General features: G+C 28.9%; 4 protein-coding genes across 5 annotated transcripts; 2 read left to right on the top strand and 2 right to left on the bottom strand.

The window, feature by feature from the left end:
- Window positions 1–12,778: 12,778 nt before the first annotated feature.
- Window positions 12,779–14,345, bottom strand: LOC100792950 (uncharacterized). Of its 2 annotated transcripts, none has more exons than XM_014778353.3 (3): window positions 13,793–14,345; window positions 13,222–13,323; window positions 12,779–13,120 (listed from the first exon to the last, which is right to left on the bottom strand). In XM_014778353.3, exons 1-3 carry the CDS (start codon window positions 14,130–14,132, stop codon window positions 12,981–12,983), a joined length of 582 nt encoding a protein of 193 aa, XP_014633839.1. In that variant the 5' UTR covers window positions 14,133–14,345; the 3' UTR covers window positions 12,779–12,980. The 2 variants fall into 2 exon arrangements, with proteins under 2 accessions (XP_014633839.1, NP_001240276.1); NM_001253347.2 differs by having other exon boundaries at window positions 12,779–13,126; window positions 13,793–14,183.
- A 3,581-nt stretch (window positions 14,346–17,926) lies between these two features.
- Window positions 17,927–19,012, top strand: LOC100792416 (uncharacterized). The gene has a single exon (XM_003531758.3). The coding sequence runs from the start codon at window positions 18,411–18,413 to the stop codon at window positions 18,822–18,824; it is 414 nt and encodes a 137-aa protein (XP_003531806.1). The 5' UTR covers window positions 17,927–18,410; the 3' UTR covers window positions 18,825–19,012.
- Window positions 19,013–25,441: 6,429 nt separating this feature from the next.
- LOC102665647 (protein DYAD) lies at window positions 25,442–29,791 on the top strand. The gene is made up of 8 exons (XM_006586369.4): window positions 25,442–25,525; window positions 25,979–26,072; window positions 26,378–26,478; window positions 26,588–27,297; window positions 27,638–28,021; window positions 28,125–28,245; window positions 28,340–28,423; window positions 28,956–29,791. The coding sequence occupies exons 1-8, from the start codon at window positions 25,442–25,444 to the stop codon at window positions 29,544–29,546; spliced, it is 2,169 nt and encodes a 722-aa protein (XP_006586432.1). The 3' UTR covers window positions 29,547–29,791.
- A 6,650-nt stretch (window positions 29,792–36,441) lies between these two features.
- LOC102668800 (uncharacterized) lies at window positions 36,442–38,043 on the bottom strand. Its single transcript, XM_006585654.4, has 2 exons — window positions 37,623–38,043; window positions 36,442–36,820 (listed from the first exon to the last, which is right to left on the bottom strand). Exons 1-2 carry the CDS (start codon window positions 37,749–37,751, stop codon window positions 36,548–36,550), a joined length of 402 nt encoding a protein of 133 aa, XP_006585717.1. The 5' UTR covers window positions 37,752–38,043; the 3' UTR covers window positions 36,442–36,547.
- Between the last annotated feature and the right edge of the window lie 34,046 nt (window positions 38,044–72,089).

Below are 72,089 nucleotides of genomic sequence, written 5' to 3'. Positions count from 1 at the left end.
ATCAAATTTCTTACTTATCTTTTTAAACAAATCATGATCTTATTATTGTCTTAGTCTTTTTATACTTTTAATTACTTTAACAACTAATATTATCAAACACTTATAATTTAATAAGTTAGTTTTTCAGTTTTTACTTATCAATGTCTAGTTAGCTTTTCAACTTTCAGCTAATTTTGTCGAACATAACTTTAAAGGAGCATTTAAAAAAAAAACATTAGAAACTACTTAAAAAAAACACTAGAAGTTATTTTAAAAAAATTATTTACTAAATAGTCAAGCAAATTTTTTAACTAATAAAAAAAAGTTAAAAACTAGCTAAAATAACTTACCAAACATACCTAATAGAAATTCCTAAAAAAATATATAATATACATTTGATTAGACACTCTTATATTAATTTTTTATATTAATTATGATATTAATAGGATGTAATTTTTGCTAGAAATAATAACTAATCTTTATTGAACATCATAAATACACACAAAATAAATAATTTATTTTTAATATAATTTATTTTATATTTAAAAATTAATTAAAATTCAAATTTAGAACCACTTGCCTGAAAAAATACAAACAACTATCATTTTATCAATACTTGTTGGTTCTGATATTGATGTTTTGACAGAATGCATGCGCACCTTAACAACTTGACAAGCCGGCATCTCCAGAAGGGTGACAAACGGGGATAATGAGTCCATTAATTGAAAGTTTTTGAAATCCTACGAACTGTGCAACTAAATGATAAAGTGTAATTAATTTTAGTTATAAACAAGTATATATTAAGGTAATTATTTATATTTAGAAATGTGATACACATCAATAATTCATGCATTATTTCCAGGAATAAAATAATTTATACATAATTTTTTTCTTTATTTCTCTCCATTATTCTATTATTTATTACATTTTAAATTTAAATTTCTCAGTATTTTTTATAAGTTTCTCATATAATTTGGATGTTAAAAAGATTATCATATATAAAATCAAATTTCTCTTTCATTTTTTGTCTAATTGAGCCTCTCTAAGCCTATAACTATGTTGGATAAGTCATTTAATTAATTTTTAACTTTTTTATTAGCTAATTTTTTTTACTATTCAATAAATAAATTTTTTTAGTAATCTCTAAGTTTTTTGAAATGTTACTTCAAGTTAATTTAAAAAAAAACGCAAGCTTTTAGCCTCTAACTTTTTATCCTTAAAAGATTTATTAAATTTTAATTTTATCTTTTTAAAATGAAATAGGATTTATTATTTTAACCATTGACCTACTTTAATATTTAATTTATTATTCTACATTATACTTCACAAAATTGACAATGGTAAATATTAGATTTATTTTTATTTTTAATATTTTTATATTAAAATATTTATTTTAATTATTATGCTAATTAATCAACATAATAAAAGTATAATGTCTATTTAAGTGTATATTTGTTTTTTTACTTTAATTTAGACTCGATTAAAAATATTTTAACATATAATATAAGATTAATAGTAAAATACTAAATATGAAAAAATACAATGATTGAAACTAAAAAAATAAAGAACATTATTTATATATAAATAAAAAATTAAAAGAGTTTAAAATTAATTGAAAAACTAAAACCATAACACCTCAAAATATACTTTTGTCCATAAAATAAAATTGAAATTTATATAAAATATCATATAAATATGTCTATTTCTGCACTAAAAAAAAGTGTATTATGTCATTTTAAATATTTAGTTATTTCAATAGGTACTTTTATCGAAAACATATAATTTAATAAGTTAGTTTAACAACTTTTAACTACTAGCTAACTTTTTAGGTTATACTTGACAAATTTAGCTGAAATGCTAGCTAGTACTAGGTGTAAAATTGTGATATTCATAATGCATGATTAAGTAGTTTTAATTAGATTGTAAGAGTCATTAAGTTCAATTTAAGTGGGGTAATTAATTGATTATGAGATGTGGTGTGTGGTACTTATATGTGTGTTATGTTTACAAACGTGAAAAACTTGTTTGGGTGTGAATAGTAAGTTTTAGGATGTTTGGGCTGAGATGAATAAGTCTTGAGTGATATACGATGGATTGTGTGAGTTTAGAAAGTAGTGAGGTTCAAATAGAAAGAACAAGGGGAGTCACAAACTTAATAATATTAATTCAAAATTGAACCTTTACACTTAAAATAGACTCATTTCACTCTCTTCTTCCTCCATTGGAGAGCTTGAGACCTTGAATTCCTTTGCTCAAGGGGCCTTGTAACAATGCTTTAGTCGAGTTTGAGAGCTACTTCGGTGGTAAGGATGGTGTAGAGTTGTCGCGTGAGTGGGAGAAAATTGGCATCTTGGATCCAAAGTCTCCTCATTTTCTTCTTTTATTCATCTCTAAGCAAGTTCATTGAGTTTGATAGGTAAGGGAACCTTAAACCATCTTTTATTTTATGATATGTTGTGTTGAATAAGTGTCTTTAGCACATTTATGGTGTTTTAATTCGATGTTCATGTTTGGAAATGAATTATTTGAGTTGGAGTTGGATTAAGACTCAATAGAGGAACCATGTAGCAGAAAAATCATGATTATGCAAACCAAGGGTGTTGAAGAGAATACTAAGTTACGCTTAAGAGCAACAAGGGACCAACACTATTAGGGGACTGCGCTTAAGCACACATGATCTTGTGTTTAAATGCAGACTTGCAAAGTCTAAAACTTAGTTATAGAGACCAAATTTGGAAAAGTAATCTGCATGAAAGTTGTAGCCCTAGATATTAGATAACTAATGGCTTTGTTTTCACTCAAAAATGTTGTGTAAAACTCTAGCTATACCAAAAGTAGTGAACAAAGGTTAAGTTATTGGTAATAAGTAAAAGTTTCATATAGATAGTAATTTTAGGCATAGTATGCTTCCGAACTAGGTCTTTGGATAAATATAAAAGTCGGAGATATTATTCTTAGGTTTCAAACGGGACAAGAAACAACTTGATCTCAATCTAGTATATCTTTATTTATCATGTTTATAAGCTATGCAGGTCATCGGTGTAAAATAGAAAATAAAAGAGATAGTAACCGAAAACTCATGAGATTTTTTGATAGCCTTAAACATGAAGTGGAAATTTGTTATAACAAAATAGTGATGCATAATTATATGATTATTATATGCTCTTATTGTTGATGAAATTAATTATATTGATGGTGAGATAATTATGTTAATTGATAATGTCTTGAGTTGTGTTGGTTGATTTCTTGATGATATGAACATCGTTTGATGATGTGAATGTTGTGATGTTGATAAGGTGATGATAATAGATAATAATCTTGTCTTGTAACCATCCATATGTATTGTAAGGGTTACTTATGACATTTGAAAAGGTTTTTGTTAAAATGAAAATAATATACTCGAAAAAGTGAGTTCCACGTTAGAACTCTGCCTCACTAAAGCAACCAAGGGTCTTGCCTAGTGTGGTATCTTTCCAAGTACCACCCTAGGTTTTGAATTCGAATGATGTGTTGGAGTGGTGATAATTACTTCCCAAAAGGTTTAGTGACTTTTCAGTGTATATTAGATGAATTGTTATTGATGGTGGAACTTGGATACATGAGACTGACCATGAGTGAGATGGTAGCCTAAAGCTCTCAAGGAATCTAAGTGTAATTATTATGAGTAGACATGTAAGCTTAGGGTGCTTAGTGGGCCCTAAACTTAGTGCTGAAATTTTTAGTGGTGACTAATGGGAATAGGCCTATAGAATGGACTGGTGGGCGAATTCCTAGATAGGTTAAGGTCTTTGCAAGTCTTACCAAGGTAAGCAACTACCGACACTAATCCATTTTTTATAAAACCACACTTCCTCCATAGGATTAATTCGAGTCTCCTCGAATGGTCAAGGTGTGACTATGCTAAGAGATATACTTGGGTTAATCACTCAAAAGATGAAATCTCCATGGAGCCAATTTTAAGCATGGTGATGATGATTGATGGTTAAATCATGGTGATGATGATTGTTTGATGATGAGTACGATGATGATTTTTATGATATTAATTTTTATGAGGATTCTAAGACTTATGTTTTGTGTATGATTTATACATGTTATGTTATATATGTGATGGTGGTGGATCATGCTTTAATTGTTAAGTTCTATACTATTTTAGTGTGCTTGCTTTAAGTAAACTTACCCTTGCATTATTGCATTTGTGGTTCGTGCCTATGATGATCTTGTATTTGACGTACATGGATAGCACATGGATAGGAAGTGCTCTTGTGTCGTTGTAGACTTCATGGATATGCGTATTTGGACATGAAGACGCATTATCCATAATTGTTTCCTCTTTAAAGTTATCTATATTGTTGATTGACCTAGAGCTTATGTAGTTTATCCTTATGGTGTGGTTTATGTTTATTTGCATCTACCCCATAAACACCAAAGTGAAAAAGGTAAAGTTCAATTGTTGAATGCTATTCAAGCATTTTAGTAGTGTAAAGGCACATTCTTGAAGGCTTTCTATACCATCAACGATTGGTTTGACATGGTTCTAGCAACCTGAACAATTCCAGACGTCAGTAATATTTGAACAACCGAGGAAAGCATGCCATGCATTTTCTGGATCAGCGTTACACAATGGACATGTAATAGGGCACTAAACTCTTTTCATGGAGGGATGAAATCTTATTGGGAGACAATCTCTTAGATCCTCCAAATAAATAATTTTATTTTTCGTGAATATTAGGATTCCAAATAATCTTCTAGTCACCTTCAGCTTGTAGATGAGAATTATCAACCAAAAATTCCATTGCACAATAGTAAGTTGACTTGATGATATAGTTTCCATCTTTGTTATAGTGCTATAAAAGCTTGTCTTCACTTGATGGAAAATGATTTGGTATAGACATAATCTGGTTGGAATCTCTCAAATTAATAATATCATTGATACGATCTTGGTGCCAAGTCTTCAACATGTGGTCAACAAGTTCACAAACTCTAAGATCCTCCAATCACTACTATAAAAAAGTTTTTCTAAGACGGTAAAAAACAGGATACAATGACAGTTGTTAACTGTCATAGAATCCCACGTCATGAAAACTTAAAACTTTTAATGATGGGTCAAAAAATATCGTCTTAAAAAACGATGAACTTTTAAAGATAGTGTTTACGTCAGCACCGTCTTTGAAAGTTAGCGTTCTAAGACGGTGCTGACGTAAGTATTGTCCTTGAATTAAATATTATTTATAATTATTGATATTTTTTCTGCTTGATATCCCGTCAGAAAAAATATAAATAATTAAAATAATTAATATTAGCATGATTGTAATTAATATTAATAGTAAAATTTATTTTTTAAATAAATATTTAAATGATAGATTAAATCAAAATAAGAGGTTTATGTATTATTTATATTTAATCTATCATTTAAATATTAATTTTATAAAGAAATTTTAATATTAATTACAAGAGATTAAGAAAATAAAAATTCCTAAGACAATTTCATACAAAATACAAGTTATTATAATTTTTTATATAAAGTTATTATAATTCCTAAGACAAATTTCTAAAATTAAATAATTATTTTTCAAAAAAATTTAGAGGACCAAGTATCTCGTCTTTGACATGATCGATGATACTATCTCTTACAGTATACACAAAGAGAAGCTGAAAAAATAAAAAAAAAGAACACTAGATGAAAAAAATATTTAAAAATTCCACAAATTCGTATTTATAGATTTTTAACTTAAATTAAAAAAAAACAAAAAAAAGACTACATGAAACTAACTAATGTAAGTCATGAAATATTTGTTAAACAAGTAAGAATGAGAGCAAATAGCACTGACAAATCATACCGAAGAAATGTAAAATGGTAAAATGCAGCTAATTAAGAAACTTGATGCAGTTGCATCAGAGGAGGGGTTTGTTGGGTTCTTATCTTCCCTGATCACCACACCATGATTCCCCTTTGTAATTTCAGCTGCCTGGAGTCTCCAAAGCTGACATTTGAAAATTTTAAGCATGCTAATGAAGGAAAACAAAGTTATTGGCTTACTGAGAATTTTTGTTCCTAATATTGAACAAAGAACATAAGGAAATAAAACCTATGCATATTATTTCAAACATACTACACAAGGTCATATTCATCTATATGCATAGATGGATAGACCTGAATAAGCTACACAAAAAATTTATATCTATATATTATATTATAATAATTGGCATCACCTCCTCAGCAAGTTCCTTTTTTGGCATTTTCTTAACAATCTCAGGAGGATAACCACAAAATGTATTATACTTGTGCAATGGGAAGTCAAAATGTACCAAGATCATTAGAAACAACTAAAAGGTGAACATAAAGCAATAAAATTGAAACTAGCTTAATGTATCACGAGCAGAGGCAAAAAAGGATGTCTTCATATAGTATAGAACTTGTAAAGTATATATCACAGTCAAACAAATCTAGTGTCACTGTCAAATGGGAAAACAAAAAAAAACAGAAACCTACTATTCTGGTACTTAAAAGATAAAATGTCAGCCCAATTTGCTTCCCGTGTTAAATATTTCACTTAAGTACTTGATTGATTCTACTCATCTCAATTTGGTCTATCCATAATTCCATACACCCTATGTATATGGCAAGACTTAAAAAAAAAAGAACAAACTCAGACCAATTAAATAAGACTGACTGAAAATTAAACACTCTAAAGCAAGCCAGATGAATTGACTAGAGACATTGTCGTAGATATGAATTAGACAGCATGCAAGTTACATTATTTGATGGTACACTCCAATGTAGTAATAAAATGAAATGAGGATTACCCAATTGCTCCCTCATGGTATAGTCGTGCTTGTTCTTCCTGACTCCCTTCATCAATTGACCACCAACCTAATAATCTGATTACATGAATTGTCAGAATTCAAATGTGGTTGCAACATATTACATGCATATGGTAATTCAACAAGATCACAACTTCCCTTTTTGAAAACTTTGACCCAAATTAGATTTGTCACCTCCAATGAAAATAGTGGTAAAACTAATAAGGAGAAATTCAGATTAATCCCTTGAAGTTTGGAGATATTATGGTCAGTTTGTGCACTAAACTAATTAGAGCATCTTTTTGAAAAATTTGAGCCCAATAGATATTGGATTTGCATCTAAAGTCATAGTAGTGGCAAAAATAATAACAAATAAAAATGAGATTTCTCCCTGCACATTTGGGTTTGAAGACAACCTTGGGTTACCACCTAAATGCCTTAGGGGCAATTTGTATTTTGTATATAGGAGTTTTCATGTGAGCACAACCAAGGATTGGTCCTAACATTTATTTTCTTCCCATCTCCTAAATGCCTTCTAATGCCTTGTTTAACCACCGCTTGTGAAGCATAGATGCTATGCCAAGTCAAGCTTGGGTTATGACCTAACTTAGCTTATAGAAAATACTTCTTGGGAAAATATTTAGCTTTGAAGACTATAATTACTATAGCATCTTGGTCAGTCATAAGTTTCCAACCTTACTTTCCTAGCATGGCTAAATTAAAGCCATAAAGATGACGAAATCCTGAACCACATGTTCTTTTCTCATTGATAGACGATCCTAGCTAAGCCAATTTATTCCCCTTCTAGAATTTTTTGTTGGAGCCTGATGTGAGTTTTATTGCAAGTGCAATGTGGTTGTCATGTAATAAATATTGAATCCATATGGACTATGTTTTATAATTACCAAATTATTGTGACTCAAAAATATAAAATGAGATTTTGTATTTTATTGGAAAGAGAAAATAGCAAAAAACAAGATAAAGATAAAAAATACAAATTAAGATCGCAAGAATAAAGATCGGGAAATATAGAGAACAATTTCCAGGATTTAGATTACCACAATGATAATTGATGAATTCAAATTAATTACCCAAATTATTAAGATTAAATTTCTTTGAGGGTGAATTATTCTAATCTAGTTTAGGTTCCCTTTCAAGATACAAAGGTCGTGCCTAATTGAATTGACTCCTACTTTTATGATAACTATATTCGATTAAACTCATTAAGCTTCATAATAATTCATAGGCACTCCCTTCAGAATCTAAAACTACTTTCGGGATTTAGATTTTACGTTCATGTTCTTATAGCTCAAACAATTAAGTTCACCTTTTAGTTCTTCTCTAATTATCTTAAAGGTTCAAACAAGTGGCAAAAAAATTCACATAGATAAACTCAATAAGAATCAAACCAAACGGAATCCAGACATTTAACTAAAGGGGCTAACAATCAATTTTTTTGAAATCACTAAAAGAACTAAATAAAGAACTCAAAGATGAAGCAAGAACAATCAAACTGAGAAAAAGAAGGACAAATGAATCGTCTTGCATATCAATCCTTGTGTTGTCGCTTCTCCTCAGGTTTCCCCTGGTTGGAGACTTCCGAAACAAATTCCAAAGGGTCTGTTTAAAACCTGAAACAAGTAATAGGTCCAAGACCAACTCAAAATAAAACATAAAATTTCTAAAAACAACTCCTGACCACTGGGTTGTGGCCAACACCATAACCCTTTTGTGGTCTCTTTTATCTCTCATTTTCTTCAATTTTCTTGCATGTTTCAAGACTTGGATCATTTCAACTATTTCAATGAAGGGTTTTTAGCTTCCAATAGCTTTCCAAGTCTTCCAATTTTAGCCTCTAAGGTCAAACCATCCTACGGATGTGTTTCTCTAAAACCAAAAATACCAAAACACATAACAAAGTCCAATAATGGAAAAGGGAGAATTGCAAACAAATCTAATCCAAAATAAACAATAAAGTGCATGCAATTAAATAAAAACACCATGCAAAATATGCTAAGAAATGCAATGCATCATATCCTCACTAGAAAGAGTTAAGCATTTCTGAATGTCATCTTCCAAGGATGAAGGAGCAAAAAGGTGTTCATGCAATAGGAAGGTATTTCCTGAGCCATAGACTTAATGAGAACTTCTCTTCTAGCTTTTGGCAATTACTTGCACCAAGGAGAAATTTTGTTCCAGATCTTGTCCCTCAAGTTGTTGAAAATGACCTTCTTTTACCTCCCAATCATGGATGGTAGCCTGAGATATTTTCAAGTTCCCAAGCATTTAGAAACACCTAGAAATATGAAAACATTATCTCTAATATGGTGTTGGGTGGTTTTGCTTAAAAAGATTTTCGACTTTGCGAAATTCACAGCTAGGCCATATGCCTTCTCAAAAAGTGCTCAAGATATGTTGAAGCTTCTCAACTTCATTATTAGTAGCCCTGAAAAAAAAATATCATCAGCTAATAACAAGTGTGTGAGGACATGGGCTCCTCTACACACTTTGATGCCATGAATGTGACCTATGCCTTCAGCCTTCTTCAGTAGAGATGAAAGTCCTTTCATACATAAAATGAATAGAATGAATATATAAGTTGATGATGAATCACCTTGTTTGAGCCCTCTCTTAAGCAAAATAGTGTCAACTCTATCTCCATCTACTAGGACATTGAAGTCCTCAAATTCTATGCACATTTTTATCCAACCAACCCATTTGGCTTCAAATCCCATCTTTAACATGAAAGCAATAAGATAGTCTCACTTACCCTTTGTCTTACATTTTATATGATGCACAGTCACTATGGAAACCAACACATTATCAAGAATGAACCTTCTTCAATAAAAGCATATTGCTATTTAGATATGTATTTCGAAAGGATAGGCTTCAGTCTCTTTGCAAGAACTTTTCAAATGATTTTATATAAAACATTGCAAAGAGATATTGGTCTCATGTCAAGCATTGAAATAAGATAATATTTCTTTGGGATTAAAACAATTTATGAACACTATATTAGCCTAAACTTTGTTACACAACAAATATATTCTCATCCTGTTACTATTCTTCTTATATTCTTTTTTTTATTGTGTCATCTTTTCCATTTTTTTTATCATTGTTTGTGAGTAACATGATTTATTTTAATTTAGTATATTTTTAGAACATAATTAATAGAATTTTCATAAAAAGACATGATTAACGTAGACACCAAGTTTTATTTTTTTTAATTGTTTTCTATTATATGTTCTTTATTATTTTGAAAAAGAATCATGATTTATTTATATATTTGTTAGATAAATTTTAAATTTCATAAATGGACACTTGGCCCCCCTATAATGTAAATCTAGCTCCCTCGCTGCAAACATCAGCATCAAACAAGACTGATAGACTGCAAACATCAGCATCAAACAAGACTGATAGAGAAATAAAGAGGACAAGTTTTGCATCTTGACTCAAAGTCAAAATTATTATTATATGAAGAAGTTGTTGTCCATGACAGAGTACCAGGAAAAATATATTCTAGGAGTCTAGGAAAAAAAAGTAATGCCCAAAAACTACTTTATTATTTTTTTAATCAGTTTAATTTAAGATTTTTAATTTTTTAATGGGACTTCAAGGTATCTCATAAGCTTTTAATTATTTAAGACGATTATAAGATTAATAATTAGTATGAGATTTAGTCAATTTTAAAATATTTTATCTTCTACAAAATATATTCCATAAGAATCAGAACCTAGATTTTCTTTCACAAACTTAACATATATTAATAATTGAGTCACATTAATTTAATTGGCCGATAAACTACTTTAATATAAGTTTTACGAGTTTGTATACCTTAGAATAATCAAAACAAATGAAAATGTATGACAAATTGACCTAGTAGGGTTACTTTTAGAAACTGTTTACTAAATAAGGTCTCTTTTAAAAATATTTCTGGAGAGGGTCTATTTTTCAGGCATTTCGCCATGCATGCTAGCGATACAGGTGAGCCACCATGACATGGAGAGCAGTGAGGCAGGGGTTTTGTCATTGGCATTGACGAAACACGTGACGTACGAGTTTAGTCAGTAGCATTGGCGAAATAGGCTTGGGGTCCCTGGTGAACACCGGTGAAATAGGGGTAAGGTGGGGGTGTTTCGCCATTGTAGCTGGCGAAATAGGGGTAATTTATTGTATTTAAATTAGGAATGATTGATTTTAATGGAAAAAAATTAGACATCGTTGATTTTAATGGAAAAAAATTTAACGGAAAAAATTAAATATGATTGTAATTGATTGTAGTTAAATTAGGGATGATTGATTTTAACGGAAAAAAATTAGGTATGGTTGATTTTAACGGAAAAAAATACAGTTAGATTTCACGTAATTAAATATTATTTCCCATTATAACAAATCATATCAATTAAAAACAAACAATCAGTTAAAAATATATTATATTAAACATCAATTACAATCGTATTTAATTTTTTTCCATTAAAATCAACCATCTCTAATTTAACTACAATAATTACAATCGTATTTAATTTTTTCCATATATTTTTTTTCCGTTAAAATCAATCATGCCTATTTTTTCCATTAAAATCAATCATCCCTAATTTAATTACAACAAATTACAATGGTAATTAATTTTTTCCGTTAAAATCAACCATGCCTAATTTGTTCCCGTTAAAATCAATCATCCCTAATTTAACTACAATCAATTATAATCGTATTTAATTTAATCCGTATAATTTTTTTCCGTTAAAATCAACAATGCCTAATTATTTTTCATTAAAATCAATCATCCCTAATTTAACTACAATAAATTACCCCTATTTCGCCAGCCACAATGGTGAAACACCCCTAAGTAACGTGTTTCTCTAATGCCAATGACAAAACCCCTGCCTCACTGTTTCACGTCATGACAACTCACTTATATCGTCAGCATGCATGGCGGAATGTATGAAAAAATAGACTCTCTCCAAAAATACTTTCAAAAGAGACTCTATTTAATAAATAGTTTCTAAAATTAACCCTACTATTGGGTCAATTTACCGAAAATGTATAATGAATTGATTGGAATGTACAATACACGGAGGGTTCTAGAAGTAGAATAGACTTGATGAAAATATTCCATTTTTAAAAATTCTAAGCAAGTCAACATAAAAGTTTGAAAACTTTTAATTTGATGGAGAACGATAAAGTAGTAGATTTGAAAGTTGATTAGGTTTTTTTTTGAAGGGATGGATTAGGGGTTAGTGCGCCAATAAAATTTCATCCAATGTATTAAAAAAATTCCCCACTTTCGTTTGATTTGTGCCATAAATATGGGTCTTAAAGTCTAGAAAGCTCCTTCATATGATAATGCAAGGACACATTTACTGGATGAATGTAAACAAACCAGAGAGAAAGATTTTATCCCAATTAAAGATGCGTGATATTCTCAAGGAATTTCTATTGTTTTCCCCATGGATGAACTAACTAGAAAATCAACCCCTGGTAATCCTTTAATATCCATTCAGCGGGCAATTTTCTTTATACACTAAATATTTTTTCGGGATTAAAAAAATTAGAAAAAGTGGTTAATAAAAAAAAAGGGAAAGAGGAGGTATACTCACAAAATTATTTGCAAAAAACTATTAAATTGGTGGGTCTCGTAACGTGCTTCAACTTGTAACATATAATGCTACAATATACAAAGTTGTTGATAAGCATGTACAATACATAAACATATATTTTGATCTACTTGCATTGTTGACGTTCTTAATTTTAAAGCTTTTGCAAGACAATTTGTGTGGTTAAGCATTATTACATACACAAGCGAAAAAGAAATATTTTAAGTACTTTTTGAACTACTGGTGCATTAATTATTTTTTAAAAAATATTAAGTGATAGAAACTAGATATGTTACAGAAAATGTTTTTTTTTTAAAATGACTTGTTGAAGAAAGACTCTAGCAACAATTATTTCGTGAAAGGATTTAGTCAAGGAAGGAAATGAGCAAGAGAAAAAAAATATATTCCAAAAAAAAACTTTATTCTCATTAACATGAATTGGATATTTTCCATACTTTTCCTCACATCTTTCACTATAATTTGGAGAGAAAAAAATTACACCATACTGAGAATATTTTTATAGTGAGTAATAACATAAGTGGCACATATAGGGAGAGAATTGGAAGAAACCACTCCTATTCACATTGATGTGCAAGTAAAATCATTTTAGCAAAGAAGCCCAACTGAAGCCCAAATTTGGAGCCCTATAGCCAAAATCTCTAACCCAAATAATCTCTTCTCTTTGCAGAATGCATCATTCTTCTGTGGGGTATTGGCTTTCTGGTTACTTGAAGGACTTGCTCCAACTGCAGCTGCATAATAATGACACGTTCATGCTTGTTGCTTTCATATTGAAAAATCATAAGAAGTTAGTTCAGTACCAAACAATGTTTCATAATTTTATTACCAGAAGGACTTGGTGCAGGGCCTGTGCCATTTTTGCTGGGTCCTTTCTCCAATTGATAAAAAACTTGAGCCTCTGCTGATTTTGGATCCATGTGCAGCAGTTCTGGTTCCATAAAAAAATTGACAACAAAATAAAAGTTTTTATTTTTATATGATGGCCCAAAATGAGTTGGACATTGCTAAGGAAGTATGAAACTAGCACAAAACAAAATTGCTTCTTTCTGAAAGTTTGACAAAAGAAATTAATTTTTTAAAGTTAAAGTGTTTAATTTTATGCTAAGTGTAAAATCTTTTACTCAGTAAGTAAGCTGATAAGAAATCATGGTTGATATAAGTTTTAAATTATTATAAAGTTAACAATTTTACTAAGAAGATTTGAGATTAGACAATAATGTAAAGGGTACACACTATTTACTCTAAGTTAAGAGTATAATAACTAATTAAAAATTAAAAAGATCTAATTTAGTTGATTAAATAAGATGTGTAAGTATTATAAATTTTCTGGTACCATAAGGATAAAAAATGTTAACTAATTAAAATTAAAAATTATGTAGTTACAAATAAAATGTTACCTGGACACTTGGAGACATTGACAGGGGAATTGCAAGCTGTGGGCAGGTTCAAAGCCAACGTAACATTAATCTGTAAACCACCCAGATCAGGATCATTGCGATCTTTGATAATAACACACAAACACTTTTTGTTGTTCTTGAGCACTTGCTTGAGACCACTACAACAATCTGGGGTTGGAGCTTGTGCTTGACCCCCAACATAGGGCAGACATGTTGCTAGGCCTGCCAATTGCTCAGTGCATTCCTCTTTGTCCTTTGATGAATCTCCCATTGCAATGCCAACTACAATTGTTGTTAGCAACATGAAGTGAGCCAGGGACTTTGTGTTGAGGAAGCACATTTTGTGTAGGTGTTTGAGAAAATGGGGTGATAGAGATGATGAGAAGTGGTTGAGGTGAATGAGATTGAGAGTACTTAAATAATGAGAGAGCAATACGGTGTTGGTGAAGAATGGTGTATATATATATAACAAAACATATTATATGGTTTGAACTTTGAAGTGGTGCTTGAGTACTCTTTGGACCTTTGAAAATGGACTTTTGCATTTTTAAATTGAATCAACTCCTAATGGGAACACTTGGTTTTAAGATAACATTGCTCTTATGATTGGGATAGGAACAAGCAACCGACAATAACAATTTACTTCTAAATTAGTGTACCTTTTTAATGTGTAAAAGCAAGAAAACAATGGTGTGGACAAAACTACTAAAGTGTATTAACTTAGTGCGTCACTTCACCAACCCACTATGGAAAATGATGCATAGGGAGTAGGAACTATAGTAGTGGCTTCTTGTGGCATGAGTGGATGACAAGTGGCAATAGAACATGATATCATATGCCCTTTTAGTGACTTCATTATTACAAGGCTTCTTTCCTTTCTAGGGTTTTTAGGGGAAAATGCTTGCACTCGTTCAAAACAAATTGAAAGCTAGTCCATGGTTGGAATCCTTAATAGGATTTTTTGAGCCAAATTTGGATTTCATTTACTGAAAGCAATGTTTCATCTGTTTAATACAGTACTCTTTTAAGTTTCTATATGATTTTCACTCTGTTTTTCCCCCCTTATTTCCAATGCTCTTCATAATTATTTGATTTAATCGTATCTGAATATCGATGCTTTTCTAGCTATGAAAGCTATATGAATATAAAATTTAGCTAATAGTGTCGTTAGTTATTTTTCTTATGTTAATTTTATATTTGATTTAAAAACTAATAACTCTTTTAGAGCAACTATAGTTGATGGTTTTTTAATTGTTTATCTTAATTTTATGAATCTTATAATTTTACGTAAATTTAAATATTTTATACAAAAATTCACTTTAAAGATAAAATTATTAAAGTGAGTATTAATTTTTTTTTCATATTTACTCCTAATAATATTAATGAGGGCATAAAAATTATAAATGAATTGACGATGATAAGATTAATTTTTATAAAATTTCATTCTTTCATTTTACTTACTAACTTTTTTATAATTTATGTAAAAAGAATCTAAAATTATATTTATTGGGCTCCTTTTTTATTTATTTTTTAAAATTGTTTTTTAATAAAATAAAAATAGTTTTCTATTTTTTACTTGTTTGTTTAAATTATTTAAAAAAACAATTTTCTATTTTTTAAGGAAAATAATTTTTAAAAGCAATTTTATATATATATATATATATATATATATATATATATATATATATATATATATATATATATATATATAAATTTTAGTGTAACCAAACTATCCATTATAAAATATAAAATTCATGGAATACACAAATTATCCAAACAAACCCCACATCCACAATTAAACAGACCCAATGAGATAAACTCGCCATTGAATTAGATAAATAAATAAATCATTTTTCATATCCACATTGCAAGATACAAGTATCTTCATTTATATTAATAATGGTTGACATAAACGGTAGTAGTAGTTTGTATCTCTTAACTAACTAATTCAGAATCAAATTTTGATCTATTATTAAATATAAAATAACTCATTATAAGAGAAATATTTATGTTACATGTGCTCGTAATTTTCGATAAAAATTAATCATCTCCTTCAACAGGTTACTTCTTACCAATATATCAATGTTATTTTTAGATAAAATCTCCACTTTTTTTTTATTTTTCAATCTCGTATCCCACAAACTCAAAATCCCAAACTTGTGCTGTGATCCACAGATTTCGCGATCAGATGCTAAGGACACTGTATTACAAGGCCACCTTTCTCCAAGCATCAATTCCAATTCCGAGAATCTTGAAGCTTCTTCACGCCCAGGAAGAGGAAGCCCATGCTCAACATGAAGTCCCACGCCCAGCCTCAACAATCTCATGCCCAACCTTAACCCTTTGAACTAGCCTTCTAACCTGGTCATGAGAAACCCCACCTTTGTGAAAAGATTGTGGATTGCTTCTTATGGCCATCCATGGCTTCCTAAACGAAACTCAAGCATCTCATTCACTCACATGACACTTCTATTACAAAACCCAACCTTCAAATAACATAAACAACCTCTCAATCTCGCAAGAGGTTAAGAAGGGAGGAAGAGGAAAAAAAACTTATATTTTGTGGCTGTTAAAAACTTTTATTTCATTGATGGCGTTAAGTTTTTACTGCCAGAAGGACAATTTTGATATTTTTAAACCATAAAACACTAAATTAAACTTTAAAAAAAATAAATGATCAATTGAATCTAAACTTTAAGATAGAAGGTCATACAAGTCTTTTGGCCTTTATAAAATTACATTATTTCATTTACTTACTAACATTTTCTAATTCATGTAAAAAGTAATCTAGAATTATATTTATTGGACTCATTTTTTTATTTCTTTTTAAAAATGATTTTTTAAGATTTAATATCAATTTTGATGCATTATATTTCGTAATTTTTTCACTTTAGTACATTAAGTTTTAAAAATTTTATTTTAATTTTTTATATTTTTGAAATGTATTGTTTTGCTTCTTTTTTCTTGAATTTTTCGTTAGAAACGTTAGTTTATGTTAACTTTAAATTTTAAAAAAGGATTAAAATAATACATTTTGAAAGCATAGAGAATCATAATAAAAAAATTTTAAAACTTAATGTATCAAAGTGAAACATAATGAACCAAAAGTATTATTAAACTTTTTAAAATAATTAACTTTACATAATGGTAGTATACCACTATCATTATTTTATTCTCTTAAAAATAAACAATTAAAAAAATATCATATCTTCCAACCTCTTTTAGATATGAAAAAGTAAAAAATGCAACACCACATAGATTGAACATTATCAACACATAATCTCGTTGGAACGACCGAAAATTCTCATACTTCTCACTAAAAAATTAAAACATTTCATACAACTATGCTATCAGAAATATAAGTAGGGGAGATTAGAGCAAAAGTTCTCTCTTCAACAAAAGACAAAAGCATGACCCTAACTCGTCAATTATTCGAGATCTGAATGAGGAAGTCACAACATGGTTCTTTGTGAGGTCTGCGAGCAAGACCTCCACTTTCACGCATGGTTGGGTCGAATAAGTTGAGGATTTCTCGTTTAACATCTACAACAGGGTCGAACGAAGATGAACAACTTAAAGAGGGACGACGAGTAGATGGTTGTTGTCATTAGGTGAGACACCAATTCCAACCATGTAGGGAGATTGTGGCAGAGACGAAACCGAAGACACGACAACAATATTTTTGGGTCGATGACGAGAGATAAAGCAACAAAAGGAGAAGGAACCTTATTCATTGTAATTGAGAATAATTGATGAAATTATTATTATTAAATAATAATAATAATAATATGTGAGTGAATGTTGTTTGTTTGTGATTTTAAATTTATCTTTTATTCATTTATTTAGTGATTTTTAATTTTTTTAAAAAAATAATCATCATTTTATTCGTTGCTATATTAATTATTTTAAAATTAAAATCACTAATGTTTCTAGCAAAAATTTGAAAAAAAAAAAAGAAGACAAAAATAGGATAAGAATAAAGTTTTTGAAACACAACGTGCCAAAGTGAAATCTTGGGAATATAACTCACAACTTAACAAAATTAAGTATCATATGGATAAAAATTGAAATAAAAAAGCAATTGGAGAACTAAGACCATTTAACATTTAGTTAACAAACTAAAAAAATAAAAAATAAAAATATTGAATAATTGAGAAATCAAATACATATTTTATCCTTAAATAAATAAAATATTTTTAATATTCACATCGTACAGTCATAAGTATCTTCACTTTTTTTTTTTTTTTTTATCAATGATAACAACTTATCTCTCCGTTCATAATTTGATTCCTGATTCACCTTGATTATAAAATAAATAGAAAGATAATATTCATCATCTTACCTGACTCACAAATTCCGATGAACATTAATCAATTATCATTATTCAGCAAAAAAATCTCCACTTTTTTGTTTTTGTTCAATCTCGAATACCACAAACTCAAAATCCCAAACCCGTGTGTGCCATCCACAGATTTCGCGAAAAATAAAAAAATATCACGCGCTGGTACCACCTTTCCCCAAACCATCAATTCCAATCCTCCCAATTTCCACAATCTTCAACCTTCAAATTCTGCTTCACCTTTCTTCATTTCACTTCAGAGAGAGAGAACAAAACAGAATGGGCGTCGTGGTGATCGACGGCAGCACCGTGCGCGACTTCGTGAACGACGAAACCGCCTTCACCAAGAGCGTGGACGAGCAGTTCTCGGCGCTGGACCTCAACAACGACGGCGTCCTCTCGCGCTCGGAGCTCCGCACGGCCTTCGAGTCCATGCGCCTCATCGAGACGCACTTCGGCATCGACGTTTCCACGCCGCCGGAGCAGCTCGCGAAGCTCTACGACTCCATCTTCGACAAGTTCGACGGCGACCGGAGCGGCGCCGTCGACCGCCGCGAGTTCCGCGACGAGATGAGGAAGATCATGCTCGCCATCGCCGACGGCCTCGGATCGTTCCCCATAAGGATGGTCCTCGAGGACGATCCCAATAGTCTTCTTCAGAAAGCCGCGGATCTTGAAGCCTCCAAGACCTGAAATCCAAACGGCGACGTTTTGAGTTCGGTTCGGTAATAGTAATTGATTGTGCTTTCGTGCGTTCACTTTGTTTTTCTTTTCTTAAATAAAAGGGTTTATGTAGAGACCGTGTTTCGAAACTGAGGTTCCGTTCTGTGTATAATGTAAGGGACACTGTTATTAACTTATCATGTTGAGTGTTGAGTTAATTATACTTTTTTTCCCTAATTTAATTTCTAAGTTTAATTTAGTCTTTTTTATTAAAAGATTCAGTTTTTTTTTTAATTTTTAAAAATGATTCAATTACTCTTTTTTAAAAGTTTCAATTAGGTTTCTAGATGAGTTCAATTTGGTCTCGTGATAAATTAAATTCAGTCCTATTTTTCAAAATTTTCAAGGCAAATAAAAGAAAAAATAAAATAAAATTAAACTAATTTAAAAAAAAAGATTTAATTGAAATTTTTTAAAAGTAAAGGAATCAAATTGAATTATTTTAAAAAATTAGAAGATTTAATTGAATCTTTTAATAAAAAAAATTTAACCTAAAATATAAATTAGATGAGTAAAATAATAAGTAAACATTTTATTTTGGAAATAGAAATAAAAGACTCAATTTTTTTGTAGTTTTTTTTTTATTTATCATAAAGGCACTTTATTTAAGATGAAAATGTATCTGCTAATAAGGTCATTATATTAGACTCAATCCTGGTGTTGCTGATAAAATAAAGTTAAAAAAGTTATGATTACACTTTTGGTCTTTAAAATTTATATACAACATTCAATAAAATACACTAAAAATATTTTAATAATATCTATTTATATTTTAATGACATTTTTCAAATATTACAAAAGACACAATTTGTTCTAGTCACAATAGTGTAATGTAGAGAGAAAGAACAAATTGATAAGACAAAGTGCAATTGCTTGATAGTCGAGGAAAGAGGAAAAGAAAAGAGACCATCATGTAGTGCAGCTTAGTTGTCACTGTCTGCATAGCAAATGAGAATAGTAGAGGAAACTTAAGGAAGATTTCCAATTCTAGGTTAGATTTTTAGTGAGTCATAAAGTCGGGGAATACTTATTTAGGTTATAGAGTAATTAAGATGGGTTATTTTGTAATTTTATTAAAATAATTAAAATATTATATATTATATTAATATTAACATCAATGTTTTTATTAACAATAATATTATCTGTAAATAACAAATTCATTAGGCTTAATAAACTTTTTTTTTTAAAAAGGCTATGACATAACTTATTTAACTAAGATAGACTTTTAAAAAGTTTAAGTGTAATATTTTAGTTAAACAAGACAGGTCAAACCTTATAGTGTGTTTGAATGAAACAATTTAACAGGAAAATATATTTTTTCAAGAAATTTAAAATGATTCATGATAAAATAGTTTGTTTGGATAAAATATTTGAAAGGAGATTTAATTTTTGGTATTTTTATTAATAATTTTAATTGACTAAAACATAGGGATTTCAAATTCTCTTAAAAAATAAAGAATTTGAAATTCTTTTTTCGGACATGCTCACTCTAACTCATGTTCTTGCTCGCAACTCTTTCTCGCTCAACACTTGCAACTACAGGTGACCAAAGTTTTTACAGCCGACATCGACATAAGTTATTTTTCACTAACGTTGGCCGATGTTTTATCAATCAGAATTTTTTTGTATGATGTCAACCAAAGTTATTTTTTGCTGATATCGGTTAAGATTTTTTAGATGATGTTGATTAGGGTTATTTCTCACTAACGTCAGTCATGAGAATTTTTTGCTGACGTCGGCCAAGGATTTTTTTTACCATTGTCATTCAGGTTTTTTTAGTTGATGTTGACCAATGATTTTTTTGGCCGACGTTGGTTAGATTTTTTTGACCGACATCGATCATGACTATTTTTTGAATAAACACTTGCTAGGGTTTTTTAACCGACATCAGCTAGGTTTTTTCGAACAACAACAGCCAAAACTATTTTTTAGCCAATATCGACTAGGGTTATTTTTCAATCGATGTTAGATAGGGTGTTTTGGCTTATGTCAACTAGATTTTCTTAGTCGACATCAAATTTTTTTTGCTGACATCAACTAGGGTTTTATGACTGGCATCAGCCAAAATTATTTCTTAACCACATTAGCTAGATTTTTTTATTGATGTTGGTTAGAATTTTTTCTACTAACACCAGCTAGGTATTTTTGACCTACATCGGACATGACTATTTTTAGCCAACATCAGCCAATGTTATTTTATAGCCAATGTTGGGTAGAGTTTTTTGTCCGACATTGGTCAGAGCTATTTTTTAGCCAACTTCAACTAGGGATTTTTTGGTCAACGTTGACCAATAATGTTTTTCGACCGACATCGGGTAGATTCTTTTGGCCGGCATCGACCAAGCTATTTTTAGCTGATGTTGAGTAGATTTTTTGTCAATGCCTGCTAGGATATTTTAGGTCGATGTTGGTTAAAAATAGCCTTGGTCAATGTCGTTCAAAAAGATCCTAGTCGGTGTCAGCCAAACAAACCCTAGCAGACGTTGGTAAAAAACCCTAGCAAACATCAACTGAAAAATAAACTCAACCAACGTTAGTCAAAAAATAGCCCTGACTGACATCAGCTGACAAATATTCCCAGCATACTTTGACAAAAAAAATCTTATTTGATGTTGACCAAAAAATAGTCTTGGTTGATGTCGATTTAAAAACATCACTGATTGTGGTCAGACAAAATAACCCTAGTTAAAATTATCAATATTTTATATTTTTAAATTATTAAAAATTGAAAAATATTTTTTAATTAATATTTCTAAATTAGATTGTGTTTGTTTTTTATAAAATTTAATATTAAAATTTCATTTATTTAAAATATAAAATTGAAATTTTGCACATGGAGAAAATTAAATTATCCTATCCAAACAAAGAATTTAAAATTGATGAAATTTGAATTAATTTATCCAAACAAAATATTTAAAAAAAATTAAAACAATTTAAATTCTAAACATTTCAAATTTCCTAAAATTTTAAAATTGCTGTTAATGAATTAAATTATATGACTTCGATGAGCCGTCAATTATCCACTCCAGTCAAACTGGTGATCAAAATAAATTGAGGATTGAAATTTTATAGCCTACCCTAACAGATGTATTGAGCTAATTGAGTTGACCCATCAAACTTATGATATTTTTTAGCCAGGTTTTCATTTAGTTGGGCTTATAATGTTTTTAAACTCTGAACCAAAAAAATATTTGTTTCTAAACTAATAAATTTACTTAATCATATTGGTTTTCCAAAAATGCAATTATTAAGCACAGCATATTATTTAATCAAGCGTACTAATTCTAAGATTTAATTTAATTTTTCAAAATAATTAGTAATTATATTACAACAAAGGTAAATATAATGTAGTGAAGTAATTTTTTTTTTACTTTTCCTAATCATTATAGTCAATCTCAATATTTAATTATCCCAAAATAAGCCTTAAAATAATCTTTGAAAGCATATATTAATCATCTAGAGGTCTGGGTTATATTGAAGGTGGTCTATTTGGAGTTTTACAATATTGAAAGTTAAACCACCCTCTACATTGATATGCAAAATCTAGTTTTTATTTAGTGAAATAATAAAAAGTATTATATCAAATGGGGGACATGAAAATCACAAGTGACGTCATGAGTTGCGATTTGGGGACATGAACACTGATAATTGTTGTTAGTGGGGTATTGTTGGTCATTTATGAGGGAGCAATTTTGTTACATCAGTTGGGTTTCTACACTTGGGATTTTGATTTTTTTGCTTGTTATTGGTTAATTGGTAGTATTTAGACAAGTTTTTAGTGTAAATACTAATTAACTTTAATATGATACTCTTGTAATCATTTTATTGGCTGGTAAAACAAATGAACATATATGGCAAGTGACATTTATATAAGTGGTAATTCTATCCATCTAGAAGTCTAATAGAATATCTACAATTAAGTTAGTTATACACTATAATTATTATGATATATATAGTACTTTTATTTAAGGAATATATAATAGTTTTTCTAGGGAAATATAATAGTTTTTATAATTATTTTGATATAATCTGATAAAATGTAGGGTAGAGGCAGAAAAATTCGGATAGGTCAGATGGCAAAGAAAATGCGTCTTATATATGTTATATATATTGTCATCCAAATTCAAAACTTGTTTTACAGACACACACACATATATAAATTTTTACGAAATTAATTTTAAAGTTGAATTTACGAAAACAAACCAATAATAAAACTCCCAAAACATAATCAAACAATAAACACTAATACTCTCTTGTAAATTACCCGAAGAAAGAACCCAACTGCTTGCACTATATATTTAATGTTTTAATGCGTAAATATTATTTATATAATAGAAGTTTATTATGTTATCACTTAATTAAAAAAAATCATCAGAAATTCCCCACATATTATCATATCATGTTAATGAAGAGATGATACATGTGTGGTAAAAGAATCATATCATTAGCATATTATGTGTCAATGTGATCGTCAATGCCTTGTTTTTTTTATAAAAAAAAATTTGTGTGGTGAAATTAACTATTAATTATTTATTTGATTTAATAATGATGTTGTTGCTGTGCACTGTGCAGCAATGTTCGTGTGGTTTCGTTACTCTCTCTCTCTCTCTCTTTTACCGATTTCATTGCACAAATTGTAACACACGCGCATCTCTGCTCACGTGCCGCAATACAGAGTGAGTGTGAGTCATTGAGTGTGTGAGGTTAACGAACAATATCGCCGCATGCACGCACCTCATAGTTGGTTTGTTACATATAAAAAAATGATGATTACACTTGCTTTTTCGCTCGCATATCAAATTTCCTTTTATTTTCGTTTTTTTTCCCACCCGTTTGGCATTGCTACAATATTGTAAAATTGTTATACTAGTATAAATGAATGGCAATTTGGTAAAAACAACCCATTGCCACGGTAAGTATTACTATTATTATTATTAGAGTAAATAGTTCAATTTGTATTAGATAATTTGATCTTAAAGGATATAAAATTCAAACTTAGGTATTGAATGTAAAAAAGTACCATAAATTAGTTTGACAAATAATTTAATAATAAAATTAATTCTTAAAATTTAGAATTTAATATCAAATTGATTATAAAAAAATAAAATTTATTATCAAATTAATTCTTAAAAATTACAATTTAGTAACATAATGATCTCATAAATTTAAATATATGAGTAATTTATTATATTTTTTTACATTCAAAGAATTAAATTTATATCTTTTATCTTTCAAAAATTAATTTATTATTATATTTTGAGGATAAATTTAACTATTTATTCTTATCGTATGTCTTGATATAAATAAATAAAGAAACTCTTTAAACATAACAAGGGAAGTGACATGGAAGTGATAATAACCACCTTCTTAGTTATAGAGAGAAACAACAAGGGAAAAGAAGTGTGTATATAGGTAGATTTAAATTTTTGTTTTATTTTAAAATCTAATTTTTAAAGGGTAAAGTAGTCTAATAAAAGTGCAGACCAAAAAACAACTATTTATTTATTATTATTGTTATAGAAAATAAATGACAATATGATAAAAACCGCCCACTGCAATGGTAAGTATTATTATTACTATATAAATAGAGAAGCATTCCAACTCTCACCGATCCTTCTTCTACTTCTTCGCACTCGTTAATCTTCTTTTCTTCTTCTCTTTCACCGATTAATTCTTCAGAGAAGCATTTTCCAAGTGTTGCTTTGTGTTTTTCTACTCTGAAGAAAGAAGAAGAAGAAGCAGGGAAAGAGATGACGATCCAAAAACGAGTGAGAAAAACTAACTGTTCAAGTGATGTTAATGAATGTTGTAGGTTTGATCTTCATCATCCATTGTTTTGACCTTCAGAGATCGTTTTTTTCTTAGTTCGTATTCTCAAAAAATTCAAGCGGCGTTGTTCATTCATCGCCGATGGTTAGTTTCGATTTCGCGAGAAAATTAAACAAACGGTGAATGAATCAATCGATCGTGTTTGTTTTTCACCAGTTGAAAACGCGATAATCGGATTTGTTTTGCTTTTCTTCCAACACGTTCATTTCGTTTCTGGAAACTGTTATTTCGTCATTTTTCGTTTTGCTGCTTCAGAACGATGATCAGAGAGTACGAACGAACTCTGCATTGTGCTCTGCTGTTCTTGTCGATCATTCAGATTCAGTAGTAGTTTCATTAATTTAACTGTTGCGTATTAATTGAAGAATTGAATTGAATTGAATGGAATGTTTTGCGCATTGATGAAACACATCGATTTTCGCTGTTCAAACAACACTGAAAAAGAAACCCTCAGCTTCGCATTAATTTCATTTCATGCTTCTTTTGTCTCTCTGTCTCTTATTTAATTTTCTTTTTTTTCTATTTTAAGAACTCATTAATTGATAGTTTCATGTTCATCGTTTACGCTGCATATAATATAAACGGTAGTAGTGCTTTTCTTTTGTTTTCTCTGATTAATCAATTATATAGGTGTATTTTTTTAAGCTTTCCTTATTCGATCTTAATCGCTAAAGCTATATATTTTTGTTTTGTTTTGTTTTGTTTTATTTTTTGTGGTGAAATGAATTATTAACTACTAACTATTACTGTTTATAATAATGATATTGTTGCTGTGCACTGTGCAGATTGTGGAGCAAAGTTCGTGTGGTTTCGTTGCTGCTGATGCCACTGCAGAAGATGTGGTCTCTTTCTTTTTCTTAAGGATTTCATTTCACTGTCATTGCACAAATCATAACACACGCGCGCATTTCTTTTTTCTGTTAAATTAAAAATACTCTAGTCTATACCAGTCTCTTTCTAACCTACGCGATTCTTTTGGGATCCTGTGAGTGAGTGTGTGAGCTTAACGAACAATATTCCCGCTTGTCGTTAAAGAGAAATGATTATACTTTCTTTTTTGGACGCACATACATTTTCTCATGCAAATATTTACTTATGGTCAGCTGGTTGATAATTATCTAACATATAGTAGTAATATATATATATATATATATATATATATATATATATATTATATTTCTCACGCATTATTTAAATTTATGTTGTCAATATGGAAAAATTATGATTATATTTTATGGTTCAAATGGTGGATTTTAGAGATTATATATAGTTGATTATTATTTATGGTTTTGTAGAAGAGTTCGTACTTGAAGAGGCAGGAAAAGAGCCCATGTTTGGACAAAGTTGTTCTGCTGCTTCCTCCTGCCTATGATTCAATCCGTGCCATAGGTAACATCCATTTGATTGATCATATTATAAACCTTTTGGCCACTTTTTAAAATGTAACGGGATTTATTTTATTTCCCTTAGTAATGGGCATCATTTTATTATGAAAAAATAAAAAAAATAATTACACCCGATGGTTTAACTTTGTATTGCTATATAGATATAAATATATTGTATATCCATTTTGCTACTTTTATCTTGTACCTAAAAAACTTGCTACTTTTATCTTGTACCTAAAAAAATTGCTACTTTTATCTTTATATCCTTTCCAATGGCACCATGGTAAAAACCCTTGGTGAATATTGCAGGGGCCTCTGAACACTTTAAAGTTGGTCGATTTCATGAAATTGATCACTCCACGCTCTCACCCATTTCCCCGGTACAACTAAAATCTGTTCGCATTGTAATGGTAATATACTATAGTATATGCATATATACATAAGTAGAGGGATCATTTTAAACATTACACGTACATTTTTAAAAACATTCTCTTTGTTGATTTTCTTAATCATTATTAGGTCAGTGACATAGGGGAGCACCTGGTGTCGCTAAGGTACCCGAGCCTCCAATCACTTCGCACGCACTTCAGCGACCAAAGCTTCGGGAAACCAGACGGGAAGAAGATCCCAGCACTGGACGAGAAGTACGTGATGGGGATGGACATGGCCATCAAAGCCCTTGTTAGGAGCATCCCAACTGAGGAATTTGCACAAAGGAGAAACTCTTGGAGCTTCTGGGTCTCCTCTCCCTCTAACGAAAACCCTCAAGAGTATTATGAGAATCCACCTCGCATTGATGCTGCAAGGAGCCTCATTTGTAAGCAGGGTTCTTGTTGGTCTCAGCTTAAGTTCACAGGGATGGTGCAGTGGGGCACACGCCGACAAGTTCGGTTCTTGGGCCGTCACGAGGAGCAAAAGGTTGAATCTTTACCAAAAATGTGTGAGGGAAAAAGGGTCAGAGTTGAAGTCAGAGAAGAAGGGGGCAGTGAGAAGAAGAGGAAGAAAGGTGAAGAAGAGGAAATGGAGGGTACAAAGGCAGGGTCTTTAGGGGTTATGATGAGGGTGACTCGTCAATGTAAGAAAACTCATATTCAAAATGTGAGTAGTAGCAGCAGCGGGGTTAAAAAATTTAAGAAAGCAAAGAATGACGATTCCAAGAATAAGAAGGAACTCGTGGTTTATAAGGACAACAAGCGAAAAATCACGATTAACAGGTGGTCTGCTGAGAGGTAATAAATAATCATTTGTATCCAAATTACGATTTAGTTTTCTCTTACATGGTTCAATAATTGAAAATTTGATTTTTGTAATTACCTTCACATTTGAAATTGAAACTGTTCCTATGATTTAAAAATAAGACCTTTGGGAACACATTTGCTTCATCAATTAAGACAGAATTTTTTTTTTCAAATTGAAAATAGGTAATTGGCTTTTAAATGTTGAGGTAGATAATTATTCGTAGCCAAATGATAATGATAATATTATAAGCTAGTATAGTATACATTTAGTTCAGTTTTTTTCTTGCATGGTTCAATAATTGATTTTTTTTGTTACCTCGCACATTTGAAGGTTTAATTTGGCAGAGGAGAACATATTGAAGGTAATGAAAGAGAAAGAAGCTGTATATGGGAACCCGATATTGAGGCCAGACTTGAGAACAGAAGCAAGAAAGTATATTGGTGATACGGGTCTTCTGGATCATTTGCTGAAGCACATGGCTGGAAAATTGGCACCAGGAGGTGCTGAGAGATTCAGAAGGCGACACAATGCTGAGGGTGCAATGGAGTACTGGTTAGAAAGTGCTGATCTTGTTGATATCAGAAAGAAAGCAGGGGTTCAAGACCCTTATTGGACTCCTCCCCCTGGGTGGAAGCTTGGGGACAGCATTTCACAGGATTATGTCACGCAGAGAGAACTCAGAGAGGTCAAGGATGAAATCCTCAAGCTGAAACAGTATAAGCCAGTTTCTCTATGCTTAATTTGTTGTTAATGGCTTTGTTGGTTATTATTCTGCTGATTCTGAGTCAATTTTGATTACTTTTTTCCTGTTGTAAAGAGAGATGAGGTATTTGGCATCAAAGAAGGGAGAGGAGGAGGCACTAGCCATTGTGACTACTCCTAGCTTCTGGTTGTCTAGTTTGAATTCGGAGGACTATGGCTCCTTGGCTCCAAAGCAGGTGAAGCATAGAAGTAGTAGGGTTAAATAATTGCTAATGAGAATAGAAAATAGAAATAGAACCGATTTTAATTACTTTTGACGTTATATTGCAGGAAATTTATGCGGAGTTGGTGAGTAAGAAGGCTAAACTAGAGGAACAATTAAAGGAAATTTCACTGACTTTGAGTGGCATGGAGGTAATATAATCATTATTACTCTTTGTATCTTATTTAGAGTTCATGGTTTGAATGATTTTTTTTCTTCTGTTTCTCGATCCTCTTTTTTTGCTTCTGGTTTGAATGATTATGATTGCAAGGAATGTTGCTAATGATTGGTATCTTTTCCTCAAAATCTATTTATAGACATCTATCTACCCATAGACAGCCAACGAAAATCCAAAAAATCTTATTTGTTAAGTTATTATTATTACTATTATTTTCATTTTCATTGGAAATAATATTGAGAACTAATGAATTACTTGCTACCAAAACAAGGAATGTAGCTAATGATTGGTTTCTTTTCCTCAAAGTCTACTTATTGTTCCTGATCTACCCATATATAGACAGCCAACAAAAATCCAAAAAATCCTATTTGTTAACTTTATTATTATTATTATTATTATTATTATTATTATTTTTACTGGGAATGAATGTTGAGAACTAATGAATCACTTGCTACCTAAAAGGGGATTTGCTTGCTACTGATGGAGCCTCATGAATCATGATGCAGGGGCAACTGAAAATGCTGAAACCAACAACAGTAGAAGAACAAACAGTGTCAGAATGGGAAACTCCACCAGCACTTTTGCCTGGGCCAATAACATCAGAGGCAGAAAACATTGGGGGAGAGACAAGGAAGGAAAAGAAAATCAACAACAACAAAGAAACAAAATCAGCGGAGGAAACACAAATGCAAGAGGACAAGGAGGCAAAGATAAAAAGGCTGAAAAGTGGTTTCCAAATTTGCAAGTCACAGGGTACCTTTGTGTGGCCAAACATAGGCCTGTCTCCGCAAGTTGTGACCACCCATGATGATGATGATCACACTGTGGTCCCAACCCCACCATCAGCTTCCTCTTCTACAACTTCAGCTCGAAAACTCACCATCTCCACACCCCAAACTCAACCCTTGCCTCTACAAAGTTTGACCCATCCTTCTTCCCCTGTGAAGCCACTTGCTGAGAGGCGCCCTGTGAGCACAGCTACTTTGACCCATGTTACTGGCCAATTCTCACCATCAGGGTCGACCCCAAGATCCAAAATCACCACCCCCACCATCACTATTAATCTCAATGAGACACCCCTTACACTCACACCCTAGGGTAGTAGCTAGTGCTGACTACATTATATATATTTTATAGAATTAAACCACACCATTTTGATGAGTCTAGTGTTGGTAAAAGAAGACACAGTTAAAGATTAAACCAACTTCTCAATATTGACAGTAGATTGGAAATGGAAAGTTTTGTTAGGTTGATGCTTACATATGATCAAAGTTACATATATTGCTAATACGTGCATTTAAAAAATTGCTAGATACTCATTGAAGTTATGACTCAAAAATTGCCGGTGATTTCTGCATATCTTTCATTTTTTCTCTCACTTTTTATAATGACTTAAAATTGCCCTATGACTACTTTTCTGTGCTAATGCTTAAACTTTACTATTAAATGAGAGGGTAAAATGTTATCGACTTTGTGATGTTTCTGTTTCCAGATTTTCAGCAAACACATTTTTTCTTTCCTTTTGGTAGAAATAAGGAGAGCTTACCTGACAATTAAGTAAAATATCGATCATTCTATATATCATACACTACATTAAACTCCAAAATTTGAAATTTGAGAAAATGGATGAGTTAGGATTTGTACTTTTTTGCACAAATGCTTAACAATTTAACCACTCCTTATTGTAATTTTCAATTCCTGTGTCATGCTTTGTCCACCAGGAAACAAGGCAACGTCCAACATGGACCAATTACAAACTTGACTACGATGCATGGTTGTATTAGCTTTAGACAACCGGCTATAGCAGCTCAATGTAATTTTACTATTTTTGTAGTTTAGTGTTTACTATAATTGTAGCTAAAATATTTACTAGAGACCCGTTTATAAAAGGATTAATTGTATTTTTTACTCTCAATCTTTTTTTTTGGGTGATTTTTACCTTCTACTTTTAATTTGGTACATTTTATCTTAACTTTTAATAAACTTGTAGATTTTACTCTCTATTCTTTTACTCATAGCATAATTACACTTTTATCTCAGTTTTTATTTTTTTGGCAAATTTTACCCTTAAATTTTTATTTTATTGACAAATTTAACTCCTAATTTTTGTGTTAATTAATGAAAAATGACTGAGGTAAAAATTCACAAGTTTTTTAAAATTTGAAAATAAAACGTCCCAAATTAAAAAATTAAAGATAAAATTTGTTAAAAATTAAAAAATTGAAAGTAAAAAATGCAATTAAAGCATATTGTGTTTTTGGGCCTCTGGACCCTAGCAATCATAAAAAAATAATTAAAAATTGCTCTTCAATTTTTGGTTCATAACATACGACTTTGGGACCGGTAAAGCAGACTTGTTACTGCAACCATTATTTGTTTGACTTAATGTCCACCTAATAAGTATTAGTGGTACATATACATTACAATAAACATTAAAAAAATCTCCTCGTCATATTTGTTTGAAAAAAAATGCGATAATCATTTTCTTAACATAACGTTAAAATAATAAGAGAATAAATAATATAATTAATTACAATTTCTTATTTTCTAAATAGCAATAATTATTCTAAAATTTTGTAATAAAAATCAATAAAAATTACTTAATGAATTATTAATAATAAAATGAACAAAACATGATATTATTATATGAATTAATTCTCACAAGTTTGATTTTTAAAAGAATTAATTTTATTCTATCTTATTAATGATTCATGTAATTAAATTTTTTTCTCACATTTTTCTATGTTATTCTATCTCACAAGTTTTCATTAATTAAATATTTTTATTGCAACAAATTTAAAATAATCCTTATTATTTTTATGGGAAACTATAATTTTTTATTATTTATTATCTTATGTTACTCAAATGTCGTTTAAATTTTTCATTATTTAAGTATTTAATAATTTTAATTTTTTTACTACATTTTAGGGATTTATTTATAATAAACTTATAATATATATATATATATATATATATATATATATATATATATATATATATATATATATATATATATATATATAGCAGATATTTGTAATGTATAAAAATTAAAAGGGATTTTGGGTGATTAGTCGAAATCTATAATAATGATATTTTTATTAATTTTATAAAAAATGATTTTTTTAAAATAATTGTTTAGATTTAAGTGTAGCAAAAATGCATCATAGAAGGAATTTTGTGTACAAGATAGAAGTTAATTGTATGTATATTAATAAAACAAACAAAAAAAAAATACAATAATGAAAATACGATTTACTTTTGATTATTTCAGTTATCGGTTTGATCAATTTCAAGTACACTTGAAAAATGTATTTGGATTTGTTTGACATTTTTAAAATAGTTTGATTAGTTCTGAACATCTCATTGGCAGTTGTCAGAAAAGAGTTATGGAACAATCTAAGCATGATTATTACTAATAGGCGGCCCTCGGTAGAATCTAGAAAATTGCTTATTACTTTGTTCTTAATAAATTACAATATCCACTGTCTAGTTAAAATAAGCCCCTTTCACATTATTTAACTTTCATATAAAATCCCTTTTGTACGTTGCTAATAGATCCCTATCGTAATATTATTTAAATATATAAATTAATGGACCCTTATCACCTTATACATTGTTTATCGTTCAAAATTGTTACGTTGTTACTTGTTCCCCGATATGGGTGTTGAACTTCTTGTTTTTGTGTTCATACATATACATTTTGGAGCTGAATTTTAAAGAAGTGATGAGTCACGTGAGTAGAGAATTGGTTGGGTTCAACATGCAATGGTAACTTTGAGAATAATGGAGTTCGTTAAAATTACAATGGGTAAGGTTGTCTCTCATTACACCATAATTCATATAGCTGGATTATCACGACCTTATTCCTGCTGGTCTCGATTATAAGTATAAGGACTCATTTGGTGGTCAAGATAGGATATATGAATAGAATAAGAATATGATAAGATAAGAATAGGATAAAGAAGACTTTGTAAGGGGATGAATAGAAGTGAGACATCCATTTGGTGGAGAGACCTTTCAAAGGTATGTGGGGGGCAAAATGAAGATTGGGTGGTTTGAGAGTTGCGTTGAGTGGAAAGTGGGTGAGGGAGAAAATATTAGATTTTGGGAGGATGGGTGGTTTGGGGATCAATTCTTGGTAAATTTATACCCTAGATGGTATCTTAACTCTAACCAAAGGTTGAAAGTGATTGGAGATATGGGAGAGTGGGTTGAGGGAGTTTGGTGTTGGAAGCTTTCTTGGAGAAGGGAATGGTTTGTGTGGAGAGGGAGTTGGTGGATAATTTGATGGAGTCTCTTCATCATGTGGTGGTTCATCGATTTGAGAGAGATAGGTGGGCGTGGTTGAGGGAGCAATCAGGGTTGTATTCGGTAAAAACAACTCATGAAATGTTGTTGACTAACAAATTTGGAAGTGAAAAGGTGGATATTTTTAAAGAGATTTGGCAACTAAAAATACAACCGAAAGTGATTTTTTTCTTGTGGAGAGTCTTCATGAATAGATTACCCACAATGGATAATTTACTTAGGAGAAATATAGTTGTGGAGGAGGACCAATTGTAGTGTACTTTTTGTGGGAAGATGGTGGAAAGTGTCAACCATATATTGTTTACATGTAGATGTGTGAATGAGGTTTGGAAATTCTTCATTAACAAGTTGGCAATGTTGTTGATGCTACCTCACATGACAGAACAACACTTTTGGCAGCATGTGTTGGTTGGTGAGTCTGGTAGAGTGAATGATAGATGGAAATATTTGTGGTGTGCAAATGTGGGGGTAATTTGGAACTGTAGGAATCCATCTATTTTCCAAAATAGAAGGTGGAATCAGGATCACATAATTCAACAAATTTAATTCTTCTCTTGGGCTTGGATCAAGGGGTTTGAAGCTGATTTCAATGTAAGTTTCATCCAATGGGAAATTGATTTTGCAGCATGCATCAGGGGAAGTCCATCGCGAAGTACAGGGCACAGGATCACAAAAGCACATGGATTTAAGAGGGTTGCATGCATGAAGCTTGGTTTGCATGGTTGTGAGACAATTTAATTGGATATGAACTTTGGGGGAATAGCTTGCAGGGGGCACGTGATTGAGGAGTGTGGCCTCGGTATTGAAAATGGTTCAGAGGCATTTATGGAAGATGATTGGGAATGAAATGTGCACCAAATGCAAGTTTCGTTGAATACTAAATGGCTTAAATATTGGTGGGAAGCTTTCTGTGGTCAAGGTTTTGCTGGAATTTTTTGTAGTCTTTATTGTTTATTGGAGATGATCCATTTGTGTTGGCCAATTAGCACGTGGGTTTGGCCTGGGTTAACGGGCACATTTATGTGGAGTTGGTGGGGGGCTATAACTTATTTATGGACTCTTAATGTCATAAATAATTTTATAACCTTCCTTTTATGCATTTTCTTTTCTTGGTGGGCAATTAATGTAATTACATGGTGCATGTACATTTGGTACTTCTCGTACCTTGATTCATATTAATATTATATTTTTTAGCTGACAAAAAAAAAAATCCTTAATCTTATCCAATGTTTAGTGAGCACCATGATATGCACCAAATAATGATAAGGGTAGTGGCAACGATAACAATGACAATATTACTGATGATGGGGGTAATGATTACAGTGACAACAATGATAGTGAGTGTGATGGTTGTAATGACGGCAAGAACAGTGACAACAATGACAATGTTGGTGGTTGCGATAACAACAATGATGGTGAGTGAGGGGCAACAACGATGGCGATAGTTGTTATTGCTGCGATGGTGGTGGTGACAATGACAATAATGGCAGTGAGTGGTGGCGACGATGGTTATGATTATTGTTATGATGACGATGGTGGTGATGGTGACAATGGTGGAAGTGGTTATGACGTAGATGATGATGGTAGTTGTTATGGTGGTGGTGATTGTTATGACGACAATGGTGGAAGTGGTTATGACGCAGATGGTGTTAATAATAGTGATAATGGTGAAAGTGGTTATGACGTAGATGGTGGTGGTAATTGTTATGGTGATGACGATAGTAGTAGTGATTGTTATGATGACGATGGTGGTGATAGTGACAATGATGGAAGTGGTTATGACATAATTGGTGATGTTGATAATGGTGACGACTACAATGATAATGATGGTGGAATGAGGCGGTGAGGGGGAGAGAGAACAACTATCCTAACCCATTCCTTTATAACCCAGCCCCTCATCACTATAAGAAATACACTACACCAACAAGATAAGATAGGCAATAGAATAAGCAAATAATACCTTGTTGGTGCACCAAATAAGAAACAAATAATTAAAATTAGCTTATATTTGAGAAAAAAAAGAAAAACTTTTATTACTTATATTTAAAATCGGAAGAAATACATATATATCCTTTTTATTATTGGCTGAAAAGCTCGTGGTTTCACAACCATTGTATTGTACTAAATTGGCCTGACCAATACCCTAAATATCGCTCATATGCCTCATCACAGTGATCTCAATAATTTATTGACTTTTACAAATTTCTCATATACTACATAAACTCTTCATCACGCTTATGGGCATTGGCTCTCTGAAGAGAGATTAGAGAATAATGTACATATTATACATAGGTGACTGTTATTAGCTCAATAAACTAGGATTGTTATATATGTAATCATAATTTTTTTTTACCAAAGAATCCTTTTGTTTTGCATGTAATTATTATGGTGGGGTTTGTATTTATAAAAATATGTTTAAGTATTATATGTTTACAAGATATATAGAACTAATTATGTAACATTTAATATATAAGTAATATATTATGGTGTGTATTAATTATATATGGTTGTGCTAATACTATTTAATTTATTAATTTCATTTGTTTCTTTTATGCGAAATATCTATCTAGTTAGGAAGGCTTGATACTCGACTTGGTTCACGGCTGTGTAGACTTTATAGCTACACATAGAAGAATTATAGGGTTTAAAGGTGACACAATCGAATCAAAATTATGTTATAGAACTTATTAAAATTGTAGATATTGGAATTGACTTAGAGTTAAAACCAGATGTGTTCATTTTCCTACCTACATTGGAAAAAAGAAAACCTCTCATTTGTTTAAAATTAATCCTTATAAATATATATTTTAAATCACATATATCATTCATCTTTGAGCCGGATATGATCATTACAAGTAGACAAAGTTCCAAATATGACCATTATGAGTAGACAAAGTTTTTCTTTCAAATATTTAACACAATTGCATATTTTGACTCAAATTCAAGATGCCTAATTAAATTGGAACAACTCCGCGCAGTGATATCCCTGAGGGCAATCTAGGTAGGCGATCGCCCATGGCCCTATTTTTAGAGGGACACCAATTTTTTTTATATACTTTATATAAATATTAAAAAAATTATATAATTTTAAAATTGCTATAAAAAATAAAATAACTCTCAATATTAATCATTAGTCAAGTAATAGTGATCTTTTCTGTTATCAACAAAATTTATTCATGATTTTTAGAAAAAGAATCAACAATTTAAATACATTGTTGAACATAAAAGAGAAAAATATGACATTATTTTTTTCCATTGCTATTAGCGTTAACATAATTATGTAAATAAAGTTTTTGAACCAAAAACTACAATGATTATATGATTCAAACTTCAACAATGAATCAAAATTAAACTTGTTATTTGAAAATATTTAATTGTTTTTCTAATATATATATATATATATATATATATATATATATTTATATAATAATATTAACTATTGTTGCTAGTGTTGCATACACCAAAAGAAGCTAATTTGTCAAATTTAAAATTATTAAAATCATATTTGAAACTATAACACAAGGTAGATTAGATAAGATTGCTTTGATTTCTATTGAATATGATTATTTAAAAATCTTAATTAATGATTTTGCCAAAAAAAATGCAAGAAAGATAAAATTCAAATGATTATGATGGTATAATATTTTTAGTTCGTCCAAGGTATAAAAATGTCAGGATCGGCCCTGATCCACACAAGTTAATTTATGCGATTGATGGTAATCCTTATAAATAATCTTGCGATCCTCTTTCAATATTTTGCTTTTGACAAAAAAAAAAAGTAAAGAAAAAATCAATTATGGGAGGGAGGACGGGTCCTAGGTCTAGCATAATCTGAGTGAAATCCAGGATTTTGGTCATGTTTGCTATGAGGTACATGCCAAGAAACTAAAACAGCTAATGGTTTGACTGGAACAAAACCTAAAGCCTTATTGGGATGAACCTTTCTCATGGTGTGCTCTGAACTTTCTTCTCTTTCAGCCCCCATGTTGTTGATCTTAGCATTAATGCCTTCACTTGTCATTCCATTTAATTCTAATGGCTGCTTCTTGACATTCTCTGACACCTAAACGTACAACAACCATTGGAATGTAATTAATAAATTAATTAGTAAGTCTTGGTACTGAAATAAAAATATATAAAAAATTATGTTTAAGTATGTTTTTCATTACTTAAAATATTTGTGATAGTATATATCTTGTTTGTTTAATTTAGAAATTAATCTTTGTTTAAATTTTATTTGTAGACAGACAACCTTGTTTAAAGTATATAATGTTGGATACCGAATGTAAATATCACCACTAACAGAAATTTAGACATTGATTCATAATTTTTTGGGAGATTATCTTCTTGTACTAAACCCAACCCCAGTTTAGTTACAATGTTCGAAGTCTTCAATAGTGAGCGACTAGAAATACACTATTTCTATTAAATATTAGAGATTTAAATTAATTAAATTTAAATAAAACTACAAAAAAAAACTAAATATGTGGAGATCGACAAAAAAATATATTTATGTGAAAAATAATTATGCGTGGCTAGGATAGAACATCTTTAAAACCATCATCGTACTAGTTGTTGCTCTATACATGTGTAAAAGTATATAGACAAATTCTGAGTATTAAAACAAAAAAAATACTCCGAGTAATTTCTGTTTGGTATACCTTAAAAGTAGAGATGAAAAATTGAGATGAGCTGGCTTTGAATATACTAACTTTTTATACATATTTCTTGCCTGAAGCTTTCGGATAATATTATTATGTATTTTTTACAGCATATATTAAACTAATTGATATATGATAAGTAAATTTAAACTGTGAATATAAATATTCAAACATTAATGGATGAGACCGATGTTGAAAACTGACCTTTCTTGAAATGTTGATCTGAGTAGTGTTTGAAGCCTCTTCAACAGCTACTACAAGAGGGCGAGCAGTGCATACATTCAAGGAAAGGAAGAAGAACATGATAATAAAAAGAGACGATGGTAGATACATTTAATTCAATTAATTTCTCATAAATTGACTCGTTTCAAGCTTATGAGAGATAGATAAGAACATGTAAGTTGGAACTTGGAGCATATATATATATTATTGCAAATGTAAATTTGGTAGAAGATTTAAACCTTGATCGTAGTAAAATGAATTGAGATAGACAAGCAATTGAATATGTGCCAACCTTCCTAGCTAGCTTTCAATATATATATATAATTGCTTGTTACGAAGTTAAATTTGCGTCCATAAATATATATAATAATACAAGAATAATGAATAATATTTGAGAAAGTATGAGGATGGAAGCTATTTGGAGTATCGAGATATTTGATTAAGATTGACTAAACGTCTAAACATATGGTCTATGGATATATAGAATGAGATATTGAAATTGAAGGATAACATTCTTTGTCCCTATTATTTATGTCACTCACTTCTCAACTTAGGATAAGAGTAGGACCCATAAATATAATCGACTCTTGGTTTTTGTCATGTTTCATCAATTACTCAATAATAGGGACAAAATTAATAAATAATAGGGACAATGAAGAAGCATGCTTCCGTTCCTTGCGGAGGTTAAGTTCATGAACCACACACCTTTTTGTGGGGATTGGACACTGTCTGTAGACAGTTGCATAGAGGATTGTGTAAACTTGTCAAAGAAATACTACTTTCTAAATTAAGGTCTAATTCCAACCCTAGGAATATATGCTGATAAATTAAACATCTGACTAAGAGTGCTCCAAGGAGGTTGTGCAATAATTAAAAATTGGAAAATAAAGAATAAGAGAATTTAGTTATTTTTTAAAAAAAATATGATTTTTTTTAAATATGAAATATTTTTGTTTGATATCATACATTTTTAAGTTTTTTTTATAATGAATGCCCTAATAATATTTTTTTAACACTTTACCTCAATTCTAATATTTATAACTTTATTACCAACATGTGTAGGTTTAGGGTAAATGCTGATTTGAATCTTTAAATAAGATTTTGGATTCAAATTTTATAAATATTTTTTTTATTAAAGATAATAATTAAGTTCATTAATAAATGTTATTCATCGTTGAAATTAATAATTATTTCACATTAATGACCTAAAATAATATAACTTTGTTGTGCAAATAGAAATCTGGCGTGAAAATGTCAAGGAGAGCACCCAATTTTCGGTTGCGTTACTGTTACAGCTGTGCACATTATATTTTATGGTGTTACGCCACTCGGATACTACCAAAGATAGAAAACAAAAATGTGATTGTATGTTAGTGATATTTTTTCTAAAGGATTAGTTTGAGAAAGCTAATAATTGAGAATTTAGGTTAATTGCATGTTTTAAAACCTAGATAGACTCCACCGTAAAATGGAGATTAGATTAGGTCGGATTGATTATTGGATAGAACATGTAGTTGACCTGATTTGATTCGATCAATTCAATTGTTGAATCGGTGATGAGATCTCATTGAAGTAGTGATTTAGTGTGGTTGAACCAACTACATCAAAATAAATTATTTTTTAAGAAAAATGTAAAATTTAATAAAAGTACAAAAAGATGTGGTACATTCAAAAATTAAACCAAGGACCTAAAATTTGATTAGTGAATTAACTTACCACCAAATTTTCATGTTTAATTATTAATATAATTAATACATATATTTATATTTTATGTTACTTACTCTTGTTGGTGAAATTCAACTATTGACTCACCCATTTAATCAATGATTCATCAATCCAATATCTCAACTTGGTCAACCATTGGTCTAGTTTTTAAAACTATGGATTATCACAATATTATTCATAAATCATTGGTCTAGTTTTTAAAACTATGGATTATCACAATACTATTCATAAATCATTGATTATTTTACATATATTTGAGACAATAGCATGGTCAATAAAAAAAAAAGAAAAATTAGTTCAATTTAATCTCAATTTCCATAGAAGTTAATTAATCATTATCATTTGAATACTCCCTCCATCCTTCTTTATAAGATCATTTTTAAAAAATTATATATTCCTTTTTATTATAAGATTTTTTTTTAATTTTCAGATACATTAATTATTTTTTCTAAAATATTTTTCATTAGTTATTCTTTCTCAAAACATTAATTAATTAAATGAGAAACAATTAAGTGAGAATAAATTATTAATTTCTAAAAAATAAAGGTACTTTGCAAGAACAATATACATTATTGAAAATTTTAATATAATTAATTAAATTAAATATTTTTCTTAAGAGAGTGAATTAGTTGAAATAATTTTATAAATTGGAACCAAAAAAGTATATATTTAGAGCGTTGTTAGAAAGACAAAAACTAAATGCGGTCTTTTCTTTTATTCATAACTTTATATAAAAGGTTGGTTTGAATTTTCTTGAAAATGCATTTTTTTAGGAGAGTTTGTTTTAGAGTATAATTTTCCATTATTGAGAATCACATTCTCCATAATGTAATGTCGAATGTTAGACTATGTTTGAAGTGTCGTTCATTATGCGGCTACGCGCATTCCCAAACAGATCCAACTGAGGTTTGCAAAAGACACACCCATGATTCTTTTGGAAACCGGTTTTGATAACCCCCAACGGGAACTCAAAGAGGCACGTATTCTCATAGACATGTTTGGTTGTATTTATTAATTGTATAAAAAATTAAAAAAAGTAAAAAATTATATAATAAAATGTAGTGGGAAAGTAATTATTGTAAAAAAAAAAAAGCTTTCATTTCCATGAGAATGTGAGATACCCACCCTTCTCATAGGAATAAAATTTGCTTGAAACATAAAGATGTAACTTTCCTAAGAATACAACATGCACAAAAATATATCGTCATAACCTTTAACAAATATGAATATATGTATTCATACCCTGAGGATGAAAGAACATAACGTGAAGCAAATTTCCCTTTAGAAATAAAGTCATACTTGAAGATAGCAAATAACTATTGGCAATGAACGTGTAATGCTTCAAGTGTTCAACTATGTCAAAAATAATTAAATTACTGGAAAAGAACGTTTGGGGGAGGGGGTACCCTAAGGTCAGTAGCAATGAAGGAGGTAAGGATAAAAAGAGGAATATACGAGATAAAAGAGATAGGGGGTGTGGAAAGTAAAAAAGTTGGGGTGTATATAGGAATAACTAATTTTTAGTTCTGATTGTGGGTTAGGCATGTGTATGGATTAGGGATGTGAACGGGGCGCGACGGGAGCAGGGAGTACTCCCCCGTCCCCGATCCCTGTTATGGAGAATTTTTTTCTTCCGCCCCGTCCCTGTAGGTCACCACAGTCCTCGTGGGTCCTGATTTTTTTTAATATTAATTTTAAATTCTAATACAAATAAATTTCAAAAAAACTTAAAAAGTCTCATCAACATAATATTCAAATTCAAATAATTTATATACTATTAAACTCAAATAGACAAACATGGAAAAATTTAATTTGAAATAATACAAATATAATGTTCAATAACAATACAAATAGTTTAAACTACATATATTTTTTGAAATATTTCGAATAACCAGCAAGTCTCAAGTCTTTTATTTCAACAACTCAGTAAAACATATGGATCTATACTATTCCTAAACAATATGATTTGGTGGAAGATAAGTATCAGTCAAGAAAACAAAATAAGATTTGTTTGTCTTCTCTTTCCTGACCCTCACCAAACCAACCTTCTACAAATGCTTCATGAATATAGCTTCCAAAACACAACAAGAAGAAAAACATAGACAAACAAAACAAATATCTTGTGCTTGCAAAAGAAAATACCCCATTAAATTCAAACTGGAATTTTGTGTATCACTTATTATGCCTATCCATAAGTTTTACAAAAAGCGCATATTGGATTAAGGTATATTAGATTAGATTCCAATACATCCGAGAGCTATTAAAAATATGGATTCGTTTAAAATAAGTCTACATGAGTCTAAAGTTGTTGCAACTCGTCAACCATGAATCATGTGATATAAGCCTTGATCAACCAATCAAGAATATAAATATAGGTGTAGCATAAATATCAAATTGAATTAGATAAAATTAGATAAAGAATATATAAAAAAGATTAAAGTGAATTACTAAAAGTCAGATTGATAAAGAGTGTTTAGATTTTTAGTAACTAAAATATCTTATTTATACTATTTCATAAAAATAATTTAAGAACTTAGTCTAAATAACACGGTCTAACTTATTCACAACTAGGAACCAGGATGTAAGTTAGTGTGAACGTGCTAGAAAATCTTTGGGTGTAATTCAAAGAAAATTGGTCTAATTAGTTCCACATTTTAGTCAATTATCAGTGAAAACAGATAAATAATCATTTCATTTTGTAATATCTGCGAATTCATGTAATGATCAAATATAATATAACTTTTAAGTTATCTGCTCAATGGATATTTGTTGAATAACTAATAAACTCATTATAAGTGCTAAGAAAATAGAATGAGAAAGTAAACATGAACTTTTGCTGCCAGTATACCACACTCATCATTCTGCTGCAAGTAACAATTTATGACAAAAAAAAGATAAGAAGAAATAAACAAGAAAACAGATGAACCCCAAATTATTTACTGTCAATGATGGATCACAGACATAACTTGTAATATCATCCACAACCATTAATTCACATAAAAAATGATCTTTCAAAGAAATAAAGAAAATCCAAATAATCAAAATATGAAAACAAACTTGGGTTTGAACTAAAAACTCAAATTCGGGTAACCAACTAGTTAAAGAAAATAGAAGATTAAAACTTTCAAATATAAAATGATTCCGAAATGATCAAGCAAAAGCATATAAAAAAAACAATGGAGACAATGTGTAACAAATAAACTCATTGATAGGAAGAGAGTAGTCAACACTTATACTTTGAGGTGACCGATGACGATTGATGACACGATTGAGTGGTGATGGTGTGATTTGGGTAGAAATGAATGGTGCAGCACGCACGGTACAAATTGACACCCCTAATTTGAATAAAATTCTTTTTAGGTTATTGCTTCCTGTACTTTTTATGTTGATTTCTTCACTTCCTTTTTATTTTTTGGAATATCTATTTTGAAATGTAAATTAAAATTACCGAATGGACTCCTCTAAAATGCACTTTGCAATTTAGAAGGTAAAGTGCACCCTCTAAACCTTTCATTATATTCAACGGTCCAGGTCTTTACATTTCAGATTTATTATCAACAAATTAAAGATATATCACCGAATAAAAAAAGAAAAAACAACAAAAAGTTATTCCTGTGTGAAATCATTGCTCATCAGCATTTGCATTCTTACCCGCTCAGTGCTAGTGCAATGCATGCATAAATTTGAAGGGAAATTTTTTTGAATTGAATAAAAATTATGTTGATAAGTTTAATATTTTTAATATTATTAAAAAAAATCTAAAATTAATTCAAATATCTTGAATATAGAATTTATTTATTCATAAGAAGTCCATCTTGCATGCAAATTCGTTGCAGGATCATCTCCTACATGGAATTCAATCTTAAAATCACTAGAGGTGCTAAGGAGAGGCTTGGTGTATAGAGTGGGGAAGGGTGAAATTTCTTTATTTTATGACCCTATTTTGAAGGAAGCAAAGGCCCTATTGTGGATCTCTTAACTATGTCCACATCTCGGATACTGATCTTATGCAGAAGGATGTGTCTTAGTCAATGATGTTTGGAGATGGAACAATTTATATATACAACCCTTTAACTCATGAGGAGATAGAGAATAGTATGAAAGGTATTGTGTTGGATCCAAATTAATGTGGAGGACGAGATCATTGGGAGTTCATCGACCAATGGGGTTATTGCGGATACACAACAAACGTTAACGCTGAATTTCATGCATGCCATCAAGCATATATGGGTAGTTGCTAGAAACTTATGAGAATGGCTTTCACCCCTATATGCAGCACTGATTCAAAGGATCAATATATAGCTTCAAAGAACTCCAATAGAGCCTTTCCTTTAAGCATATCTATCGTGAGGGCAACCAAGGTGCTCACTTTCAGTCTAAGATTGGATCATCATCTCACGCGGAATTGTTTTTGCTAGAATCTTGTCCTTCTCACTTGAGGCAAATACTGCTAGCTGAGGATTTAGTTCCTTTTTGTGGGTTTCTGCTTGTGCCTTTTTCTTATTTCCCACTCATAAAAAAAAAGTAATAAAAGATAATTAAATGTGATTATTTTTTTTATATAATTATAAATTTAAATTTAAAATCAGAGTAATTTGTGTAACTGTGTCAAAAAAGATTAAATTGTTTCAAAAAAAAGTTGTATAAACAGATGAATTATATAATAAAATTTCAAACTCTGAATTAAATTAAAGAGTTATATTGTCAAATTCAACTTTTAAATTATAAGTCATAACTTCATATTCCTAATATGTCATAGTTAATAAGTCATATTGTCTTTTATTAATATATTTCTTAATTAAATTACATTTTTATTAGTTTTTAATTAAGGGTTCATTTGTTTAAAAAATGTTTTTTTTACAAAAAAATAATAAACAATTTTTTATTTTTTTTGGGTTGTTTGTTTAATTTTTTTTTGCTTAAATTTTTTTTAGGCTTTTTTAAAGAATAAAATTATATCTGTTTTTTAAAAAGGCACTTTTTAAGAAGCATGCCCTAAATTACTAAAACTTTATAACAATTAACACTTAATTTGATATTTGTAATGTATCATAATTAATAAGTTGTATTACCCTCTATCAATATATCTAAATTGATTTTTTGTTATCAGCTCTTAACTAAATTACTAAAATGTTTTTAATTTTACTTTATCAATATTATTTTGTCATCATATATTTTAAAATGTTATGTTAAATTTTAATGCAATGTAAAATATTCTTTGTCTCCCATATTCATCTATGAATTGCTAATTAGTCAACATTAAAATATAATAAAAGGTATAGATAATTATAAATAAATAAATAAGTAAATACCTTTTAAATTAATGTCCTAAATAATTATTGGATTAAAATGTTATGTTAATTCTAGTATACTATTTTTAATATACATAAATTAGTTGTACAATTACTTTCATCACCCATATTTGAATTTACATTATCTAATTAATTAAAATTAATAATTATTAATTATATAATATAGTATAATTCAGTTTTTTTATGGACATTAACGTGATATTGATTTAAATAAAAATAATAGTATATTAATTTATTGTCAAAATTTAATTTAAAATAGTAGAATAATAAAAAAATATTTTCCTATTTAAATTTTTTAACCACCGTATTTTTAGATGATATTATGCTTGATTAACCTTTTTTTAGTTAAATTAGAATCTTTTACCTTTTAGGGAAAATATAGAAAAAAGATTTTTCATAAATTTACCTTAGCAAAAAATTCTAACTTTCTTCAAATATCAAAATTTTATTTTTACAATACTATTACCGAAATTCATTTACATATTTATGATAATATTTGTAATTATGATCTTTTTTCCACTTTTTCTTGGAACCATGATACCAAAATTTTAATGTTGTACACTATTTAATGTTTTATATAAAACATTTTTTTATAAATGATTGATTTTATATATATATATATATATATATATATATATATATATATATATATATATATATATATATATGTACACACACACATTAGTAAAACAATATACCAATTAAATTTTATTTCTTGCTGATACTTTCATATTCATAGAAATAATTTATTGTTGATTTCATTTATAAAACTTAAACTTATAAAAAAATTAATATCATTGCATAATGTCACGTTATAATATTTAATCTTTAATGATAAAAAAATTTCTTTGTATTAATCATTGTTAAAATAATAAAATAAAATTTTTTTTAGAGGAAAAATAATAAATATGACAAGAATACATATAAATCTATTTCTTTAAAAGATAAATAATTATTATTGAAATCAATATTAATATATTATATTATTTTATTTATTTAATCTATATTATTTATTTTATGATATATATAATCATTTGGGCCATAATGATTATTAATTATTGGATATCTTGTATTGATCACATTAATCATGTTTTGTGCAACATTTTAGCTGATGATGCTAGCGGTATGGCTTTCAAAATGGGTTGGTAGTGTTGTAGCCTTTCGTTTTTTTTTCCCTGTATATCGAAAAAAAATGATAGAGTAATTCACTGGATAATAAAAAAATGGTGCAACATAAAATAATAGAAATAAAAATAAAATAAAGGAAATTCTAACCCACCAAAAAAAGGAATGCTAAGTCAAATACAATAATGTACCAGCAATCTTTAAAATGAAAAATAATAGAATTAAGAAGCAAATATTATCGGAATAGGAATAAGATGTGAGCATTACCAAAATAGGATCTGAACCCATTAGCTTTTACATGTTAACAAAAAAATTCATTAGATCTTGCAATACACTCAATAAAATGCAAGAGATTTTTCTCTTTTGCATGTAAAAAAGCAAGTATAAAGAAGAGAATAGGAACACATGAGAAAGTCTATAAATTAAATACACACAAAAAAAAGAACATGTGCAAGGTAAAAACTCGTAATAATAATATTTAGAAAAGAATAGAAAAAAAAAAAGAAGCTCTTGCAATGTTTGACAAGCTCTTGCAATATTTGACGTTTAGAGTTTCAATATTCACTCAACAGATTATTTATAATGTATATTCAAGATTTTAAAAAAAGTAATAATTAAATCTTCAAATTATGATATTAATTATTTTAATTACTTACTTGAATATTAATTACTTTAATTACATACCTGAATATATTAATTATCTTAAAATCATGATATTAATTACCTTAATTACTTTTTAATATATCAATTGCTTAAATCAACTAATATATCATTGATTCATTGTAGATTCAAGCAAATAAATTATATCACTCTCTTTTTTAAGTAAATGAGCTTGTCCTTCATATTAATTTTTAAAGAAATATTAATTGAGAATATATATTGTTATGGGTTAGTATAAAAGATTTTTTTAAATAATACCAGAGTTTCTACTAAAAGGTTGATATATTTTTTTTTAAATATTAAATGAGTTTGCCCATGATTGAGTGTTATGTTTCGAAGTTTTTAATCATTTTTAATTTTGATCTTCATACTAATTTAGGCATGATTAATTTTAACAGGAAAAATTAAATGTAATTTCATTTTGATTAATGATGATTTTGTTTTTTTTTTATTTTTATTGAATTTTATTTTGTTTGTTTTTATGGAAAAGAGAAATTAATTATGTGAGACATAATTTTACCATTTTGACACTTGTGTAAACATGCACAATCAGTGGCTATATATATATATATATATATATATATATATATATATATATATATATATATATATATATATATATTAAAATGATATATATCAATATAATTGGAAAATATTTTCCTTCTTATTTTATTGTAATTTTAAACTTTGAAAATAAAAATTAAGACATTTTTTTTTACTCGAGCGTGACATAAATGTTAATAGACATAGTGAAAAACTGTTTTTTTTATTAATATATAAATATGAAAGTCACGTCTAAAAGAAAAACAGGACTAACACGAGATCAAGTTTCGGTCAACAAAAAAAAAAAAAGGAGATAAAGTAAATCATCTTTTTTCTGGACCCGGCTCTCGATATCCTTATTCCCTGATTTTTTATCTCTTCCCTTTAGTGCTCTGTATTTGTTCCAGAAAAGGAAAAATAATTAATCCCCAGTTTGCAACCAGTTTTTCTGGGTTGAATCAAATTGGGATATCAAGAAATTAAATTGCTTCTTGATATGGTGTTATAACTTTTTTCCTGACTTGAATATTTAATCGAAGCTCCTTTACCAAAAGCAACCATTGATGCAGCAAATAGGGCTTGTGAATTAATTATCTTCATACGATGATCATATTTCACTCTTTTTTTTTTTTTTTTTTTTACTTTAATGGCATCTTTTTTATTATTTTTAATACTAATTTTGAAGTAAAAATATCTGAACCGTTAAACATAATGAAGGGTTTAGATGAGTTCACTTTAGCCTCTAAAGTGTACTTTAGAGGAGTTCAATCCTAAAACTACATTTCAGAGGTTAAAACACAGTATGAAAAGAGTGAAGAAGCAAGATGGGAGTGCAGGAAGCAATAGTATTCTTTTTAGCACTTTTTTTTGGTTTTAAAACAATGGGTCTTAAACATGTCAATTGTTTTTTTCTATCAAAGAATCAATCTCCTTTTTCTTTTTGAAAAAATGTATTCAACCCCTTCACACTTTATTCCTTTTACAAGTAGGCATCATAAAATTTAATTTGTTCCAATAGATCCTTAAAATTTATATTTTTTGCAACAAGCACAAACAATTTTTTTTTTGTTGGCTATAATATTGATATGAAGTAGTCCTCTTCATTTCATAACTAAATACTGACTAAGATTTGAATCTGAACCACTCAATTAAAGAACATAAGTTATTACCACTTATACCAACTACTATTGTTAGTACCAAAAACTTTAATTTTATTTCAATCAATCCTTAAAACTTGTCATCTTTTATACACAGATACCTAAATTTTAATTTCATCTCAATTAATTCTTAAAATCTACTCATTTCATAAATAATCTCTCTTATATTAAATTGGGATTAAATTATTAAAAATATAATCTCAAGTGATATTTATTTAACCTCAAGTATCTATTAGTTTTATTTGTATAATTAATGTTATTATTCCCCATATATATATATATATATATATATATATATATGTGCTAAATTCAAATTTTTTATTATATTTTAAATATGAAAAAATGAGTGTTAAGTCAAAAGATATTGATATCTTAAAATGAATTAGGATTCCTAATTATTTTGATTAGATGCAAATAAATACAAATGATAAAAGTTATGTTTCATATGTTATCAAATCATGATCTGTCTTTGTGCATCTGAAGCTTTCAGAGGATGCTCTCATAAGACGATCTAATATAACATTTAAGTAGTGTATTTAAGACTTTAGTCTAGTAATCCATGTATGAGATTCTTTCATACAGAAAACATTCTCCTATGATTTGTCAAAGTCTTATGAAGGGTAAAAGAAGTCCACAATCTGAAAGATGCTAATCCCCATCAAAAGGCGTGTTATGTTATTATAGACCTACTATGATGAAAGAAATTACTTTTATGTTAAAGTACAAGACACATTATCCTATCAGTATGGACTTTGCATGAAGAAGGGACGTGCATTTAATGCTAGCATTAAATGCTACAACAGACTCAAGATATCAAACGAAGAACAAAGATAATAGATACTTAGAGATGAAGACTATATATAGAAGAAAGAAACAAGACATGAATCATCTAAGCGAATCATTTTTGTAAAATTTTCTTTAAATTCTTGTAAAGATACGAAACTCTCAAAACACATTGTATACCTTGAGAAAAAAAGACTAAAAGTTTTAAGTGATATATCAGTCTGTTAGACTATCATACTTTAGTTAGTGAGCAATCTTCCAACAAATCTTATTGATTTGTTTATAGTCAAAAGTGACATGGTAGGACAAAGAATACCAAGTTTAAGTCAAATTTGAAATAGAGTTTGTAAGTGTAAGAGTCAGGAGTGACATTAAACAATACTTAACTTTGATAAGTTAGTGACAACTTGATGGTTGTCAAGAAGTGGATGTAGTCTTGAGGATGAGATGAATCAATATAAATTCTTTGTGTGCTTTCTTGTTTAACTAACAAAAGATTTTGAATTTGTTTTTAGATCTTACATCTTCTTCTTTGAACGTGCTTTACAAGACTTAAGAAAAGTTTTCAAATTTCTAAAAACACAATTTAAGATAAATAAATTGAATAGAAACTATTTGTAAGAAGGATAATTTTTTTATTGCAACAAGATTAAATTTTAAAAAACAATTAAAATGCAATTAAAGTTCAATGTATTTATTGACAAAAAATAATGTTTAAATATCAATCATAATAAATTTAAAATTTATGGTGTTTTATTTTCAAAATTAACTAATTCCAAGGAGGAAGATTTATATTAGAACATTTATGGAGTGAGTCCTCTGCTAGGTTTTCGGAAGAAAGTTCCAAGGAGGAAGATGATATCCTCCTTAGGAATGCTAGAAAGGTCAAAAGAAAAGCTGAGAAGGGTGAGGATAATCTAAAGATGGATTGTGACAACGGGAAAGTAGGAGAAAAGGAGAATCTGCTAGCTGGTGAAGAGGCAATCCCTTTATCAACATTTGATGGAAGGTGTTATGGCAGCCCAGACAAGCAGATACCACCACAATCAATATCAAAGGAGGAAATGGAGAGATTCTAAGAGGTTCTCATATCTCGAAGCAAATATCAAGATTATCGACGTTCCACGTGATTATTATCAAGTACTATTTACTTCAGATGAGGATTATAATCATGCCTTTAGGAATGGATTGTGGATGATTGTTGATCACTACATCATGGTGCAAAGATGGATGATTGTTTAATGATCAATTTCTATGGAGATTGGGATCCACATTGGGGGAGATGTTGAAGATAGACCAGTAACAACCATCCAGTCTCGAGGCAAGTTTGTAAGAATTTGCGTGGAATTGGATCTAGATAAACCGCTACAACCAAAAGTGATTGCTAGAGGATATTTACTGATCATTCAGTATGAAGGTTTGTACGCCATCTGCTTCAAATGTGAACCATATGGACACAGGGAGAGAAATTGTGTTCATGGTGTGGGAACGAGGCGTTTAGACAAGGTGGTACCATGAAAAAATGATGGTGGTTGGGCATCAAACTGTGATGAACAAAAGGAATAAAAATACAAATGGGGCCTCAAACTGGTGAAGATCCAGAAGGGATCTAAGACTTCACTCCTGAAGATATCTATGATAGCCAAAGCTCAAAAAACGAAGGAGTAACGATGAAGATGGATTCGAGTATCAACAACCTTGAGATGATTATGCGTTTGGAACAGAAGGTCTGAACAAGGCATTGGAGGAAACCGGATGAAGAGACTCTACAATTTCTAAAAGCACAAAGGATGAGGTTAGTATTTCTATTGACATGGAAACTGAAGAAGAAGTTATAAACCAGAACATGGTTAATGGACCAGTTGGGGTCATTAAATCTATTGTCTCAATGACTGTTCTTACATGGAATTGTACAAGTATTGGGTGTCGGGGTTTCTCTAATCTGATTAACGACTTAATTGTTAATCATAATGTGTCTGTTGGAAACTCATGCAAATGTGAGTAAAGCGGAATCCATTATCGAAAGGATGCAGTTTAACACTACACTCATCATGTTATTGCTTCGAATGGACAGTCAGGGGGGCTGTGGTGCATGTGGAATTTTGATGTGTAGCAAATTAAAATTTGGAGGAAGACACTCAATATATGCATCTGGAAGTAAGGAGGGGTCAACATGAAGTTTGGTGTTTGACAGCAGTCTATGGAAGTCATGTTCCTTCTATGAGATCTATTCTTTGGAATTTTTTATGGAGATGCAGTGATCATATGGTGGCACCATGGGATATTATCGGAGACTTTAATGCCATTTTACATGAATCTGAGAGAAGTATTGGCACTGAATCAAGCCATAGGGGGATGAGAGCATTTAGAGAGGTCATGGAATATTGTAACCTCTTGGATGCTGGATTTGAAGGATCTAATTTAATTTTACTTAGTCAAGGGGAGATTTATTTGTAAGGCTTGATAGGATGATTATGAATGAAGATTGGAAGCTGGGATTTCCTAGAGACATGGTCACCCACTTGTATCAGTATAAGTCAGACCATAGGCTGCTTCTTCTGAATCTTGATGATGTCGGAATTCCCCCTGATAGAAGAAGAAGGCCTTTTAGATTCCAGGCTGCCTGACTCACTGACCCAGGATTGAAAGGTGTAGTGAGTGATAGTTGGAAAAGAGATGATGAGTGGAAAACAAATATTGATTCTTTAACCAATTCACTTATAGATAGGAATAAGAATTTATTCGGCAACATTTTTAAGAGGAAGCACGAGTTGCATAGGAGACTGAGGGGTATTGACAAAAAGCTCAAGGTGGTTCCTAATAAGGTCTTATCCTTGCTGCAAAATGATTTGTGGAAGGAGCTAGAGGATTTTCTATTCTAAGAAGAAGTCCTCTAGTTTCAAAAATCCAAATGCAGATGGCTGAAATCTAGGGATAAAAACTCGAGATATTTTCACTATACAACCATTGTCAGAAGGCAGAAAAATGTCCTTTCTCACTTGATGGATGATAATGGAAATTGGGTAACAGAGGCAACTTTAATGGAAAAGATGGTAAATAATTTTTTCAAATTTTTTTTTTACACAAGAGGGTATTTTGGAACCTTCTTTCCTCAGAGGAAGATTCCCTTCATTGGGAGAGAATGAGACTGCTATGCCTGAGCAAAGAGATATCAGATGAAGAAGTGAGGATATTTGTGTTCCTTATGGGTAGTTATAAGGCTCCTCGAGAAAATGGTTTCTAAGCTTTATTCTACCAAAGTCAGTGGGATTGTGTAGGAACTTCCTTGTGTAAGACAATGAGAAAGCTTTTAAAAATCCATCTGAGGTTAGTAAACTGAATAACACTTTAATTACTCGTATCCCTAAAGTTGAGCATGCTAGCCATCTATCCCAATTTAGACCCATTATTAGTCTATGTAACGGATCATATAAAACATTTATTAAGATATTGGCGTCTAGAGACTAAGAGAAGTGATGAAGAAGGTCGTGAGCCTGATTCAAAGTAGTTTTGTGCCTAATAGGCAGAGTAGGGACAACATAATCATAACTCAGGAGGTAATTCACTCTATGAAGATGAAAAACGGAGAGAAAGGGTGGATGGATATCAAAGTAGACCTTGAGAAGGTGAATGATAGATTGAGTTGGGATTTCATTATTCATACTCTCAAAGAGGTAGGCCTTCCTTCTAATTATGCAGATGTTTTTCATTGCGTTTCTTCTTCATCCATTAAAATGCTATGGAATGGGGAGGCCTTAGAAGAATTCTACCCAACTAGAGGAATAAGGCAAGGAGATCCATTATCTTCTTACCTTTTTGTATTGTGCATGGAGAGGTAAGTCAGATAATTGGTGTAGCGATGGAAAACAAATTCTAGAGACCCATTCAAGTTGGGAAAAATGGTCCATTTATATTTCACCTAGCATTTGCTGATGATTTAATTCTTTTTGTGGAAGCATTTATGGATCAGGTGGAAGCTATTGGATGCGATTAAGGCCTCCATCATAGCTGCTATGACAGTTCAATTTTCACATGTTTATAGAGAGTGCAACAAGGTTGCAGGCCTGTTAGCTAAGAAGGGTCTCTCACTAGATGAGGGAATAGTTTATTTTTTAGATTATCTGGCTTTGTGGTATCAGCTTTTCAAGCTGATGTTGTTAGCCTAGGGTAGCTTTTCGTTTGGTCTCGGCCGTTTGCCCCTTGTATGCAACGAAAAAAATGTTTTAAGACAATTAAAATTTAAGGTATCTATTTAGTATTTACAAAAAGATGAAAAGTTTAGGAATCTTAATGCTTTTTTTTTTCTTTTTTCAATCCATTAAAACGCTCCCAACATTTGGCACAATATATAATTGGCCGATTTATTGCTATTGAATCCATTTATTCTAGCCGTTTTATACAGTGCAAAAGCCCTATTAATTATTTCATTTTTGCTGGTGTGTTGATTAGGTTTCTCTCCCCTTTTCACCTTTTCTTATTATTTGAGCACCAACATGTCTCCCTAACCTTGAGTCCACAAATTTAGGGTCTATGCTTGAAAACTAAATTTGGACATAAGATATATTGGTTAACATATTTCAGTTATCAACTTATATATACTATTATTAATATTTTAACATAAAAAACTATCATAAGATATATGTTTATTAAGATATTTCAATTAGCTTTTATTTTTTTATTAGCTGAAAAATTCATTTGGTTGTTCGGCTAAAAAAATATTTTTTAGTAATTTCTAACGTTTTTTGAAACATTACTTGAATAATGTTTTTTAAAACATTAATTTCTATCTTCTAAATTTTTGTATTTTCTTTTATTATTATCCTTAATATATTTTTCAAAATTTCTGCTTATTCTTTTTAAATAAATCATGATTTTATTATTTTTTAATAATTTCACTTTTCAATTACTTAATAGTTAATTTTACCAAACACTTATAATTTAATAAGTTAACTTTTTAGCTAATTTTACTAAACATATCCACATCATAGATTTGTTGAAATTTTCACCTTTAAATTAGTGACCTTGGCCACAATGTACTGACGTTATTAAGAATGTGTTTGGACATCATCCTCTATATCTAAGAGCATCTCTAATTATAGAATTCATATTAAATTCTTAATTCACCTTTTGTGGGTATCATAGTGTCAAATAAGATTTAAGAACTCATTTTTTTCTTCAATGTTAGAATACATTTTGAATGTTAGAGATGTGTTTGTGTATTATAAATTTAAGGATGCAAGAGACCGTAGGAGGTGTAAATGTTAATTTTGCTAATTTATAATTTATGTCACTAAGTCAAACCTCTTCTTTTCACATTTTTTTATTGACAAATATTAGTTGTTAATGATAAAAATTTGAACCCATAATTTATCTTCCTTTCCTTCTTCCTTTATATCTTCTTTCTTTCATATTATAAAGGCTAAATAGTCATTTTTGTTCTTAAATGTGTAATTTACTGATAAATGTGTTCCTGAAAGATAAAAATACAAAATTTAGTACCCGAAAGTGTAAAAAGTATAACAAATATATTCGACTGTTAACTTCTGTCCGTCACCGATAAGAAAATAACCAAGATTCGAAGAAGTATATTTATCTTTTAATTTAGAAAATTTTGTAATAATTAGTACATTGTTACAATGTTTTATTTTGGTAAACTGATATAATGTTTATTTTGAATAATTTCTATTGTGACAAACAAATTATGATTGATAATCAATATTATCGTTATTATTATATTTGTCAAGATATTTTTTTTACAGGATTATTGTAATGCTATGCTTGTAAGGATAAAAAATGACGAAAATTTATCATAAAATTATATTTTACTCTTAAATGAAACAAAATTTTGGGTGTAACAAATTAGTCCAATAGTAACATATTGATATTTAGGTCCAATAAAAAATTACTAACATTTTTGCCCAATAATGATAACTTATTAACATTTTTTGTCTAATGATACATCCTGACATTTAGGTCCAAAAAAAAATTACTGATGTTTTTCTCTAATAAAAAAATATTTACATTTTTGTCTTAAAAAAATTACTGACATTTAAGTTCAAAAATGATATCTTACTGACATTTTTGTCCAATCTAGTCAGCATGATCACGTTAGCAATCATTTCAGTGACAAATTCGTCCTTCTATGCCATGTAGACTATTTTATTAATGGTGACGGATAAAAGTTAATGATCGGATATATTTGAACACTTTTGAGGATTAAATGTTGTATTTTCATCTTTTAGGGATATATTTGTCAACGAATCACACATTCAAAGATAAAAAGTGACTATTTATCCATATATATATATATATATATATATATATATATATATATATATATATATATATATATATATATTTCTTAATTTCTTTATCTTATTATTGTTTTTAAATATGTATTAACAATAACTTTTACAAATTGATAAATCAGATTATAAGACACACATATATTAAGTGCCTTATCTTATTATTTTTATAAATATATATTTACAGTAACTCTTACAAATTGATAAATGAGATTGCTTATAATATTTGAGTGCTTTTAATATTAAAAATAAAAACAATCATAATTGTAACATTCTAACTTTTTAATCCTGTTCTAAGTGTTAATAAAATAAAATTATTATCTATCTTTTATTTAATACTCTAAAATTATTATTATTATTATTATTATTAACCTTGAATTTTGGGAGAAAGTAACAAAATAACTAGAAAATAATAATTGAATTCGAGCCTTGTTAGCCCAATCCATTATAGCCTATGGGCTAGCCTGCAATCGGCAGGGTACATTTGAAAGGGAAAAAAAAACAAAAATTTGAATATAGATATGTTGCTTTTGTATTCCATTTGTTTTAATTTATATTTGGTATATAAAACATACTTGTTCCTCACATGTCACCCAAAAAATGTCATAGAAATTAGAGACATATAGTAGTTATGTAATATATATTTTCTAATATAAGTTAACATTGTAAGTTTATACTACTTTATACGAATAATGGTATGTAATATTAACAAATACTTTATCGGTATAAAATATATAGATATAAACATATCTATTTGCAATTATGATATTAATATAACGTATTAAATTGTTAGTATCAACCTATACATAATATATCTGTGATAATAATTTAATTTCTATAAAATATAAAAGTGGTGGTAATAAAAAAATCAATACTTAATTTTTGTTTATTTTTTAAAAGGTACTTAATTTCTTTTATTAACATATATTCGTTTTTTTTTGGTAATGTGCTGCTGTCATATGGATCAGCATGAATTTTCTTCTGCTTTATCCTTTTCCATTGTGTCATGTAATCTTTTATTGCCAATGGAATTTCAGTAGCATGATTGCCAATTCAATGTGCTTGTTGGTGATAACAACTGAATTTCAGTGGGATGCAATCTGGCCTACTCAAAGTTGTGAACAGTGTGAACTGAAGTGATGTCGATGCTTCCGTGTCTGCATGGAATCTTAAGAGGAAAATTCTTGAGCTTTGTAGCAATTTCAATCAACAAATTTATAATATTTTTTAATTATATAAATTGAAGATTGTATCACAAGATTTCCAATTACACTCACACTTCATACCAAGTGAATACTTTCTTGTTTACAAATTTACAATTCATATCTTTAAACACATCACATAATTATTTTTTTAATAAATTTTTCCACAAACATTTATATATAAAAAATTGTATAAATTAAAATCATTGTATACCCTTAATTCTTATAGAAGTTCTATCTTCTAAAGACTTTTTAAAAAATTGAGATTTATAAATTGATTTTAATTAAGAAAAAAACTCAATTTACTTTATTATTTTATTAATATTCTTCTCTTATAAATATTCAAAAAAAAAATTATTCAATCAAAACGTATTTAGAATTCGAAATCAAAATTATTCATTAAGTGATAATGTATTAATCAAGATTCAACTTGATGAGAATCTTAAAGCTATCCAAATAGAGGAAGTTATAATCAGGGGTAGGACCAAATAGTTACAGAATACCTTTTAACAAATGATAGCCGTTATACTTAATAAGGCTCAAGTGGAGAAGGACGAAAGCCGAGAGTCACTTCCAAAAATCTTGATTGCTGAAGGTCCAAGCTAATTTGAAGGCCTATATCCAATATTTTTTATTGGTGATTGAATCCTATGCCTTTTCAGCTGCACCAATTTTAGTTAAATTAGTAATTTAATGTTATACTATATGTATTTAACTCATTTACTCATTTTGAAGGAAGGACTTTTAGGCATTTTTTCAGAAAATACTTGTGTATTTCGTGTGAATTTCTTTTTGGGTTCCTTGTCCAACCAATTCTGAACTTATCAAGATTGAAACCCTTGTGACGTCTACCTCTGACTTATCTTCCATCTTTGAAGGTGACGTCATTCGATTTCATGATCTATAATAAACAATTCGCTCCTAATAAGGATCATATCACAACTTCTCTAAAATTTATAATTCATTTTAATGAAATAGATAAGTAATATACATCATTTATGAGAATACTAAGAATTGGAATTATATACATACCTATAACAAATTATAGTTATATATATTTTCATTAATAATTAAAATTACATACCAAACTATTTAATCAACTTAGTTCTATGAAGGATTAATTCATACATATTTATTTAAGATTATCTGATCAATTAGGTATAACACAGATGGACCTTTAATATCGAGTTTCGTTCCTTTTATCCAATTACATTTTATAAATAAGGATAATTTTCTTTTTGTCACTCCAAGCTCACATACACTATAGTTTTGTTGACCGCTCTAGAGCCTATCGAGACCTCTAAAATTCGAACTTAAATACTTACCTTATTATTATTTATTAAAGATTTAAATTCATCAATCTAGTATTTAATTGAAACCTAACAATTAAAAATGCGATACTTAAAGGGAAATGCATTAAAGGTGATTCACCCGAAAAAGAAAAGGACCACAGTACTAATAGTACCGACTATGGTTAGCACTTTCCGTGAGGATTGAGGAAGAATACTTAACTTTTTCCATAGTCGCCCAAAGATATCGGATAATTATTGTTTACAATTTTATTCTTTTGTAGTTTCTCAGCATTCTAATTCTCTTTCAAAGTAATGATTGTCAATTACCGAAGGTGTTGGATCAAGTCAATAAAAGTGGTTTGAGGATTCTCCCCTTTATATTAGGTTTTCCCAAAATATTACTAACTTTACAGTATTTATATAAATTTGAATTTTTTTTTAAAAGAAAATTGAATCTTTATTACTAAATGTAAAGTTTCCCCAAAATTCTACAAACTATATTTACATAGTCATGTATCTTTTCTATTTTAAAAGTTGTATTAAAGTAATATTTTCCTGTTATTATTTAATAAAAAGAGATTTTATTTTCTTCAATTTCTTTCATCAATATTTATCCTTTCAATCAACATTCAATACATTGCCGCTAAACGAGTCTTCTACCAACTAAATCAATTTTAAAGATTTTTTTAAACAATTTTAATTTCATGTGTTTTGATTTTTTTTTTATTTTCATCAAAAAGGTAATTTTTATCAGGTTAAAGTAGACTTCTTTTATTCTACAAAAGTACTTTGTATTGTACACCAAAATCTAGTCTAGACTGCTTTTAAAGTTATTTTTTTCATTATTTTACTTATATTTAGAACTGTGTGAATAATTATTTTGGACTAGCGCTTGGTCCAATAAAATAATTACCTATTGTCAAAAAAATTATAAAAAGTCCCTAAATTTGGCATCTCAAGGGGTATTTTCCCTCTATCCCTTGATTCTCTAATTCATACTGACTTAGTGTTTGAGTCTTTGCAAATAATATCTCACTATTGTGAAATAAAAAGTCAGTTGCCAGTTATTTTATTAATAAGTTGTTGGTCAATTATTTTATTAATAAGTTATTGATTTGAATGGTATTGGATTTAATTTTTTTAAAGATAGATCTTGAAATATTATGAATGAAAAAACATGATTGCTGGAAAACATTAAAACAAGTGATTACTGGTTACTTCCTTGAAACTGCAAGATACGTAATCACTTCTTATTGAGCTTGCGACAAACAATATTATATGGAATACTACTACCCATATATATGTGGACTTGCTTTATACATTTTAAAAAACTTTGGTTAATCAATTTTTAGAGTATTTGATTTGATTTTAAAATAAAACAAGACAATTTTTTTCCTTTATATATTTTCATGTTTTTAATATAAATTCTTTCAAATTATCTGTCTAAACACAAAACTGTATATTTTCAATCATGCTTCAATTTAACAATGCATATATTTTTCAATTATTTAACTCATGCTTACTTATTGCTCATTTCATGGTTTTTATTAATAAAAAATAGAAATAAATTACAAGTTTATGTAAAGACAAAATTATTATTCTCCTTCCAGTTATGCTAATTCACACAATTGTTGGGTGTTTAATTATTTAGGACTATTTCTCATGCCTAGAATAAGTTTTTTTTTTTTTTTTTGGGTAAAAAAAGTTAGAGGGCTAGGGCATGATATGGCACTTTAAGGTAAAGAAAACAACCATAAAAAAAAACTTACATTTACGACATCCTCAAAAAATGAGTACGGATTTAGTGTAATATTTCTAACAAATGAAAATTTATTCTTTAGCTGTAAAAGAAAACCTTAGAGTATGTGTAAACTTAGGGTGACAAGAGAGGAACCATCCTTTTTTTTAGCTGGGGGGGGGGGGGGGGGATCCTCATTTATGAAATTTGGCTATATTAGAGGTTTCATACTTTTATTATGGTTGATCAACTATTCTCAATCAGCTGGAGTTGGCCTTGGTGAGGTGATCTTAATCGGACGGTCCACAATCCTCTAAGCATTGACCTTATGGGTGTAAATGCTTAAGTAATTAAGTCGATGTTCGTGGAAAAGAGTCAATCAGACAGCCTACCACCCTCCAAGCATTGAATCTTTAGGTGTGAGTGCTTAAGCATTTATGTATGAGTCGACCTTAGAGGGACGATGTCAGCCAGACGATCTACAATTCTACAAACACTGATAAGTTTGCAAGGCGTAAGTGCTTAAGTGGAATTGTTATCTGTTTGTGACAAATTTAGAACCCTAAGTTAAGAGAAACAATCTATTTAAAAAATAAAAATAATTAATATTATCATGAAAGAATTAAAAAGTTTAAGAACAAGAGATTCAATATATATAAAATTAGGGACACAAAATATAAACATTTAATATATTTATATATGATTTTTAAAAATAAGATGGTGTAAGTGAACCCCTCATTCAAGTGTGGGTCCATCACTAGTTGAAGTCATTTGTCTCAAGACCTATCTTGATCTTGATCTTGATCAGATGATCCACTTATATTTACCCCCTTCAAAATAATGACAAAAAATTAAATATTGAGATTCTGCGATTGCTTCATATATACTTTATTGCGATGTCAAATATTCTACAATTAAATTAGAACAAAAAGATGTTGCTGAAAATAGGATAAGTTCTCAAGCAAGCAACTCCAAACCACTAACAAAACGTGGGCCAAGAATTAAAGCTAAGTGCTTCGACCACATGAGATGGGCCACGATTCATGAATAGCCTGCGCTAGCCGATCCTTTTTCTTTCAGAAGAATAAACTACACCGTGTGGTTATGTACGTCTTGCAATTTTGAGAACCCTTTTGACCACTTTTTATGCGCATTAGTATTAAATTTCCAAGTTACATGAAATATAATTAAAGATGTTTCTTTCTTTTCTTAAAAAAGAAAAAAAAGGAAGTAAGATACAGGTTTAGCAAAATTAATTAAGGATCGAAATGTAAAGAGATAATAACGGGAGGCAAGTGGAGAAAAGAACCTTTCTCTAGTTGCAAACAGTAGAATTCACTGTATCTGGCATATTAACTATATTTTCAGTGGTAGTGGATAATGGAGCATTTGATTGGTGAACTAAATTTGATGTTACTTTCAATTAAGACATTAAATTAATATGTTTTTTTCTAACTGAAAGAATAATACTGATGTAGATATTTTATGGTTAAGAATGTTTCAATGTAAAGTTTTGTTGCAAAGATATATAACTAATCCCAATTCCCTTCTGAAAAATTAAACCATTACCAATTTTTGTATACATGTGTTTTTTTTTTTCTTATCTACTTCCGGTTTTTATCCATGTATTCTTCCTTTATTGGCTTGCTTATGTACACCTTTGCCTACTTATTATTAATAATAATCACTTTTGTCTATAAAAAAGAGAAATGTCATATATATATATATATATATATATATATATATATGACCTCCTCTGTATTATTGGACATTGACGATATTATTATATACTTTTGGGACTTAAAATTCAAGAATTTTTTTCATTCTTTGGTTATATATGGAAAGATAGTGATTTCATTTTTATATGTAAGTTTTTTTAAATAATTCACATATCTTTTAAAAAATGATTAATTTTAATTAATTATATTAAATTAATCAATAATTTATATTGCTCTTTCAAATTTATCCTTCATTTTTCTTTTCACTTAATTATTTCTTACCTAATTAACTAATATTTAAAGAGAGAATACTGTAATTAATTAAAGATATGATAAAAAAATATATTTAATAGATCAAACAACTAGAAGATAATCTTATAAAAAAACAAACAATAAAATAAAAAGATATTATATATAAGGATGACCTGAAGCATAATCCTAACTCATCCTCAAAATACCCCCAATATTTATCTTATATTATGTGTGTGATTGTGTGAATTTTTTTTATAAATTAATTACGTAAATAATATTTTTAAAAATATTGCCAGGAGTATTAAAATGGGTTATACGATTTAATGTGCTAAGAACGAGTATGTTTTTATTAAGAGCATGTTGGGGCTTATTTTGTGACGTGGAGCATTTTTCTCCCTTGTAGTGGGCCTTGTGCTCATAACCCAATAGGGTAGAAGGTGCCTCTTTTATTTTGTGCTAATATTTTATTTTACTATTTTTTTTAACTAAACTATTTTAAATTTAACAATTGTAAAAAAAATCTCTTATTTGAATTATAGTGACGGAGGCATACACACAATCAGCTTAGAATACTTTATATTTGCATGTACTTTAATTATTAGACTATATAATTTACTAGATATTGCCAAATATTTTATTGTGTGTGTGTGATATATTTATCATTTTTTTAAAAATAATGCGTAATTCTTTAAAAAATAGTAAACTAAATTATAAAATATTATGTCTTATTCTATTACAAGGGTAATTTTATCATAAATTTAAATATGATTTATACCATCTTATGACTTTATTTGGCATGTAACAATGGATATAATAGGAGCTTGTCATGTTCATATTCTATTTTTTATCCAATATTTTTATCAAATCATTCCTTATTCTATATTATAAATCAATGATGTTAGGATTGCACATGTATCCTCTAACATTGTTATTCAATTTAGACATAAGAATCAATGAACATGTTTTTAAAATTAATGGATCAACTTAAATCATTTAGAAATATAGGGTTCCAATTGAACCTACTAAAAATAATTAAACCAAATTTTTTGTCACTAATTTTAAGGTCAGGTGATTCTAAAAATACATATAGATTATTCCATCAATAATTTCACTTTTTTTTAATGAATTATTCCATCTTTAAAAATTGATTCAACTAATTTCATATAATTCAAAGCCAAAATTAACTATGCATTCTATTAGATTGTGTTATATTTTCTTGTTAGATTATATTAAATTTTTTAATGTATTAGTGACAACAATAAAACTATTTTAGTTTATCTACTATTACATAGTAAACTTAAGCTTCTCTCGTATGTAATCTTTTCTCTCTCTCTCTCTCTCTCTCTCTCTCTCTCTCTCTCTCTATATATATATATATATATATATATATATATATATATATATATATATATATTTGGTTGAGTGGGGTAACCAACACACTTAAATATTTTTACTAAACTAAGACCCTTCAAAATGTAGCACTTAAAACTTTAACATGGTATCAGAGTAGAGTGGACCGATCCTACTCTTGTTGTCATCATGCAGCGTTGCCTATTGTTGTATGTCATCTCTGGCCACCGTCATCGCCATCGGCCACTGCACCGGCCACAACCATTTTTCTCCAGTGATCTCAGAGGTTGGTGCACCTTGTCTAGCGCAATCTAATCCAAGTGGTTTTGGGATCAAATTCTAACTCAAGCTCTCAAACATTGTTCTTGTGCACTATGTTGCTATCTTTCTCGGTCACCTCTTTCACATTTTGTCAGATCTACGTCTCTTCAGTGAGTTTTAGTGGCACCCACTACCACCATTGTGCTCGTCTCCTTTTGACAAGTCTAACGATGTAGTCATCCACCATTACTATTGTCAGAGCTTGACTGTTTCTGGTTGTTTTTCACTTGAACATTCTATTTCCACTGTCCTTTACTTCTAATTCCACATTGTAGATCATGTTTGGGACTCTTTGAGCTATCCTTATTTACAAACATGACCAAGTCTTCTTCTTCCCAAATTTGGGCATTTTCCCACCTTCACTTCTACTCCCACTACAAGAAAAATGTTTATTTCAGACAGATCAAAATCCATAAAAAAAAATTGAGTTACAATAAATATTCACTAACCAATCTATTTTTGTTGAAAAAGTCAACATTTTTGACAGAATTTTCCAATCGCTTTTTTTTCTTGTCGGAAATTTAATCATTTCTAATGGACCTTTGTCGAATTTTCAACAAAATTTATTAGGAAAAATTTGCAATAGATATCTATAAAGGATTTATTTCTGTAAAAAAAATAATATTTCCAACAAATTTTATCGACGGATAATACATTGGTAACATTTTTCGTCGGTAAAAAAAAAATCATGGGTAATTATAGGAATAAAGAAAAAAGAGAGAACCAACCCCATTTGCTTGATGCTAGCTAAAAAAGAGATCCATTAAATCCTTAAACATATAACCAATTTTGAATGAATAACATGGTAAAATATAATTATATATATTAGAAGTTTTATTATTTTATCCTTATTATTGATTAAAAAAGGTTTTTAAGATGTATTTCAAAATGGAAATTTAAATATATTACTATAATATATAAAAATTCAAATAAATTGATAAATATGTATAAGAATTTACTTTTAAATTTCTAATGTTAACTATAATTTTAAATAAATTATTATAAATTATTTAATCTGTAAATGTATATGAATTTAATTAATTAAACCCTCCCTTGATCCATGTATTTTCTGGGATCAGAACTTCTTGTTTCAGAAGGTAAATCTATCAAACTTTTTAATATATTAATTATTTTTACTTGAATATCAAAGAATTCTTTTTTCAAAAAAAGATGAGAGCAAAAATGCTTAAAAATTGAAGAAAAAATTAATTAATATATAATAATAATAATAATAATAATAATTATTATTATTATTATTATTATTATTATTATTATTATTATTATTATTTATGTTTACCTTCTTTATCCTTTTAATTTTCAATGTTTTCAAAGTTGATACCATCTTATGTACCTTTACATTTTTTTTTCCATTTAAAACTACATGACCATTTGTTATTGATTTCATCCTGCCTCAATGTGAGCAAACAACTTTTGCTTTCAAGTTGATACAACGTTCGAAAAGTAAATAGTAATTTTAATTGAATATTTAAATTTAAAAACAAATATATGTTGTATATGATAATATACGTACAATCAACTATAACATGATTTATATTTAATCATATAAACATAAACATATACTAATGTGGTTTTATCTTTTATCAACATAATCAACTTTTTCTTCTAAATAGAGGAAATGTTATAAAACAAGTATTATTTGTTCAATAGATACTTTTTATATTAAATAAAAAATATTATTCGAATCTATACCACATAATTAAATTTTTTTATAATTAATTATTATTATTATTTCATATGGATAAGTTTTTTCCATAAACATATTACATAAAGAAATTTTTAACTTACTCAAATAAATTTTATAATAATTTGGGATATAAAAAAATAATGTGATAAAAAACCTTACTTGAATAAAATTTGTATAATCGCATCTAATTCAGTGTCTTGACAAATTTTAATTAAAAAATATCATTTAAGGAGCACAATCAGTTAAAGAATAATAGAGAGAAACCTTTTTATAATTAAGAAATGTAAAACAATAGAAGATTGCATTTATTAAGAACATCATTTAAGGAGTACTACAACAGCTAGCTAGAATCATAGAGAGATTTTTTATTTATTAAGAAAGTAAAACAATAGAAGATTGCAAAATTGTGAATTGTCTCGAAGAATAACAGGGAGACAAATGAAAAACAATTGTTTACAATTATGAACGGATGTGTGTGACACATGATTCATCAAAACATTTGCGAAGCAATCTTGCTAGCTATTGCATGCAATCAATTAAAAACAATCTTTTTTTATTGTTGATAATTTTATTTTCTTTTTTTAATAAATCATTCTATTTGAAAATTGATACAATATCAAATGTAAAAATAAAGGAGACTAGAAGCCTCAAAATATAAAAAACAATATTGTTAAGTTAATTGGTTGATACAGTACAGCTGCTTGCGGTGCCTCTTCTATTTTTGGTTTAGCCACATAATTAGTCTCATATTAATGATTGATATAATTAAATTATTATTTTTGGATATTTCGATTACCATATAAAAATATCACTGTGCCCTTGAAACTTTTGGAGCTAGAGAAAAGTTCGGCATGGTGTATATTACTTTATATAATAAAGATAATGATATAACAATTATTATTATTATTCTTAGGGGGAAAACCACTAGGACTTGTTTTTTTATTGGTGGCTAGGAGTGATTTAGATTAGTAACGACAAAGCCAAAATATATTTTTGTCCGATCCCATCAGATTTGCATTTTTTCCTTTATAATTTTTTTCTTTATTTTTGGTTTTTGATTTTTTTTTATTTTGTTTTTGAAATTATGTTGTCTCTGTTAAGTGGTTCCTAAAATGCTTTTAGAATTTTCTTTTGATCCCTAAAAAATTTTGTAACATAATTGCCGGTATGTTTTTCAATAAACGATGAAGTGTTAAGTTAACAAAATCAATGTAATAATAGAGATAACTACAAAATAAAATTATTTAAGAGACTAAAGTCAATAAATTTTTTATTAGGAATTAAATATTAAAACCCGACATTTATTTAAGTACAAAAGCATATTTGAACTTATCAGCAATTAAAATATGGATGAAGACATGTTAGATTTTGGACCAATGATTTTTTGGATTACCATTATCAAAGAATTGTTTGCGTACTTTTGTGTGTGTGAGAGAGAGAACAAGCATGCTTATTTTTGCTTGTTGCTTTTCCGTGGTCACATGAGAATCTCTTCTACTATGAAAATTTAAGGGGTACCTCTAGCACTTGCATTCAATGTGATTGTTCACTTTTTAATGCAAAATGCAGTAACCAATCTTTTTATATTCATTTAAAGATTTCACTACTAAAAGTGGAGTTTTTCTTGTAAAATAAAAGTGTAGAGTTTTAAGTGGAAAAACTTATTTAAATGCATTGAAGGTAATTTGTAAGCTGTTATATATTTTTAGTTTTGTTTTAATAAGCATCATGGAAAGACTTATTAAAATATTTTTTAATCATACTTTAATAAGTTTTGCAATTAAAATTTTGCGTAGGCTTGATATTGATAAGATCTTATTAAATAAATATTTAATAAGTCATTTATTCAAATGCATTCGTACTCACAAAAAAAGTCATGTGAGTTATACATGTATTTTATGTTTGATTTTTGTATATATTTAAGTTTTCCAAATACTATTATTTACATCCAGGTGACTTAAATTTAAATTTTAGATTTTAAATTTTGATACACTATTTTAATTTAAAAGACGTATAGATGACGAGTCTTGATTTAAATAACTTATTTTGAAAATTCTCCCTTTATTTAAAAAGTCTTATTTTTTTAAAAAAATTTATTCATCTTTAATAAAAATAGATAATCATTATTGATTATAATGACATATACTATTATACTTTTTTATACACTATGAGTATTTTGTATTGGAGACAATTTTCATCATTATTTATAATTATAATAATTACATTTAATAAAAGAGATATATCATTTTGTAAAAAATATTTAAAATTTTACTTAAACATTAAAATTAGTTTAATGCATAAGAAAATTATTATTCAATAATATAAGTAACATTAAAATTTTTTTTAAGACAGTCATACAAAGTCTTTTTTTATATGTAAATATTTACTACTTTTAAGAACTTAAGTTACACCTTGAAATAAGATAGAAAAGCATGAAAATATCGTACCATAGATATTCTATGATAAGATTCAAATTTATGGACAACAACACTATGCGGCTATCGCTCATAATCCAACGTCCACAACCACATATAAAGAATGATAGGACACTTATTTAGAAGTCTTAGAAAAGAAACCGTATAAAGAGCTAATTAGTTGGATATTAACAATCAACGAATTTCACTTGAAAGATTTCAATTCTATTCCTATTGTTAGCAATCCTTCTTTGCACGTAATTTGCAATAAATTATGCTATATGCTACAAACCGATCGCTTTCATATATATATATATATATATATATATATATATAATAAAAGAAATAGCAAAATAACATAAATAAAATAACTTTGACAAAACATCAATCAACAATATAATATAACATAACATGTAATAAACACAAAAAAAAAATAATTTAAGAGAAAAGTTTTTAATTAGCATCAATTGAAACATGTGAACATTATCTTTATATACAACAATTTGTTAGATTTCGATCATGTACAACAAAAAGATCTCATTGATTTTAAAATAAATATTTTATTTTATAAAAACATAATTAATATAAGTAATATATTTTTATAAATTTTAAATTATAAAATAAATATTTTGTTATATATATATATATATATATATATATTTTTTATTTTATTATGATATTGCTACAAAATAGTTATGATTAATGATACATAATTATTGAATGGAACCATGCATAAATGATGGGTGAGTCCCGCATCATCACATAATTTCTTTCTAATATGATTTACCAATCCCAATTCATATCTTAAATCACACAAACCCTTATCACTCATTAATAGTTGTTGGTGGATCCATCGCTTTCATATGTACGCAACGAATGACGTGAAACTTTAACATTAATTTGTTAAGAGAACCAATGCTATATATAGTACAAATTCGTTATAATTTTAGGGGAATTTAAATTTAACTACTAACCAATGAAGATTTGTGCTGAGCTATCGTCTATTTCACAGTTCACACTTAAAGAAGGCATTAACGTCAGAGAAGACAGAAGAGGAGAAATTGGAATAGAAATACAAGTCATTGCTCACTCCAAATTAATTTCGGTTGTCATGTGAAATTTTTTTGTTTCTGAAAAAGTCTTTATGTAATGCCTTCTACTGAAGAGTAACATCACAAGCGACTCTTGTAAGATTCCAAATAATATACACTAAGTTCCTAAATTCTCTCTCATCTATCTTAGAAGCTTAGAACCTTCAAGAACAATCATTGAATAATCCATGCTCCAAGAGAGAAATTTTGATTGAGAATAACACTTAAAACTTATGACCAAATTATGTCGTCGTCTTAATCAAAAGATGAAGTTATACAAACTAAATAAGCTATGGCCACTATAGTACAAAATGGATTTTTAAAATTGAAAACTTACATAGGTTATCAATAGTATGTAAGACAGTATTTTTATAAGAGATGTGATATTCATACTATCATTTATAAAAGGATAATACTGTTCAGTACGAAGTCCATTTCGTGAAAACAGTACGAAGGCGTTTTTTTTTTTTTTTATAATAAAAATGCACTTTATATTAACTTTTTATAAAAAAAAATGCTCAATAGCAATACTCTTTATAAAAATCAAATTTGTCTTTATCCTTTTATTATGACATGTAGTAAAAGATGTGTAGGAGAGATAGACACAAAATAATATTATTGTACAAATTGTTATATTTTTTTTTTTTTGGTATAATGATTGTACTGAAGTTTGAGTTTAAGAACTCATGCATATTATTCTAACACCACTGGATCAATCCTAATGGTTGTATAAATTATTGTATGAATTATTGTACAAATAATATTTCTATTTTTACAATATCCGGATGGACATTCTACATTGAACATTTTAGAGTTCACTTAGAAAATTTTACATTTTTGTACTAGAACCCATATAAAAAATATTTCCTAGATCAATTTTACTAACCCATATCAAGAATATGAACGTCATTACAGCTTTTGAAATTCTTAACAAGACTTTATAGATTAATTGTACGTATACATAATTAATCTAATTAAAAAATATTTTCTGGATCAATTATTTGGTAAACTGACATAAAATGTTGACGTTATTGGTAACTCTTGAACCTTTTTACTAGACTATCTAGATCAGTTATATTAACAACTAATCTAAAAGTCACACCAGTTCTTAGTACGTACAACCAATCTGGAAAATGTTCTACATCACTTTCTACATTGTTGTCAGATTTCTAGATGCTTAACGAAAGGATAATTAAATTGATATGTGCAACCCTTGACGATATCGATCTTTATATAATTACGACTTTAGTCACAATTGACAAGTCGAACCTAACCTGATTCTTGCAAACCATTTTCTTTTGAGATATAAAGGATTTTTCAGGATTGCTTTTTCAATGTAACAAATTTTGGCAAACATAAATTATGAAAAATAATCTCTCACTTATTTCTTTTAGCTGACTCATTAATTGGTATGCTTTCGATCACATTTGAGTAAATGACTTAATTAAGTGTTTCTGCAATATTCTTAAAAAAGTGTTTATGTAATAAAGTTGTTAACACATTAGTTTTTGCAATAATTTGACCGTAAAAAATAAAAAATAAAGATAGAAAAAAAATATTTAAAAAACTTTTATAATTTATAAATTTAAATAAACTCTTTATACACAAACTTTTTTTTTTCTAAAAAAAACGGTGTATTACCATGCCTCTTAAATATCTACTTATAAGTAATTGAATTTTATATCTATTGAGAAAGTACTCACAAGGTGTGACACTATGTGAATAAAGCAACGTATGTGGGGAGAGAAAAAAAATCTATTGAGAAAGTTTAATTCTTTAAATAGATACATCGAGATTAATTTATAATTTTCGGCTGTGATTAAAAAAATCTCTTTATAAGGTCTAATTTAAACACCCCATTGCATTTATAAGGTCTTTAAAATAAATAAATAAAAAAAAAACCACACGTCCCCATTGTATTTGTAGTGGAGCAAGTTTATGTCAAACTCTCCATAATTCATGGAAAGTAATAGAAAACGGACTTTCCTTAAAAAATAAATGAATAGAAAACGGACTTTGACTTCACCACTAAGTAACAAAGCCAAGAACCAGAAATTTGGTACAGCAAGGTGCAACAATATTATTATTTTTTTCTTTTTCACATAATTCATGCCCCAACTTCACTTTTTGCTTCAGTGGAAGTGCAGATGTAGGAGTTATAACCACAACTTTAGAAGTGTGCTCATGATTTTAGGAGATATGTTTCTGTTCGTAAGCTTAATCATGGGTCATGTACATGCATATTGCAACATTTGTCAACGTTTTAGGCTATTTTCACGAGCTTCCTGAGGCTGCTACTACCAAACTAAAACTATAATCAAGAGTTCCACACAATAATCCGTAGCCATTAATTTCGGAAGCAGAACAACCTTGAAAACTACTCAATCCCACGTGACATGAGTTAACATCATGCATGCCTCCCTGACAACCTTTAATTTTGCTACCTCTGATCAATCTGCGGTTATGTACCTTTCCTTCCATGAATTCTGGGACTTCCATGCTAATTTTAGGATCCAATAGCCACCACAAGAAACAAATTAAAGTTTCTTAGAGTCAAATTCCATTATTTTTAATCAATAACTTGATCATCTTAAAATAAAGTTATTCATCCTGTTATTTTGATTCAATCTTTAATTTTGTTTAAGTTTTTTTTTAAAAAAATGGTCTGATAGAACCCTAATTAGACCTAACATTTTCATTTAACATATCATCAATAAATGATTTAATTATTTAAATTTAAGAAACAAAAAGAAATAAATATACTTAAAATAAAATATTAGAAAAAATTATAATTTTTTTTTAAATGGAGGAGTCTAATGTGTCAGTTTTTTTTTAACCCAAAATTATATATTGGAGAAAATAGAAACACCAAGGTTATATTTAAGCCCAACTAAAATGTTAAAGAATGAATAGTACGTAATAAGAATACTAGATAAATACGGTATAACATGTTTATCAATTTTTATTTGATCTTTAAGTTAGAGATTATAAATGTCTCTCAATCCATCGAATAAAAAATTAATCTCTCTCATGATGTGTGATTATTGACTCAAATGAATCTTACACCCAAAGAGAAAATCAACCGCAAATTTTTTTACTAAATAGATTATTCCTCTACATATATATGAACACAACCAGGTTTTACATCTTTGTGACAATCCTATGTGTTACATGAATTATAATAATATAACATAAAATTAACACAAACATATAAATTTTAAATTACATAAAATAATTATTGTTTTGAAAATGAACTTGAGTTATTCTAGAAATGCTAAATTTTTATAATTTATCCAATTATTGTGATTTAGAAAAATAAAAATAAGAAAGGTTATAACGTTGAAAACTTATATTACCTAATGCGAGTTCATATTTAATAATACATATATTATCAATTTATATTTAGTGGGTTGTATTTTAAGTAATTAGCTTATTACTACTACTAGACTATCAAAGAATGTGACATGGAAGTGGTATTAATTAAATAAGGATTTTATCAAACATATAAAATCCAGTTCATCAGGACTATTGAAAGTTTTTATAAATCATCTGCCATAGATACATGTCTTAACAAGTATTACATATATGTGTGATCGTAAAAAAAAAAGTGTGATATTTAGATATTTGTGCTTTTTTAACTAAATAACAACATTAATTATATTCATTCTTATGTTGAACGGAAGTCAAGCTATTTATAGTTCATTTGTTTTCTTATTCCTAAAACCTTCTTCAAACTGGTCTGTATAGTGTGTATTT

The sequence above is a fragment of the Glycine max genome, chromosome 8 (genome assembly GCF_000004515.6).
Source record: "Glycine max cultivar Williams 82 chromosome 8, Glycine_max_v4.0, whole genome shotgun sequence".
NCBI lineage: Eukaryota > Viridiplantae > Streptophyta > Magnoliopsida > Fabales > Fabaceae > Glycine > Glycine max.
Note: the sequence above shows the minus strand (reverse complement) of the source record. Positions and strands in the feature narration are given on the sequence as shown.

What these genes read in the sequence shown, in the direction of transcription:
- LOC100792950 (NM_001253347.2), bottom strand. Translation starts at nt 14,132, where the DNA reads ATGTGCTTCCTCAACACAAAGTCCCTGGCTCACTTCATGTTGCTAACA. An exon ending in CAATGTCTCCAAGTGTCCAG is followed by an intron (nt 13,324 to 13,792) that starts GTAACATTTTAT and finishes TTATGGAACCAG; the next exon opens with AACTGCTGCACATGGATCCA. An exon ending in CCCTGCACCAAGTCCTTCTG is followed by an intron (nt 13,127 to 13,221) that starts GTAATAAAATTA and finishes ATTATTATGCAG; the next exon opens with CTGCAGTTGGAGCAAGTCCT.
- LOC100792416 (XM_003531758.3), top strand. Translation starts at nt 18,411, where the DNA reads ATGGGCGTCGTGGTGATCGACGGCAGCACCGTGCGCGACTTCGTGAAC.
- LOC102665647 (XM_006586369.4), top strand. Translation starts at nt 25,442, where the DNA reads ATGATATTGTTGCTGTGCACTGTGCAGATTGTGGAGCAAAGTTCGTGT. An exon ending in AACAGGTGGTCTGCTGAGAG is followed by an intron (nt 27,298 to 27,637) that starts GTAATAAATAAT and finishes GCACATTTGAAG; the next exon opens with GTTTAATTTGGCAGAGGAGA. An exon ending in GAAATCCTCAAGCTGAAACA is followed by an intron (nt 28,022 to 28,124) that starts GTATAAGCCAGT and finishes CCTGTTGTAAAG; the next exon opens with AGAGATGAGGTATTTGGCAT.
- LOC102668800 (XM_006585654.4), bottom strand. Translation starts at nt 37,751, where the DNA reads ATGTATCTACCATCGTCTCTTTTTATTATCATGTTCTTCTTCCTTTCC. An exon ending in AGATCAACATTTCAAGAAAG is followed by an intron (nt 36,821 to 37,622) that starts GTCAGTTTTCAA and finishes TTGTACGTTTAG; the next exon opens with GTGTCAGAGAATGTCAAGAA.